Source organism: Gorilla gorilla, chromosome 9 (genome assembly GCF_029281585.2).
Source record: "Gorilla gorilla gorilla isolate KB3781 chromosome 9, NHGRI_mGorGor1-v2.1_pri, whole genome shotgun sequence".
Taxonomy (NCBI): domain Eukaryota; kingdom Metazoa; phylum Chordata; class Mammalia; order Primates; family Hominidae; genus Gorilla; species Gorilla gorilla.
The window spans coordinates 65,009,036-65,078,106 of record NC_073233.2 but is presented as its reverse complement, the minus strand read 5'-3'; the positions used below and the strand labels follow the sequence as shown (position 1 = coordinate 65,078,106).

Sequence of the window (69,071 nt, the reverse complement as noted above, 5' to 3'; positions counted from 1 at the left end):
GCCCAGGAGCCTGGGTCTGAGGGCGGACACCAAAAGTTCTAGTGGTGTCTATGAGCAGCGTCTAAATCTAATGGATGGATTTGGTCTTGTTACCCTGCTCAAAAGCTTTCAGCAGCTACCCACTGTCCACAGGACAAAAACCCAGATGCTAGCCTGGCATTCAAGGCTGTCACTAGTGTGATCTCAACCTCTCCCCTTCCCTCTTTACCTCCTACAACAGCGGGGCAGAGCCCATCCCTGTGGACCAAGATTCCCAGTCTCTGGGTCTGTGTGTGCACCAGTTCCTCTGCGTGGGTGGCTCACCCTGCCTCAGCTTGTGAAATCCATCTGGTCTGCTGGGATCCTGCTCAAAATGTCATCTTCTCCAAAAATCATTACTCAGGCTTTCCAGCATGTCTGAGTCCCTGGCACTTGGTCACACCCTTCCTGGTGACTGGCATTTGCCTCCACATCATGACCCTCCCACCCCTTGCCTGGGCAGCAAACTCCAGGAGGCAAGGTCTGTTCTCGCCTGGCTCTAATTAATCTGTGCTTACCATCCACATGGTACGAGCTAATTCTTGTTGAATGAATGATCGTTGAATGAGTGGATTCTTGTTTTGGCCTCAGAACCAATTAGAAGGAGCCAGAAAAACACATGGGGGTGGGGGAGGTGCAGTGTGGTGCAGTGGAAAAAAACCCTTCTGGAAATCTCAGCTCTGTCACTTACTTTGTCAGCTCTGTGACTTTGGATGGACCACTTCTTTGTCAGTATGGTGGGAGAAATAGACATGCCTCTCTGGGCTGTTGTAAGGATTACAAATTAGGTTGAGTGCTTGGCATGTGGTGGGTTGAACAGATCACAGCTAGCATTACAGATGATATATTAAAGCCAAAAAAAGATGCCTAATGTCCATCAGTTGGTGAACGGACAAAGGAAATGTACCATATTTGGGATATTATTTGGCAATCAGAAAAAGTACTGACACATGCTACAACACGGATGAATCTTGAAAACATTAGACTAAGTGAAAGAAGCCAGACACAAGAAACTGCTAATGATTCCATTTAAATATGGATTAAATATCGGGCCAGGGTGCAGTGGCTCATGCCTGTAATCCCAGCACTTTGGGATGCCAAGGTGGGCAGATCACTTGAGGCCAGGAGTTCGTGACCAGCCTGGCCAACATGGCGAAACCCCGTCTCTACTAAAAATTAGCCGAGCGTAGTGGCATGCACCTGTAATCCCAGCTACTTGGTTGGCTGAGGCACAATAATTGGTTGAGCCTGGGAGGTGGAGGTTGCAGTGAGCCAAGATCGTGCCACTGCACTCCAGCCTGGATGACACAGTGAGGTTCCGTCTCAAAAAAAAAAAAAGAAAGAAAGAAAAAAGAAAAAAAGAAATTTCCAGAATAGGCCAATCTGTAGAGGCAGAAAGTAGATTCATGATTGGGTAGGCCTGGGTGTGGAGGCCATGGGTAGTGATGGCTAATGGGGAAGGGGTTTCTTTTCGGGTGATGAAAATGGGTGGACTTATGGTATGTTAATTATACCTCAATAAAACTGTTATTTAACCTGGATTCCCCAGGAAGTGTACAGTAGACTTCTGTGAGAATCAGAAATGATTTCTGGGGAAGATGGGCGAGAGGAGAGTAAGTGGGAGAAGTGACCACATGCGCAACTCTCATCGTTCTGCCCTGAGAGCCTTCCTCCTGCAACTTTATTTATTTATTTATTTTGAAACAGGTTCTCACTCTGTTACCCTGGCTGGAGTGCAGTGGTGTGATCTCAGCTCACTGCAGCCTCGACCTGCCAGGCTCAAGCAATCCTCCTGCTTGAGCTCCTGAGTAGCTGGGACTACAGGCGCATGCCACCACATCTGGCTAATCTTTTATTTATTTATTTATTTATTTATTTATTAATTATTTACAGAGATTGGGGAGTCTCACTCTGTTGCTCAGGCTGGTGTCAAACGCCTGGACTCAAGTGATCCTCCCACCTTGGCCTCCCAAAGTGTTGGGATTATGGGTGTGAGCCACTGTACCTGGCGCCTCCTGCAACTTCTTCCTCAAGTGGAACCAATGAAGAAGCAAGCAACTCAGAGCTTTCACAAGTTTTGATTTCAATCAGCAACGGGCTTCCAACGCAACCCTTCTCTCCTGTAACCAGCCTCAGTAGAGAGGAACTGGAGGTGAATTGGCCCCCATCACACCCCCACAGTGCCAAGCTGGGTCCTTCCATCAGGGGGAGAACACATGCCATGTAAGGGACAGCCAACAGCATGAAATAGGAATTGTGTGATGATCCCTTTTAAGCCTATTCAGCCCAGGGAAGTGCATATGATCAGCCCCATTTCATAGATGAAGAAAGTCAGGTTCACCCATTAGCACATTGTGGGGCTGGTATTTAAACCAGGTCTGTCTGGCTCCCAAGGTCACATTCATTTAGACATTACCTTTACTTTACATTTCTTCTTCTCCTTCTTCTTCTTCTTCTTCTTCTTCTTCTTCTTCTTCTTCTTCTTCTTCTTCTTCTTCTTCTTCTTCTTCTTCTTCTTCTTCTTCTTCTTTCTTCTTCTTTTTTGAGGTGGGGTCTTGCTCTATTGCCCAGGTTGAATGCAGCATCATCATACCTAAATGCAGCCTTGAACTCCTGGCCTTAAGCAATCCTCCTGCCTCGGCCTCCAAAAGTGCCAAGATTTCAGGCATGAGCCACCATGCCCAGCCTGCATTTATTCTCTTGTAAGAAAGATATCATTTAAAACAGACGAGAAAATACAGAGGGACATGAAAAAGACGCATCACCATTAACTGGACCACTCAGAGATAATCATGGTTAACATGTTGGTATGTTCCCTCCCGTCATTTGACTGGATGTATGTGATAATTTAAATGATCTCATAAGCTTTTCCTTATGTAATCAAATAGTAGCCAAAAACATGATTTTAAATGGCTGCTCACAACCCCATCTCGTGGTTCTGCCACGCCTTATTTATCCCCATCCACCCCCTACTCCCTTTCCCCTTCCCTGCCTGTGTGGGGGTCCTAGATGACCGTGAGCCAGAGGGCAGCCTTGGTCAGCAGACTGGAGAGTGCAAATAATAAAAATACTCGGAAGGCGAGCTGTTGTCAAGTGGGCTTATCACAAAAGAGCACCTTGGGATATTCCAGAGAATGACCTCATACCCACTAATCACTATCCATAATCTGGTGCTAACTGTACTTTAGCTGAAGGTGCTGGCAGGTCCTGCCCAGGTGCTGCTAAGAACACTTCTATTCTGTGAGAATCAGAGATGATTTCTAGGGAAAATGGGCGAGAGGGAGTAAGCAGGAGAAACAACCCACAGGCACAGCTCTCATCTTTCTGCCCTGAGAGGCTTCCTCCTGCAACGTGGTTTTGTTTGTTTGTTTCAGATAGGGTCTCACTCTGTCACCCAGGCTGGAGTGTAGTGGCAAGATCATGGCTCACTGCAGCCTCGACCTCCCAGGCTCAAGCAGTCCTCCCCAAATTCAAAGCTTGGAGTGATGGTCCCAGTGGTTATGTCTAGGAGCCCTTTTTCCTGCCAGCCCCTCAGGGGATAGATGACTCTCAAATGCTTCAGGTGTGACATGGGCACAGCAGTGAGTCATTCCTCTGACATTCTTTGGGAAGAACATTTTCCATCCAGGCTTCCAGGCATAAGATCCAGTCCTCTGGTGATAAGGAGTTCACAGACAGGACAATGTCTGAGTGTATCTTAAACCCAGGACCATGGCTTGTGTTCACACCAGACCCTCCAGGGATTTTGAGGTGTTTTGTTTGTTTGTTTGTTTGTTTTGTTTTGTTTTTTTGAGACAGAGTCTCTCTCTGTCGCCAGGCTGGAGTGCAGTGGCACGATCTCAGCTCACTGCAACCTTCGCCTCCCGGTTCAAGCGATTCTCCTGTCTCAGCCTCCTGAGTAGCTGGGACTACAGGTGTGCACCACCACACCCGGCTAATTTTTGTATTTTTAATAGAGACTGTGTTTCACCATGTTGGACAGGATGGTCTTGATCTCTTGACCTCGTGATCCTCCCGCCTCGGCCTCCCAAAATACTGGGATTACAGGCGTGAGCCACCGCGGCAGGCCCAATTTTGAGTTTTTATGTTCTAATCCCAAACATCTGCTCACAGGCCCCTCAGCATATTCTTTCCTGGGTCCAGTGTCACCTCCCAGGCCTGCAGGCTGGCTAGAGCAGTAGGGTGTGTGGGAAAGCTCTGGGCTTTGCAGGCATTGATCAGCTGTGTGACCTTAACCACCCTGAACCTCAGTTTCCTCACCTGTAATGGAAATAGGTACCACGGCGGTTTGTTGCAAGGACTAGAGAGTAACCTTGGGAATAAAAGGTAGCAGCAGCTTGGGCTCTGGAGATGGACTGTCCAAGACCAACTTCCAGTTCCTCCCCACACAAGCTCTGGCACTTAGATTCCTGGTACCTCCGCTGCTTCATCTGTAAAATGGAGTAACAATAGGAATACTTTATAGAGTTGTAAGGATTGAGTGGCTGGATAACATCAAGCACTTCAAAGGGGACCTGGCATGTAGTGAGTGATCAATATAAACCACCTGGCTTGTAGCAGGTGTGCTGTGTGTGGCTGCAGGTGTTATTAGTAACATCTGTGTGCCCTTCAGAGCGTGCACCACATTTCACACCTGGTGGAGTCTGGAATGCCACTATTATAGTTCAGGATAGAAAACCTCCCTGCAAGCACTCACTTTAGCTTGTCTCCACCTAACAAAACAACACAAGTTCTTTATTACTTGGAATGGGAAAACTTCAAAGGCAAAAAAAAAAAAAAAAAAGACTTTCGAATTACCCCAAATCTTAAGCCAAAGTCAATGAAAAATATCAATCTTCATATTCAATTTTTGCAATACTTTTGTCTCCCCAGCAGTCAATGGAGAGAATCCAAGCACACAGAAATGTCAATTACCAGGGGCAGGGCTATGAATTCCTTTCAGAGCTCTGGGCTGGGGAAGAGTGCAGGCAGACAGATCTGGGTCCTGTTATCACATTCTTAGATTGGGTGTCCTTGTAGGAGTCATGAAGCATCTTAGTGCCTTTGTTTGCTACCTATAATGCCTACCTCAGAGAGTAATAAGGATAAGTAAGGCTCTACGTGAAAAGTGCTCGGCCCTGGCACATAGTAGGTCCTTCATTAATGACAGCTACTAATTTTTATTACATATGCAAAATCACATTACAGGTCAAGTACGCTACATGACAGTGAAACAGTTTTTTTGTTTGTTTGTTTTGAGACAGAGTCTCGCTCTGTCACCCAGGCTGGAGTGCAGTGGCACAATCTCGGCTCACTGCAACTTCTGCCTTCAAGCAATTCTCCTGTCTCAGCCTCCCGAGTAGCTGGGATTACAGGCATGTGCCACCACGCCAGCTAATTTTTTTTTGTATTTTTAGTAGAGATGGGGTTTCACCATATTGGCCAGACTGGTCTCAGGCTCCTGACCTTGTGATCTGCCCACCTCAGACTCCCAAAGTGCTGGGATTACAGGCATGAGCCACCGCACCTGGCTGTGAAACAGTTTTATTGTGTTTCTGTGGAATGTGTCCTACCCAACCTGTAGCTAACTCCTATAGTTCCCTCAGTTCTCAGCTCAGATATCCCTTCCTTTCTGTACTGTTACCTAGTACTGGTTTTCATAGCACCAGGTACCTCTCTGGCATAGAGCTTGTCACAGTTGCAGTTTAATGTACCATCATAGGATTTTAAAAATATTCAGGTGTGTCTTCCATTAGGCTTTCATTTGGGAACTCCACGCAGGCAGTAACTGTATATTTTGTATTGTCTACTGTATCCTGAGAACTTTGTACCCTACTTAGCACAGAATGGAGGCTCAGTAAATACTGGACATGAGAGAGAGAGAGAGAGAGAGAGAGGAGAGGGAGAGAGAGAGAGAGAGGAGAGGGAGAGAGAGAGAGAGAGAGAGATTCAACCTACAATCCCAGCTCTGAGCTTCTAGTTCCCTGGTGGTGAGGACTGTGATGTGTCTCACACGGTAATGAGCATTTATGCAGAAGAGGCTCAGAAAATTTCTCCTCATGGCCAACGGAAGACTTAGAGTTCTTTTCCAAGCTCCACCGTTTGCTGGCATGCAAAATTTGGACTATCACTTAAGTTTTCCAAGCCTTGCTTTTTCTATCCCTAACATAGGACAATATTCAGCATTGTTGTTTGTTTGTTGGGGTCGCCATGTTTCAGGCACTTAGTAGATTATTGTACCACCACATTTCAATTGGTTCTCCTCAAGCCCTGCAACATCTGCGAGGTGGTCATCCTTAACAACTCACAGATGAGCAACAGGAGACTGGGGGGATGAGGGAACTGCCAAGGAGGTCCAGCTTATGGGCAGCAGAGCCAAGAATGGAACCAGGGTCTTTTATTTTTTTTATTTTTTTTATTTTTTTTTTAACCAGGGTCTTTTAACATCCGAGGACCACATTCTTTGTGCTTTCCAAATCATCACCTGCCCCATGCAACTTACAGGGGAAGTTACATTAAACAACGTATGTAAATGGCTTTGTGCTAGTTGTTCACCACCACAGGGGAAGTGAGTCATGGACAAGAGTGCAGCCACTCCATTCGGATCCTGGCTCTGACACTTACTTGGCAAATGACTTAACCATTCCCAGGATCAGCCTTTTGTCTGTAATTTAGGTAGTTTAATGGCGCTTGTGTCCTAGAGTTGTTTAGAAGGTTGAATAATATGGAGCACTTACAATACTTAGCACCTAGAAACACTTCCTAAATATTAGTTGCTGCTGTTGTTATCGTTATTAAAATTTCTGCCTAAGATCTAATTTCAGGGAGCCCAACTCAATCTTTGACAAGCTTAAACAAAAATTGCTTTTCTTCATTTATTCACTTACACAGCAAACATGAACTGAGCCTGTACTGTGTTTCCAGAACTGTGCAGGACCAGAGAGGCACAGGTGAAGGAAGCAAGGCTCTGGCTCTACTGGGGAAACAGCAAGAAGACTGCTACAATGAGGTGGGAAGGGGGCTGGACTAGAGAGAAGCCCTGATTAGTGTCCTTGCTACCTTTCTCTGGGAGAGCCAAGGCAGGCTTCCTGGAAGAGGTGATCCTTGGCTGAAACTTCGATGAAGAAAAGGAAAGAGCTCAGTGGTTAGGGAGGAAAGGTCATTCTGGGCAGATGAAGTGACATGTGACAAAATATGGGTGATCATGGCATGTTAGGAAAATAGCAGGGTGTTCAACATGATTGGAGCACTGTGTGTGTGTGGTGAGGGGGAGAATTGAGGTTGTCAAGAAGTGGTTCTCAACTGAGCATAGTTTTGCCTCAGAGGGGACATTTGGTAATGTCTGCAGACATTTTTTGATTGTCACAGCCCAGCTGAGAAGGTACTACTAGTATCTTTTTGGCAGAGGCTAGAGAGGCTGCTAAACATCTAACAATGCACAGGACACGCCTCTATAACAAAAAAGTATCTAGTCAAAAATGTCCACAGTGTTCAGAGGTTTAGGTAAGTAGGTGCTAAAACATAAGGAGACTGTGCCTGAGAGCAAGAAGGAGTAATTGGAAAGTGCTGGTGTGATTAGCTCTGGGTTTTAGAAAGCTCATTTTGGCTGCTTGTAGACAGTGCATCAGAGGTGGAGGAGGGTGGTAAGACTGGAGGCAGGGAAAGTAATTTGTGAGCCACTGAAATGATCCAGGTGAAAAACGGTCAGCAGGTGACTAGGAAAGTGGCAGAGGCAATGGGGATGTGTGGCTGGATGAGATGGTGAAGAAAGCACTATAACTAACTAATGTGTGGATGATGGGCAGGAGGGGTGAAGGATGCCCAGAGTCCTGCCTTTCAGGTCTAGTTGGAAGGTGATGGTTTCTCCTGAGAAAGTGACCACAAAAAGTGAAGCAGGTTTGTGCGTGTGCATGTGTGTGTGTGTTGAGTTCAGTCTGAGATGTGTTGGACTCACAATGCCCATGGGACATCCAAGTGGAGAAGCATCTTGGGTGACCATATGTGTGAGTCTGCAGCTCAGAAACTGGCGTGGGGCTGGAGACGAAGACTTGGGAATGATCTGCGTATATATTTGGTGGCTTGAGCCACGAGAGTAGATGACATAACCCGTGGAGGGTGTGCAGAGTTAGGAGAGACGTGCACCAAGAAGCCGGGTGATCCCCAATATTTAACCATCTGGAAGAATAAGAGGAGCCTGCCAACAGAAATTGGGAGGGAATGGCCACAAAGGCTACTGAGAAGGGAAGCAGTTCTTAAGAAGGGGGAAGTGAAGAGGTATCACTACTGCAGAGGTCAAGTAGGATAAGAACTGAAGAATGTCTGTTGGGTTTGGCAATGGGGTGGTCAGTGGGCACCTGGGCAAAAGCAGTTTTGGTGGAGCAATAGGGATAACAGAAACAAGATTGCTATGGTAAGAGGAGGAAGAGGGTGTTGAGGAAGTGGCCAGCGAGTCTACACCGCTTGCTGGAGGAGCTTGGCTTTGGTGCAAAGCAGAGAAGACAGCTCACTCATTGACTTAACCTCCAAGAAACACAAAATCATCCATATCCTGGCTCAAATTCCAGCACTGCCAGGAGATGGTTGGCCCCTAGAAATGCCATCCCACTTCTCCTCTGCTTATCCTATCCTATCTGTCAGTCTGTTGAGCCCAGGCTAAGCGCTCCATCCTCAAGCAAGCCTTCTCTGCCTGCCGTCACACTTTAAGTGATCCTGACAACACTGAAAATGTGTGTCTCTTCCATTCATGTTAGTTCTACACTTCTGAGTATCTCCTCAATATATTGCCTTGTTTTACTAATATGCTCATTCTGTTTGCCTTATTTATCGGCTACCTTAAACCTCCCTGCAACTAGAGGTTCTCTTTATTTATTGAATAAATGAATGAATGAATCGATGATCCAGAGCCTGGTAGAGGCTTGTGTCCATGGTGGATGAGGCTCAGAAAATACCTGTAGAATCGAAATAAATGCATGTGCGCTCTGATCTAAACTCAGCTAAACTTTCTCCAGGGGGTAAAGTTCAAGTTGATTAGTCAATTGATTAATTAATTCATTATGTAATGGAAAAACTCCTTCTATGACCTGGGCAGAGTTATAGGCAGTGAACAAGACAGACAAGGTCCCTGTTGTTATGAAGTTTGCTTTCTGAAGGAGACAGATAATAAACAAGAAACCAGTAAGAAAGCAAGATTATATCATTTTGGTAAATGTTCTTGTGGAAATAAATGTGATGATGTGTAACAAAAGTACCAAATAGGAGAGTCGGGTGGGTGGGCTTCTTTTAGAAAGAGTTCTCGGAGAAGGCTTGTCTGAGGAGGTGGCCTTTTAACCAGTACAAATGCTTTAGCTTGGCCAGTGGAGCTGGGACCAGGATGACAAGGGTCACTTGTCATGCCAGTGTGCTTGAGCTTGTAGACAAGAGCCTGATCATGAAAGACTTTGCAGATGGTGGTAATGGGTTTGGGTTAATTGCTACTATGTGGGAAGACTTTGAATGGGAAGCATGGGGACAATGGCCTGTGATACATGTTATCAAATATGGTCGCAGGGGCTAGCGAGGTGGCAGCAGAGATGGGGAGAAGTAGACGGACTGGGGAAGGTAAAAGATGGGGCAGGGGAGGCAATTACTGCAAAGACATATTCCTTCTAAGCTCACTGAGTGTTCATGGTCTCTGGGAGCAGAGGTTCCTGGAGGGGAAAGAGGATAATGTCACTTCCTGAGGAAGCGGGAAGAACCCATCTGAGACGTGGGGACGGTGCTGGCTCATTTCTAAGGGGCCTTCCAGATCTCACATGCCAATCGTCTTGGTCTATGTCAATTGTTGGGGCATCCAAATGGGGAACTGTTGTCCAGGCCGATTTCACAGAACAACAGCCCAGTCCATATCTCCCGAGCCATTCACCCCTGCAGTGGCGTTAGCTCTTTCACCAGCTTTTATCTGCCCCGTGGGGATGTTGGACAAGCCCAATTAACAAGCAGTTGATCAGCCCCAGAGATCAGGTCCCTGGAGTCTGTCACTTTTCTGAGGGTGGGGAGAGAATCCTGGAGCAGAACATGTAACTAGAAGGGCCACCTGGCATCCTATGGTCTGAGGGAGAGAATGGTGGGATCTCTGGCCTGAATCAAACCTCCCTTTCTCAGTGTTCATCTTACCTCTCTGCTGTACCTGGGTTATTTTGCAGCAGCTCCTCAGCCCATTCCTGTGGGACCCTTCTCTGCCAATCCCTACACCCACTGTAAATTTCACCACGTGAGAGAGATGGGCCTTGAGGGCTATATTAGTCTTCTATTCTGCATAAAAAATTGCCTCAAATTTAGCAGCTTCGAACCACTCGTGTTTTTTAGCTCATCGTGAGTTCATCAGCAGTGTGGGCCCAGCATGGCTAGCTTTTCTGCTCAGGGTCTCACAAGGCTAAAATCAAGATGTTGTCTGGACTGTGTGCTCATCTGGAGTTTAGGGTTCTCTTCCAGGCTCACGTGGTTGTGGCAGAATTCTGTTCCCTGGAGTTGCAGGGCTGAGGTCCTGTTTTCTTGCTGGCTGTCAGATGGGGGCTGCTCTCAGGTCCTCGAGGCTGCCCACATTGCTTGCCACGTGCGTGGTCTTTTCCATCCTTGAAGCCAGCGATGGAGAATTTCCCTTGGATTGAATCACCCACATGGTTGGACTCTCTGACTTCAGGAAGAGAGCCCTGTCTCTTTTATGGGATGACCTGATTAGATCATACCCATACAGGGCAGTTCCTTTTCCTTAAAGTCAACTGTGGCATGTAACATCACACAACCACAGGAGTAAAATCCATCATATTTACAGTCCCAGGGATTATGCACAGTGCACCAGGGGACAACTGAATTCTGCCTGTCAAAAGGGCCAAGCAGGACTTTATTGGTGAAGAACAGTGGAATGTCATTCTTGGTTCTTCCAGAAAAAAATCACTCAGTAAAGTTAGAGGTTCTCTTTTCTTTTGGGAAGTCATCAAAGAATCTCACGGAGGGTTTGGACCTTCACCCTAGAAACGTCACACCATATGTTTTCTATAATTGCAGGGTTCATGGTCCCTTGAAGCCTATTCATAGTTTCCAGGTTGAAAAGCTCTGCTGCAGGGTGTGGGGAGGGATGCAGGTGGAGATGAGGGCTGAATAGTGTGAGCTGCATATCTGGAGCTGCGGTGGTTTTTTTAGTCTTTAAGCTGCCATGTGTTGGGGGTTGGGCATGGGAGGGGCATCCCAAGAGCTCCTTGGTATTGACACCATCGCCAAGGTGATCTCTGCTCTGCCTGGTGCACACATGTTTTACTCCTGTTGCAACAGCCCACCCTTGTAGAAGAGCAGACCCCTCAGTACCAGGTCTGACCCTGGACAGCTTGTACCAGGAGCTACAGCACACTCTCCCACAAGCCTAAAGTTGGGATGAGCCCCCGAGAATTAGATCAGAAAAGATTAAATGCAGAGGTGATCTGTCAGGTCCCCTTTGGAAGTGCTGGTATGGAGAGGATTGACTGAGTCTGTTTAGGAACCTCCAAGCTCTGTAGTAACTTTAGGGCTAGAAAGGAGGATGCCTAAGATTCCGGATCCTGCAGTGTTGAGTCAACATTTCTTGGGGAAGGAGGCAGGGCTGAGGATTAAACGGAGATGATGGGTATCGTTCTCTTGCTCAAAGGCACTGGACCCCAAGGCCTCCAGCTCTTCGCTCCCATTTGAAATTCAAGTCCTGAGCACACCACAGTTGTAATGCAGGGAAAGAATGTGCTTATCAGAGAGCCTGGGCAAGTGGGCCCCTGGTGAGTACCGTTCAACCTCATTTATGTCATTGGCACCAAAAGTAGACATCAGTCTCTTGAAAGTTTGATTAATGCTGGTCACACTCAAAGACCCTGGGTAGCATTCATTTACTAAGCAATTACTAAATACCAGTTTCTGTGCTAAATGCTGCATCAGTCAGGGCTCTTAATGGCAGGCAGCAGAAACTCTCCTTGGCTGATCTAACTAGAAAAATCCAGGACTGAAAGGAAATGGAGTAGCTCATGAAATTGCAGGAAGGGCCGGAAAACCAGACATGGAGCCAAAGTCAGGCTGCAGAACAGGTCTAGGGAGGATCCCACTGCTGCTGAGACCTAGACCTTGTGTCTGGCACCCAGGATGTTGTAGGGCTCAGACCCTGGATCAATGTATCCTGCAGTGCGTCTGTGGGTACTGCAACTCCAGGAACTCAATCTTGTCAACGCCGCCGCCAGAGAGAGGCCTTCTTGGCCTCCATCTTTTTGGTCACTAGCTCCAGATTCAAAATCTTGAATAGATGCTTCTTCTCTTTGATAGAGCCCAGTCATATGCCTTAGCTGCAAAGGAAGCTGAAAATCTATTAGGCACTTTTGTCTTCAAAAATGAGAGGCCTGCCCTCCACCAAGATCCATAGGAAATGGAATCCAAGAAACCACAGGAAGGGGTGAGGTGACTGGGCAGCTCACAGCATGCATGCTACATGTGAATTATCTCATTCATTTCTCACACTACCCAGTGAGGTAGGTATTGTCATCTCTACTTCATAAATGATGATATGAGGTACAGAAAGTTTAAGGAACTTGCCCAGGACACGACACGCAGCTATTAAGTGCTAGACCCAGTCAATTTGAGTCTGACTTGGACTGTCTGACTCCAGAAGCCACCCTCTCAGACACTGCTGTATACTTCCAGTGAATGTTGATGAAATGAAATTTTCAGGGTTGCTAAGCTGTGGATTTCAGATCCTGGACTGTATGACCTAAAAGAGAGACTTCCCTAGGAGTGAGGGTCCCTGAACAGTCAACTGGTTTCCAAGAATGGGATCCCTCTCATCACCTTATGACAGTAATCCTCTGTCCAACAGCCAAAGATGTCCTGTGGGGAGGGTTTGCAGATGGGAGTGTGCAGAGCCCAGCTCAAAGCTCCTGACTAGGCTCTTGTTGAGTATTCCTTTGATTCCTGCTTCTGTCTTTTTAAATCAATGGAGACAGGGGAGGGTTATCTCCATCCTCGGCTCAAGATGAAATGCATCCTTCCTCATTTTTCTCATTCCTTCCCAATGTGTGTACTGTTAACTTTAGTTATGAAGGAAATTACAGTGTCCTGTGCATATACCAAGGTTGTCCAACCTCCACACCTTTGCTCAAGCTGTTCCTTCTACTTGAAATGCCTGTTTCCTTCCCTTCTAGTTGCACCTTTCTATCCAGGTAGGAATCAGCTCCTTGGTTCATGGAGCCTTTTCTGCTCTGTTTTACTATGGATGGACTTCCTTCTGAATTAGCAGAGGATGTTTCCTAGCTTGGTCTTAACCCTTCTCCTTTTGTTTGACCTCAATTTACTCATCTTACAAATTAGGTTGTAAGCTAATTGAATACAGGATCTATTCTTCACTCTGATTTTATCTCCACCTGGATAGCATCATTTTTGACACACAAGCAGGCATATGGGAGGGGAGAGAAGTTTGGCGCCAGAAAGAACTGGGATTTGAATTCTAACCCTGTTATTTACGTGAGTATGTTACTTAACCATTAATTACTTCAACATACATTTATTGAGTACCTACTATGTGCTGGGCACGGTACTAAGCACCAAGGATACAATGGTGAGTAAAGAGATGCAGCCTTCACCATCACGAAGGAAGACAGATGTTAATCCATTAACCAAGTAATCTCACAAGAAAAGTAAAATGACTAACTGTGATAAGGACAAGCCCCTGGAGCTACAAGAGGATGTATACAGGGCATCGATCCAATAAGGGCAGTGTTGCGGGGAGATCAGGAGCCACGTAGAGCCTGGGTTGTCTCACTTGGAAAATGGGGTATCAACCACCTACCTCACTAGGTTTTTAAAATCAGGTTAAATGAGGTAATACTTGCCATGAACAGCATTTTGTTGATTGATGATTGATTGAAACGGAGTCTCACTCTCTCGCCCAAGCTGGAGTGCAGTGGTGCAATCTCAGCTCACTGCAACCTCCGCTTCCTGGGTTCAAGTGATTCTCCTGCCTCAGACCTTCAAGTAGCTGGGATTACAGGCAGCCACCCCTATGCCTGACTAATTTTTGTATTTTTAGTAGAGACAAGGCTTTGCGATGTTGGCCAGGCTGGTCTCAACCTCCTGACCTCAAAAGATCCACCCACCTCAGCCTCCCAAAGTGCTGGGATCACAGGCATGAGCCACTGCATCCAGCCACTTGCCATGCATGGCATTTAAAAATGTTCAGTAAATGTTACCATAATGAAGGCTGGTAGGTTGGCCAACTGAGTGGTCTGACTCAGAAGGAAAGAAGTTAGACATACGTGAACATTTCCTATACTTGAAGATCCTCAGGACAGTGACTCCTAGACCCATCTTCCATCACAGTCAGCTGGGAAGCTTTTAAAAAAATGCAGACATCTGACCTTCACGCTAGACCTATTAGCCAAGCAGAAGTTTCTGGGCAGGGCATCTGCATATTTTTAAAAATCTTTAATAAGGCAGCCTCAAAATTACAGATTCAGCACGCATTTACCATAACCACTGAAGAAATGCAAAGTTATAAAAAGAAGATAAACAACAATCTGTCTCCTGCTTTCTTCCCTCTCCTCCCCTGCTTCTGAAGGCAACAAGGTCAACTATTTGGTGTGATTCCTTTTAGCATTCCCTCCATCAATGGTCACATAAGGATGCTCACAGATAAGCACCTGTGCGGGGGTTTTTTTTTTCCTTGTAAAACTATTCACATACTAAATACTTTCCTCAGTATCTTGCCTTTTTTCACTTCATGTCACAGAAACATCTCTTCAGGTTTATAGATACAGGTCCAGCTCTTCTTTTCATAGCCATATAACATTCTGTAGAATAGAGAGGACACATTTTACTCAGTGTCCGATTGATGGATATCAAGATTGTTTTCATTTCTACAAATAGTCAAGCAATAACATAACTCTGTAAAAGTTTTATTACTTATAGGTGCATTTATGCCTAAAGGATAGTCTCAAAAGAGTGAAACTGATCAAATGTGCATTTTTTTATTTTAATAGGTATGGACAGATTTGTTCTCAAACTGTTTGTGGCAATTCAAAACACCAGTAAAGCAGGGGAGATATGTATTTTGGAATAGCACCCAAGGCGATTCTGAAGTGTAGCCCAGGATAAGAACCATTGCCCAGAGCTGTTCCAGATGGCCCCTGGGTTCCTGAAGTGGGTATCGGGAGAGAAATCTTCACTGAATGAATGAGTGGGCTCCCCAGGGAAGTGATGAAATGGTCCTTATCAGCCTTGCTATCTCCCTCTGACAGAGGCAAACTCTCTCTCCCTGGGGGAAGTTCCTCCAAGGCCTCTATATAAGAAGTCTTTGTGAGAGGAAGCAAAGAAGGACCTGGGCTTTGGGAAGATCTAAAGACCCAGGAAGGTCTCTGGGTGGGTGAGTGCTTTCTCTGCTGTGGTGGAGCTGGTGAGTTTATTCTGCCAGGAGGTCCCTGGCTGTGGCTGACAGTTTCTGGAGGGCTGGCAGGGGTCTACCTGTGGTTTTCAGGTTATGAGGATGTCAGCAGGGGCAGCCTTCATCCTCTGCCTTGCACATTCCTTCTGCGGGATGTGAAAGTGCTCCTTGGCTGGGGAAAGGAGATGGTGGAGACATGGAGGAGGGTGTGGGTGGCTTCTTGAACTCTGAGGAGGCGACATACCTTCTAAGTCCTATGTGTTCCTAGGAAAGCCAATAATCATTGCTTCTCCCACCTTTTTTATGTCATAGACTCTGAGGGACCCATTAAGTACAAACAAATAAGCGTAATAGTCCCTTCTTTACTTCCGGGCCTGAAGGAAAGCCAGCCTCAGCCACCCCTCAGGGTTTGCTGCGTTCTGTTTAGAAAGAGGTCCTTGCATCCTGGATCCTGGAGCATCAGGAGCTGGGCTTGGCATGAGCTTTTCTGGCCCATCCTGATTTCTATTCAGGCCTTCTTTTTCTCCACCTCACTCCCACGGTCCCCTAATGGTGTGATTGTGATGTGTGTGCATGTGTGTCTGTGTGTGTCAATGACAAACTGTGTTCTCCATTGCAGGATAAAGCCAAGATGAAACTCCCCCTACTTCTGGCGCTTCTATTTGGGGCAGTTTCTGCTCTTCATCTAAGTAAGTGTTTTTTGCCTTCAGTCTTTCTTTCTCTGTTTTTTTCCTTTCTGTGGTAGATGGGGTCAGAGTTACACACCCACCCCCTTCTTTGATCGTCTTCTATTTCTGAATTTCTGTGTGCTTAAAGGGATGGGGACTCTATGGCCAGGAGTTGAAAGGATTTGTCAAGGCGTCTGTTATGTCTGTGGTCTTGGTTCTACTGTGACATTCCCAATTTTGTCCTTTCTCCATTATGCTTACTTTGAGCTTACTGAGTGCACAGCACTTTCCATGCCTTCTCTCCTTTAACTCTCTTAGCATCGCCATGAAGTAGGTGGTATTGTATACCCATTTCACAGACAAAGAAATACAGCTGGTGGATGATGGAACCATTACCCAAGCCCATGACTGCCCGACTCTAAGTCCATGCTCTTAACCACCTTGACCTTGTCGGGCAGCTTGGGTTCCCCTCATAGAGACTGGGTTCCAGGTTCCCCTTCCCAGGCAGAGTTGAGCACTCTGATGCCCAGGGCAAGGTGTGAGCTGTCTGTGGTTCTGGGGAGGAACAAGGGGAGATGCGAAAGAAGGACACTTAGCTATCCTCCCTGCCAGGGTCTGAGACTTCCACCTTTGAGACCCCTTTGGGTGCTAAGACGCTGCCTGAGGATGAGGAGACACCAGAGCAGGAGATGGAGGAGACCCCTTGCAGGGAGCTGGAGGAAGAGGAGGAGTGGGGCTCTGGAAGTGAAGATGCCTCCAAGAAAGATGGGGCTGTTGAGTCTATCTCACTGCCAGATATGGTGGACAAAAACCTTACGTGTCCTGAGGAAGAGGACACAGTAAAAGTGGTGGGCATCCCTGGGTGCCAGACCTGCCGCTACCTCCTGGTGAGAAGTCTTCAGACGTTTAGTCAAGCTTGGGTGAGTGGCCTATGGCTGAGGCTGAGGTGGGAGCATGGAACGGGTGTGGGATATGCCCCCAGCATTGCTATCACTGGCTCTTTTTCCCATTGAGGGCCCTGGGGGTGTCAGTAGAACCTGAGCCTCACAGAGGTGTTGGGGTAAGAGGGGAGGGCCACCTACAAACAGAAGTTGCATTTTGGTCTCCAACCTTCAAATGGTTGTGGCAGGGGAGGGAGGGAATGAATTGTGGGGACTCAAGACCCATGTGAATTCATGTAGGAAGGATGCTCCATTCTTTGTCTTTTATCCTGCCCTGTAGTTTACTTGCCGGAGGTGCTACAGGGGCAACCTGGCTTCCATCCACAACTTCAATATTAATTATCGAATCCAGTGTTCTGTCAGCGCGCTCAACCAGGGTCAAGTCTGGATTGGAGGCAGGATCACAGGCTCAGTAAGAGAAGTGTGAACACTAAATGGGGTGCACCTGCTGATCTCAGCCAGCACTCAGCTTGCATCAGATTTGTCTGTTTTTCTCCTGTATAATCTCCAGAAGAACCAGGGATAGATGGACACCCACAGACAACACTGAGGGGGCTGCCTGGGCATTCAGGGAAGAGCTAAGGATTTAGAATCAGGAGGTTTGGGTCCAAGTTCCTTTCCATCTCTCACTATTTATGTAACTTAAGTTAGCTGGGCATGGTGGTGCATGCCTGTAATCCTAGCTACTTGGGAGGCTGAGGCAGGAGAGTCACTGGAACCTGGGAGACGGAGGTTGCGGTGAGCCGAGATGGAGCCATTGCACTCCAGCCTGGGCAACAAGAGCGAAACTCCGCCTCAAAAATAAATAAATAAATAAATAAAATAAAATTAAAACAAGACATGAGTTTGTTTCCTCATCTCTAGGATGAGTTGGCAACCCCTGTTCTACCTTTTGTTAGGGCTGGAAGGACAAGCCTGTCACTGGGATGCATAGAATCTGATGGTGATAATTGACGTGGATCAGCATTTCAGATGACCAGGACAGTTCCCATCATGGTCCAGCAGGGAAGGGCCCATTGCCCGGTGGGCAGCAGAAAGAGCTGGCAGATACGGGGCCAGGTCTGCTTCTCTGCCTTCCCTCTGCCCCATCCCTTCTTCCCCTCTTGCTTTCTCCAGGGTCGCTGCAGACACTTTCAGTGGGTTGACGGCAGCCGCTGGAACTTTGCGTACTGGGCTGCTCGCCAGCCCTGGTCCCGCGGTGGTCACTGCGTGGCCCTGTGTACCCGAGGTGAGGTGGGGCTGGGGATGAACGATGGAAAGGTCTGGGAGATGGGAAGTGCCCCAAGGAGGAGATGCTACAAAGAGCCTGACCCTTTGTGGGAGAGGCTTCCTGGGTCTTTTATATACTCTGACTCCACAGCAGTGTGTGGGTGGGAAAAGAGGCCCTCCTGTGGGTTGAGTTGGGATGGACAAGAGGCTGAAAATCCCTTTCTGTTCTGCCTTCACAGGAGGCCACTGGCGTCGAGCCCACTGCCTCAGAAGACTTCCTTTCATCTGTTCCTACTGAGCTGGTCCCAGCCAGCAGTTCAGAGCTGCCCTCTCCTGGGCAGCTGCCTCCCCTCCTCTGCTTGCCGTCCCTCCCTCCACCTCCCTGCAATAAAATGGGTTTTACTGAAACGGATTTATTTTCTCCTCTGATCACTGATCCACTCTGCTTAGCCCTGATTGAAACTTCTTCCTTATCATCTCTCCCCACACCACAACTTTCATAGAAGTGTCAGAAGCTACCACTCCTTGAGGAGGAGGATGGAGGGTGGAGTTGGGTCTATGGAGCCTTTTGGAGATGGAGGAATGGGCTCAGCTAGTTCTCTTCATAGAACACCTGATTACTGGGCACCTGCATAGGTGCTGCCAGGACCTTTCAAGGTTGTAGGTAGACTCCCAATGGCCCAGTTTGCATCTCTGTAACCAAAGGCCTTTTCTCTCTCTCTCTCCAACCCCAGAACTGTGGTTGGTTTTATATGTAAGGAAGTTAACATGTCCCTGGGAACAGTCCACAACATTCAGGAATGAATGTATAAGTACCGCAATCCCCGGCCCCTCAAGTGGAATAAATCTAACATGTATTGGGCACCATTTCCCAGTGGCCTGCTGTGGTAGTTGCCTTATTCCATGCATTTTTATGGGCTGCCTTCCCTTCCTCAACTGCATTCTCTGCTCCTTCCTACTCTCTGCAACTCCCAAATAAACACTTGTACGCAACTCCCTCTCTCAGGATCTCCTTCTGGGGAAACCTGATATAAGACAGCTTGCCATGCGTCAGACTCTGAATGAGGCCTGGGAATACAAGACATAGTCCTCTGGCACTTGGGATATATGGTTATTTGTAACATAGGCACAAAAACATCTACTAGTTGTTACCGCTTATTGAGCACCCACAACATACCCCCTGCTGTGGCAGGCACCTTGCCTGGATGACCTCATGTGATCAATAATTATGAGCCCTATTTTACAGAACCAGGCTCAGAGAAGTTAGGACCTGTCAAAAGACTTGCCCAAGACTGAACCTCTAAACGCAACTCATATTGAAATTCAACTCTGCTCCAAAGCATGTTACTTTAACCCTTGTGCTTTTACAGCTGGCTACTCTCCCCTTATGGTCACACGGGGATGAAGCACAGCTGGAGGAAAGCCAGACTGTTTCACTCTTGGGTTCATCTTGGGACACAGGACTCCAGCCCAGCTGGAGGTGAGGGAGCTTTAATCAGAGGGGAGGGAGGAAGGCATTCTCAACCCCTTCTGTACTAGGGAGGTCAGCAGAAGAAAATAATTCAACGTTCTAAAGCCATTTTTTTCTCCAGCATTCCTCCAATTCATAGATCTTCATATGGGATTGGGGGCTCAGAGAGGGGTGAAACAAGAACTCTATTTTTTTGGAGTGTGGTACAGAGAAGGGATGCTACTTCTCTAAGGTCACATAGTAAGTTGAGAAAGAGACAGAAATCAAACTCAGGTTCATTTCAACTATTGTTCCACAAGAATCTGTTGATTTCAAAGATGGTGGACTATGGGTTCAGCCCTGTAGTGAGTGCTGTGAGGATGCAGCTGAGGTGGAACTTTCACTCCTTGCCCTATTGGACTTTATATTCTGGTGTGGAAAGGCATTGCTTCCCTTATTTCAATATTAACAAAGGGTAATAATATTTCCCATTTATTAAGCATTTACTAGGTGTCAGGTACTGTGCTAAATGTTAGGTGAACTTTGTCTTGTTCCTCATAAATCTCTGCTGCTGTGGGTGTGTGCTTTGACAGAAGTTTGACTTGCAGTCCACAGAGATCTTCTTTGGGGGAGTAATATCAAGAAGGGGCACGAAGGAAGCTGCAGGGCTCCTAGTCCCATCCTGTATCTCGACCTAGGCATGTTTACATTGGTGCATTCACTGTGAAGTTTCCCTGAGCAGTCCACTCTATAGTGTGCTTTATAGGAGCACATTGTACATTCATTGAAAAATTTTTATTGGCTGGGCACGGTGGCTCATGTCTGTAATCCCAGCACTTTGGGAGGCCGAGACAGGCGGATCACCTGAGGTCGGGAGTTTGAGACCTGTCTGACCAACATGGAGAAACCCCGTCTCTACTAAAAATACAAAAAAATTAGCCGGGTGTGGTGGCACATGCCTGTAATCCCAGCTACTCAGGAGGTTGAGGCTGGAGAATCGCTTGAACCTGGGAGGCGAAGGTTGCAGTGAGCCGAGATCGTGCCATTGCACTCCAGCCTGGGCAACAAGAGCGAAACTCCGTCTCAAAAGAAAGAAAGAGATTTTTTCTTTTTCTTAAAAAGTAAAAATCATGAAATAAGGGCACTGGGCTAATATTCCAAAATATGGGTTTGTGTGCATTTTCCTCTCCAGTAAGATACTAACTAAGCTCTGTGAAACTGTTTATCTATGATTCTTTATCATTGAATCCTTGGAGTTCCTTACACTGTGCAGAGCACAGAGTAGGGGCTCAATCAACAGTGCACTCATTGCTTTTTCATAGACAAGGGCCACCCTCACTCAACCCATGTGCCAGGCATAGTTCTGAGAGCTTTGCTTAAGCTGATCTCATTAGAGGTAAGTCTTGTCATTAGCCTTAGTTTACAGATGAGAAAGCTGAGGCAGAGAGGGGCTGACCCTGGAACTTGTGATTTCATTATACATCACCCTACACTGCCTCTCAAGATGGCAAGGCCTACCGTCTGCATAATGAGGGGATGGACTGAATCTTGGAACAAGAGGTGGAGTTTGAAACCCCTATGAACACAAATGCAAACATTAAGCCAGAGGCTTGGGGTTCCATGGATGCTGAAAGCAATGTTGTCATCATTGGCTAGATCATCTGGGGGTAACACATCTGGGTGTGTCAAAGAAAGCAAAGATTTGGGAGGCAGACAGACTAGGATCTGATGTATCATTTGTTACTAGTTGTGCAAACTTGGATAAGTCATTTGACTTCTCTGAGCTTTTGTAGTACCTATATAGACTAGAGATGGCAATACCCAATTTGTAGGATGACTTTTAAGGATTAAGCTGTTGTTAAGTAACAGATGTAAAAACCTTAATGAAGCATAGTGTCTGGTCCATGGAAGACCTTCAAAAATGTTTTTTCTTGTTTTAAATCAGACAGAAAAGGTCACTGAGGTCATTGGAATATCTTTGCCCAGGATTTATATACAGTGAAAACAGGGTCGACATGAAAGAGGGAAAGGTCTGTTGAGGAGGGAGGTTGATGAGAGGAGGCTAGAGAAACACAGCTATCCGGTGGATAAGGAGGTGGGAGCCTACGGTTCAGGCCTGTCTCTACTTGCTGTGTGACCTCGGGCAGCTTGTTTAAAGTCTCTGAGATGTCATTTCTCCATCTGTAAAATGAAACAACAAGGCCGGGCATGGTGGCTCCCACCTGTAATCCCAGCACTTTGGGAGGCCAAGGCGGGTAGATCACCTGAGGTCAGGAGTTCAAGACCAGCCTGGCCAACATAGTGAAACCCCATCTCTACAAAAATAAAAAAATTATCTGGGCATGATTGCAGGTGCCTCTAATCCCAGCTACTTGGGAGGCTGAGGCCGGAGAATTGCTTGAACCTGGGAGGCGGAGGTTGTAGTGAGCCGAGATCATGCCATTGCACTCCAGCCTAGGTGACGGAGCAAGATTCTGTCTCTAAAAAAAAAAGAAAAAGAAAAGAAAAGAAAAAGAAACAATGAGTGAGTGTGAGGCTCATGGTAGTATTGGTTCCTGAGAGTAGCCAACCTTATTGGTCATCCCAGCCACCAAGTGAAATGGTACCCCTGGCTTGGGCCAATGAATGAGGAAGAATAATGGCAAATGGGGGTCTATGCCTCCACCCTCCACCACTAGGGAGGTCTCAAGCTTGAAATCCAGTGACCAGGTTTTTAGGTCCTGGACCTGGCCAGTCCTCCTACAGTCAAGTAGATAAGTGGAGGGTTTGGTCCGTTGGGCTACGGAGATAGTGATCAAGGCCGTTACTCTGCAATCAGACTCAGAAATGGCCTCTCAGTTACTTCTCCATTTGTGGGTCTCTTGGGAGAGCAGAGGAGAGGAAGGAATTTAGGTCTTCTCACCCTCTGGGCTGCCTGTCCCTGCTCCCTGAGCCATGGAGGGCTGGGGTGGAATATGGGGAATAAATCTGTACTTTTTTTTTTTTTTTTTTTTTGAGACAGAGTCTCGCTCCGTCGCCCAGGCTGGAGTGCAGTGGCGTGATCTCTGCTCACAGCAGCATCTGCCTCCCGGGTTCAAGTTATTCTTCCACCTCAGTCTCCTGAGTAGCTGAGATTACAGGTGCCCACCACCACGCCCGGCTAATTTTTGTATTTTTAGTAGAGACAGGGTTTCACTGTGTTGGGCAGGCTGGTCTCAAATACCTGACCTCAGGTGATCCACCCACACATGCCTCCCAAAGTGCTGGAATTACAGGCATGAGCCACTGTGCCCGGTCCTACCAATCTGCACATTTTAATTGACAAGGGTCACCCTCCACTCATGTGCCAGGCATAGTTCTGAGAAGCATCCCACAAGGATGCCTCTGAGTTCACCCTGACAAGTCCACTAGCTCTTGGCAGAGACATCTGGCAAATTCAAGGCTTGAGACATGCTGGCCTCTCTTTAACGTGCAGCAAATTTGTCTAGAGCTTGGTCAGTTAAAATTTTGATGTTTTGTTTTGCATTAATTTCGATTTTTAAGAAATGTTGCATTAAAATGTTATTTATCTTGAATAGTGAATTTCTTAGTGTCCCCTTAATTTCTTAGTGTGCCTGAGTTGAGAGCCTCCCCTGCCTGATTCTAGTCCAGCCCCTGGGGTGACAGAAGACTGGTGGGAGATGGGAGGTGAGGAGGGGAGTGTTGGGTGGAGAGGATGATCTACAGAGTGCTGGAGAGACTCTGTGTGGAGCTTTTCATGCTGCCTGTTTGCCAGCCCTGAAGCTATGCTTTGAGGTTGGGCAAGGTGGCATATTCTAGATCAGAGATCCTCAACTGGGGCCATTTTTCTCCCCAGAGGACATTTGGAAACATGTGGAGACATTTTTGATCATCTGCGGGGGTGGGGAGAGGTGCTACTGACATCTGGTGAGCAGAGACCAGAGGGACCATTAAACTTTCTACAACGCCCAGGACAGCCTCTCCACAATAAAGAGTTATTTGACCTCACATATTAATAGCACAAAGTTGAGGAACCTTGATCTAGATCCACAGCACAGAAGAAAGGATGTAGATTTTTCACACATTAAAGATGAGAAAGCTCGTGCCTGTAATCCCTGTGACTCAGGAGGCTGTGGCGGGAGGATTACTTGAGCCCAGGAATTCAGGGTTACAGTGAACTATCATCACAGCACTGCATTCCAGCCTGGGTGACAGAGCAAGATTTTGTCTCTTAAAAAAAAAAAAAAGATGAGGACAGGCGCGGTGGCTCATGCCTGTAATCCCAGCACGTTGGGAGGCCGAAGTGGGTGGATCACGAGGTCAGGAGTTCAAGACCAGCCTGGCCAACATAGTGAAACCCCATCTGTACTAAAAATACAAAAAATTAGCCAGCTACCTGGGAGGCTGAGGCAGGAGAAGCGCTTGAACCCGGGAGGTGGAGCTTGCAGTGAGCCAAAATCTTGCCATTGCTCTCCAGCCTGGGCGACAGAGCAAGACTCCGTCTCAAAAAGAAAAAAAAAAAAAAAGACGAGAAAGAGGAAGGGAGAGAAAAAAGAGAGAGAGGAAAGAAAAAGAGAAGGTTTTGGAGTCAAAAAGACTTAGAAATTCCAGTTCTTCCACTTCCAATGGAACCTTGGCAAGTTGCCTTCTCTCTTTCTCTGAATCTCACATTTTGCCTCTGTGAAGTAGGGGTGGGGCCTGGTGGAGATGATGTGGAGATGAGGGTGAGGGGTGTGTTGCACACAGTGCCCCTAGGACGGGTGAGAGCTTGGGAGCACTGAACCTCCCTTTCCCCTCTTATTGCTTCCCCCCATTGTCTCCCACCAGCTCCCTGGGATCTCCACTTCACTCCCTGGGATTCCACCAGCAGGAGGCTACTCCTGGAGTTAAGGCGTGTTGTTCAGACTGGGGCATTTTAGGGGGCATAAATAATAATTATGCCTGGACAATGGACATAACATCTAGGGCCTTCTGAAGCAAACCAGGGTGTGGGGTACCCAAAGAAGGCAGTAGGCCCCAGGAGGCAGGTCCCTGCAGTCCCAGCAGAGAGCAGGGAACAGGGTTGAGAAGACTGAGCAAACTTCGTTATCAGCTCCTTTGTCCCCCACTCTGGCCTGGAGCAATCATTCTGGCCTCTTCCCACTTCCCCAAAAACCCAGTATAAAGGCTGCTTCTGGCCCCTGAAGCCAGAGGCACTGAAAGTGGAGGTCTCAGACTCTTGGAAGGTGAGTTCTTTTCTGGATGCCCAGGCAGGACCAGGGTAGGCCCTGGGAAGAAGCAGCACCTCATAGGGCAAACACGTAGGAGGCCTGTCCTTAGGAACATCATAGCTAAGCAGACCTGTCCCCGCGGGGGCAGGAGTCTGGGCTAAGGGTGATACTGGAGAGCAGCAATGGAGACTGGAAGACAAATGAAATTTGGTACCTGAGTTATCCCTCCCACCATTCCTTTTCTAGACTCTCCAGCTCAGGGTCTGTTCATGGCAAGAGGAGAAAGCAATCTTGTTTGCTCTTTAATCAAACAATTAAACAAACATTCCCTCTATACTATGTGCCAGGGGCTATACTAGACACAAAAAGACAGCCCCAAGAAGGAAGGTGGAGTAGTGTCCTCGCTAAAAGACAGTAGATATGCAACGCCTCTTGCTCCTGCCCTTTCTCCTGCTGGGAACAGTTTCTGCTCTTCATCTGGGTAAGTCTCTCCCTTCCCTCCTCATCCGTCTTTCTCTTTTTTCCTTTTTCCTACACTCCCCTCCCCCGGCTTTTATTTGCACTCATGAGGCCAGGACCACAGCCTTCCCTCTTTAGCTGATACAGCTCATCTCCGGTAAGATATCACTTGGACTCAGAACTGTAACCTGGAACTTTCTCTTTTTTTGTTTGATTTTTTTGTTGTTGTTGTTTTTGTTTGTTTGTTTTTTTGTTTTTTGTTTTGTTTTGAGACGGAGTCTCACTCTGTTGCCCAGGCTGGAGTGCAGTTGCGCGATCTCGGCTCACCACAAACTCTGCCTCCCGGGTTCAAGCAATTCTTCTGCCTCAGCCTCCTGAGTAGCTGGGACTACAGGCACATGCCACCATGCCTGGCTAATCTTTGTATTTTTAGTAGAGACGGGGTTTCACCATATTTGCCAGGCTGGTCTCAAACTCCTAACCTTGTGATTCGCCCACCTCGGCCTCCCAAAGTGCTGGGATTACAGGCGTGAGCCACCGCACCCGGCCAACTGTAACCTGAACTTTCAGAAGGAAAAACCACCCACCTGTTAAGATGAAGGGCTGGTGACTGCTCCAGGCTTCTCACACGTGCTTTCTCCCACCTTCAAAACACACACTCGTGGTGTCGGCCAGAAGTCAGGTTCTTGTCCATTTGCGGGTGTGACCCGAGAGATCTCTCCTTACCTAACACCAAGGAAATCCTCCAGTCTTGTCTTCAGGTGGAATTCCTAGGAAAGCTCAAGCGAGGTTGCTGGAGCTGTCTACGGTGCTGGAACTGGGAAGCTCTTGACCTGACGGCAGGTTACCTCTTCTTCCCAGAGAATGATGTCCCCCATCTGGAGAGCCTAGAGACACAGGCAGACCTAGGCCAGGATCTGGATAGTTCAAAGGAGCAGGAGAGAGACTTGGCTCTGACCGAGGAGGTGATTCAGGCAGAGGGAGAGGAGGTCAAGAGTTCTGCCCGTCAAGACAGCTTTGAGGATGAGGAAGCCATGGAGTTGGACCCAGCTGCCTTAGACAAGGACTTCCAGTGCCCCAGGGAAGAAGACATTGCTGAAGTGCAGGGAAGTCCAAGGTGCAAGACCTGCCGCTACCTATTGGTGCGGACTCCTAAAACTTTTGCAAACGCTCAGGTAAGTAGTAGGGAGGCTACTGCGGAGGACCTGGGGGAAAAGAGAGTACATTCAGTCTTCTGTTCCCTATTCATTTAGGCTAGTGGTTCTCAAAGCCTCGCATGCATCAGAATCACCTGGAGTTGTTGTTAAAACACAGCTTTCTGGGCCTCACCTGCACAACTTCTGATTTAGGAGGGCTGAGGTGAAGCCTGAGAATTTGCATTTACAACAAATCCCCAGATGATGATGATATTGTTGGTCTGGGGAGAACCACCGATTTAAACAAAAGGCTTTGGTGTTAGAAACGCCTGTGTTAAATTCTGGTTCTGCCTTTTATTAGCTGTGTTACCTGGGCAAGTTGCTTTGCCTTTCAGAGCTTTAGCACCCTCATTTGTAAAACGAAGATATATAGCACCAACTTCTTAGAGTTGTGGTGAGCATTAAATGAGATAATACATGAAAAGTGTTTGGAATAGTCACTGGGCTGTAATAAACTCTCAATAAGTGGTGGTTATAATTATTATGAGTATTATCATTTCCTGTAGGATTGTCCTGACAGCTAATTAAGAAGCAAAAGATAGGATTAAGGGAGGCAAGTAGGTTTATTTTTAACCTGAAAAGGGATGCTGGGCTCTTGCCTGGAGACTCAGAAACTTGAAATAAATGAGAGGGAATTCTCTACTTTGTTTCCGTCTGCAGAATGTCTGCAGCAGATGCTACGGAGGCAACCTTGTCTCTATCCACGACTTCAACTTCAACTATCGCATTCAGTGCTGCACTAGCACAGTCAACCAAGCCCAGGTCTGGATTGGAGGCAACCTCAGGGGCTGGGTAAGTCAGGGGCCAAATCTTGGGTGCAGTAAGTTCTTTCTGAATGTGTTAAAGTAGCATCTGATGGTGCCAAGCCTCAGGCCAGCAGCTAAGGTTTCCTTAATGTGGCAGGCAATGATGTGCTGGAGATGGCTTGTACTGGCTCAGGAGAACTGATGGTGCACATCTCTTACCAACTCCATGCTCAGTGACTACATGCTTGCAGCTTGACATCAGCCATGGTGGGAGTATTTACACAAAGGAAATAGGCAATTGCTACACATCAGGGCTCCTTTCTACTCCCCATCCTCCCACCCACCCCAAGAGCTGGTATAAACATTTACCAGCATACCACTGGAGTCATGAGACAGAGTCCAGGCCCAGCTTAGTCACTTAGAAAGCTAGCTAAATAGGTTTCTTGGAGCCTTGGTTTTTTTTCAATCCCTGAAATGGGTACCTTCTTCTCTCAGGGTGGTTCTGGAATTGTGGGTGAATAAGTGGCGTTATATTTGGTACGGTCCATAGATCAGCAGTACCACCATCCCCTGGGAGCTTGTTAGAACTGCAGAATCTTGGACCCCACCGCAGATCTCTTGAATCAGAACCTCCATTTTAACAAGATCCCCAGGAGATAACGTACGCACAGTAAAGTTTGAGAAGCCTGCTCTGTGTGATGGCTGAGAGAGATGGTTGCTCTTCCTGTCATTGCCTGGAAACTCTTAGGAATGGCTCTCTAGGGTGTCTGGCTCCTGGCCAGGTAGGCAGTGAGAGAAGTCAACAGGGGGTATTCCATGAGGTCCTGGATCTGAACTTCTGCCCTCTGACCTAGCCTGTCACTTCTCTAGTTCCTGTGGAAGCAGTTTTGCTGGACTGATGGGAGCCACTGGAATTTTGCTTACTGGTCCCCAGGGCAACCTGGGAATGGGCAAGGCTCCTGTGTGGCCCTATGCACCAAAGGTGAGGGGGAAGGGCACCAGGGCAGGGAGAAGGGATAGTAAAGTGGATTCTTAATACTACCCCTTTGAGCTGCCTGAACACACCTCCCCAAACTCAGACCCTCCCGCTGACTGAAGAACAAAAGTCCTGTGTGTAAGGAGGGCTGAGACATAGGGAATCCTCAAAGCAAAACCAGGTGATAGGAGTTCTGGAGACAGGGGGGTGGGCTGGATGGTGTGTGTGTGGGAAAATTCTTTGCCTCCTTTGATATGAGGGCAATAAATTCGAACAACAGGTATGACCAATGAGAGTAGCGGAAGTGGATATAAGGCATGGATGAGAGAAAAGGAAGGATGGGGGAATTAGGGATGGCTGAGAGACAAGATGCCCGCCTCCAACAGCAGACGTGGGCAGCAGCATGGGTGCCAGATGTGAGTTTAGTATAGTGGCTGAGACCATATGTGCTGGAGCAAGACTGCTGCAGTTCACATCCCAGTGCTGCCACTTGCCAACTGAGATACAGGCACGTTGTTTATCTCCACTAAGCCCCCGTTTCCTCATCTGTGAAATGGGGATGATGACAGCACCCACCTCTTGGAGTCATGGTAAGGATTAAATGCAATAGTCCACCTAAGTCCATCTAATGCAGTTAGCACACAGCCTAGCTAGCAGTAAGAGCTCAGCAAATGTGAGCCAGTAGGGATGTGGGGCAAGCACACAGCTGGCAGATGACGATGGCCATAGATGGGGACATAGGGGGCCCCTGAGGAGGGAAAGAGGTGAAGCCCAGGCCAGACCCCGCAGGGCGGTGGACTTCACTGTGCTCTCTGCTGCTAGGAGGTTATTGGCGACGAGCTCAATGCGACAAGCAACTGCCCTTCGTCTGCTCCTTCTAAGCCAGCGGCACGGAGACCCTGCCAGCAGCCCCCTCCCGTCCCCCAACCTCTCCTGCTCATAAATCCAGACTTCCCACAGCATTTCCTGACTCTCGTTTCTTTATTGCTCACTTTGGGGATTACCCCAGTTCGGAAAAATCCTGGAAGCATTCACTCTCGGGAAAGTGAGTGATGGCCGAGTAGGGCGGCCCGGTGGGGGCTGGTGGCGGCGCTGGGCGGCAGAGGGGGACCTGGGGAGGCCGGAAGGCCTCCCTGGGCGTGGGGTAGGGTTGGGGGTATGGGGACAGGGGTGTGGGTGGTGGGAGTAGAGGTGGTGGAGATGGTGGTGGGGATGGGAGTAGGGGTGGGAAAGGGGAGGTGGGGGGATGGGAGTAGGGGTGGGGGTGGGAGGTGGGGGGTTGGGAGTAGGGGTGGGGGGATGGGAGTAGGGATGGATGTGGTGCAGGTGAGGGGTTGGGAGTAGGGGTGGGGTGGGATGTGGGGGGATGGGAGTAGGGATGAGGATGGGAGGTGGGGGACTGGGAGTAGGGGTGGGAGTGGGAGGTGGGGGAATGGGAGTAGGGGTGGGGGTGGGAGGTGGGGGGATGGGAGTAGGGGTAGGGTTGGTGGAGGTGAGGGGTTGGGAGTAGGGGTGGGGGAGATGGTGGTGGGGATGGGAGTAGGGGTGGGAGTGGGGAGGTAGGGGGATGGGAGTAGGGGTGTGGGTGGGAGGTGGGGGGTTGGGAGTAGGGGTGGAAGTGGGAGGTGGGGGGATGGGAGTGGGGTGGGGGGATGGGTGTAGGGATGGTGTGGTGCAGGTGAGGGGTTGGAAGTAGGGGTGGGGGTGGGAGGTGGGGGGATGGGAGTAGGGGTGGGAGTGGTGACGTGAGGGGTTGGGAGTAGGGGTGGGGGTGGGAGGTGGGGGGATGGAAGGAGGGATGGGTGTGGTGCAGGTGAGGGGTTGGGATTAGGGTTAGGGGTGGGAGATGGGGGATGGGAGTAGGGATGGGTGTGGTGGAGGTGAGGGGTTGGGAGTATGGGTAAGGATTGGGGAGTGGGGGGTGGGAGTAGAGGTGGTGGAGATGGTGGTGGGGATGGGAGTAGGGGTGGGGGTGGGGGGGATGGGAGTAGGGTTGGGTGTGATGGAGGGAGGGGTTGGGAGTATGGGTAAGGACTGGGGGAGTGGGGGATGGGAGCTCAGTTGGTGTGGGGTGCTTTGCTGGTCCTCTTGCTTTGTTTGGATTCAGTACGCGGTGCAGGGTGGGGTGGCTTTCCAAAATAAAGGTGATGGAGCTGTTTTAAGAGTTGGTGTGGAACACTGAGGTCCCACCTAGGGGACAACACGAGAAAGTGGGGAGAAAGCAGTCTTGTCTTGGGGCAGACTGTTCCTCTGGCCCTATGCCTTTCTGGCTTCTGATAATGGCCCCCAATTTTATTTCTAGCCACCTCTGTGAGTCCCCAGCCTCCTCTGAGGCATGTTCCCCATCCATTCCTAGGAGGGTGGTGGTCCTCCCCTTCCTTCCTCCTGGCTTACCTCTGTAGAGGGGCCACATCCTTAGGAGGGAGCGACTTCTCCCCAGCAGGGCCCTGGGTACAAAACCAGGGTGTCTGGTAGTTCCCATTCCCAGTTCTGCAGCCCCAGGCCTCTGTGTCTCTCCATCCCCCACTTTCTCAGACCCTGGGGACATTGAGAGAGATTATTGTTGTTGCTATTAACTTTGTCACAGATGAGGTACTGGGCTTCAGGAAGGATGTAGAGTTGATGAAGTAGGAAACTCAGACCTGAGACTGGGTATCAAGAGGGTAGAGAGCCCTGGATTGTGGGGGGTGGAGGCGGTGGGGAGAGACAGACTTCTTGGGAGTGTGTTTCCACATGAGGCCCAGGGAGAATACAAAAGTATTTCTGTGTGTGCACATATACATGTGTGCGTATATATCTTGGTGTGTACATGAGTCAGTGTTTGTGTACATGTGTATACCTGTATATGTGTGAATTTATATATGTAAATGTGCATAAATCTGCGAGTCAGTATGAATTTGCATGTTGAGTATGCATATGTTTATATATCTCTGTGTATTTATGGATATGTCTGTCTGCATACACCTGTGAATGCATATGTCTCCATAGCTTTGCAGCCTTATGTTCCCAAATCTCTCTGTGTATGCATATGTGTCTTCCTCTGTGTCTTTGACTGGTATGTATGTGGGTGGGTATATGTCTCAGTGTGTGTCTGAGCATAACTGCATACAGGACTATGTTTGTGTGTTTGTGTATATCTGTACCAGCATCTGATGGGATGTGGTTTCAGGAGCGAAAAGAACTTTTCCCAGATGTGCTGTGTTTCTAAGGGTGCTAAAGTTGAGGGGACAGGATCAGAGAGCCCTGGGGAAAGTGGGTGATGGAGAAAGCAGAGAGATGAGGCCCTTCAACATGGGCAGGCCTCTGGCAGCAGGAGAATGGGTGCTGGCATTGCCAGGGACTTTATCCATGCTGGGCCAGGGACTGTCTCTACATGAAAAGGCCTGTCCTCAGTAGAGGGGTCTGTCCAACTGCCATGGATGGAAATTGGGTCAGGCAGCTCCTAATCACAGCATGTTAAGTGGTCCTTCTCCCAAAGGGCATGGAAGGGGAGCTACCTGGGATTAGGGCCCCACACAGATCCACACACTACACACTACAATAGTCCCTTCTTTTTTTTTTTTTTAAACTTTTATTTTAGGTTCATGGGTACATGTGCAGGTTTGTTACACAGGTAAACTCATGTCACGGCGGTTTATTTGTTGTTCAGATTATTTCATCACCCAGGTACTAAGCCTACTACCCAATTTTTTTTTTTTTTTTCTTTTTTTGAGACAGAGTCTCACTCTGTTGCCCAGGCTGGAGTGCAGTCTCACAATCTCGGCTCACTGCAAGCTCCGCCTACCTGATTCACGCCATTCTCCTGCCTCAGCCTCCCGAGTAGCTGAGACTACAGGCACCCGCCACCACACCCGGCTAATTTTTTGTATTTTTAGTAGAGATGGGGTTTCACCGTGTTAGCCAGGATGGTCTCGATCTCCTGACCTCATGATCCGCCCACCCTGGCCTCCCAAAGTGCTGGGATTACAGGCGTGAGCCACCACACCTGGCCTACCCAATATTTTTCTGCTCTTCCCCCTCCTCCTACCCTTCACCCTCAAGAAGACCCCAGTGTCTGTTGTTCCTTTCTTTGTGTTCATGAGTTCTCATCCTTTAGCTCCTACTTATAAGTGAAAACATGAAGTATTTGGTTTTCTGTTTCTGCTTTAGTTTGCTAAGGATAATGGTCTCTAGCTCTACCCATGTTCCCAAAAAAGACATGATCTTGTTCTTTTTATGACTGCATCGTATTCCACAGTGTATATGTACCACATTTTCTTTTTCTAATTTGTCATTGATGGGCATTTAGGCTTATTCCATGTCTTTGCTATTGTGAATAATGCTGCAATAAACATTCTCGTGCCTGTGTCTTCATGGTACAATGATTTATGTTCCTCTGGGGATACACCCAGTAATGGGATTGCTGGGTCCAGTGGTAGTTCTGTTCTTAGCTCTTTGAGGAATCACCATGCTGCTTTCCACAATGGCTGAACTAATTTACGCCCCCACCAAGGGAGCACGTGTTCCCCTTTCTCCACAACCTCACCAGCATCTGTTATTTTTTGACTTTTTAGTAATAGCCATTCTGACTGGTGAGACGGTATCTCGTCGTAGTTTTGATTTGCATTTCTCTAATGATCAGTGATACTGAGCTTTTCTTTTTTATAGGAATAAGCCCATTCTTTTTCTTTTTTTCCTATTGGAGAGTCATGCTTTAGAATAAGCCCACTTTTGATGCTATGCTTCTAGAAGAACAGTGTTGTCTGTCTGTGGGGGTGGGAAGGACAGGCGATAAAGGAAGTTCTGTGCACGTGGTCTGGGGATTGGGATTTCAGCTGAATGCCAAGCCCTTTGTATAACCTCTACTTATCTCCCTGATGGAGAACAAACTTTAGCCAAATCCAGTAGCCCAACATCCTGCCAGTCAAAACCAGGGGTAGAGGTAGGAAGGGGAAAGAAGAGGGGCTAAGACTCCTCCAGACTGAAGCTTACTTGAGGCAGACCAGGGTAGATAAGATGTCCCTCAAATCTCCAGCACGATCTAGCATTAGGCCTCAACGTCAATTCTTATATTTTCATTCCTTTGGCTGATTAAGGCCTTCCAGTCTCGAATAACCCCTGATTAAAAAGGAAATACTCTTGAGAGAAGAAATTCCCCAGAATGTTATCTATTAATACCCCTGCAAGGCTGATTGGCAGCTTGCTGAGAACAAGGTTTTGTGAGAAGGAACACAGAAGGGAAGGATGTGTGGAATTGTCAATGGAAATGGTGGGAGTGGGGTGGGAGGGGGAGAAGAGAAGCTATTAAAATGGAGATAATGAAGCAGAGCCAGGGCTGTGCTCACTATTTTCTCTTCCTAGACACCCAAGAGGACTAGGACTTTCCCAGTATCCTTACAGTAAAGCTGGGCTCTGCAGCAGAATCCTGCCAGTGGAAAGTGGCTGGAGGTGAAGTAAGCCCACTCCAGGCCTGATCTTCAGATTACCCCCTGTGATCCTCCAGTTTTCACTTTCCCTGTGACAGTGACCTGGGAGTCCAAGTGTCTCAGATGGCACAGCTACCAGATGGAGGGGGCTGTCTGACCTACTTTGCTGTATTAAACCTTGCGATTTTACTTGTCACTGCAGCAAAACCTGTATTACCTGAACGAACACACATAGGAAAAAAAGGTACTAACAAGTTTCTGGATTTTCCCCAGATAGAGCATAGAAGTCGTGATCTCAGACTCCAGAGTTATTAAGTTCTAGGTTCAAATCCCAGTTCTCCTATTTCAGTTTCTTTATTTTAGTATGCATCTGTTTCTTCTTCTGTAAAGTGGGGGTTGAGTTAGACAACCCCTGTCACTCATTTGGTCCATTGCCTGCCAATAGTAAGTAATCAATGTTGGCTTTTATGCTGAATGATTAAAGAGGCAATGTAGTGTTAGGAATGGGCATAGGTTCCAGATCTCATTTCCACGTACTGTAAATTTCTTTTTCTATCAAATAGGATTAATGACAAACCATAGCGGACTCACCAGCGTTGGTGTGAGGGTCCATGTGATTATGTTGGTGATTGTGCTGAGTAAACCATAATGCAACAGAGACAAGGTAGCTGTTTTTATCACTACTGATATTAACCCTACATCTAGCACACAGAAGTGGTAACTTAGTTCAGATATGCGGAGGACAACCTCAGGCTCACACACACTTGCTGGCCGGCTCCAGAGGGGCGGAGGCACCTACAGGAGGACCACCTCCATCTGGGTAAAAGGGAGGGGTTGGGGGGGAGGGTCCCTTCAGGACACCACTGCCTCCATCTCCCCATTAGAGAGAATCCCTGTGACCCCAGCCTCCCAAGAGCTGAATTCCCCAGGGATGCCTGGGGGAGTCCCAGGTGGAGAATGTGGTGCTGCCTTCACTGATGTCTCTGCTGGAGAAGCATAGTCTGGTCAGATCTCCAGGCACTGCCCAATTCCCAAGGCTGACCCTGGGGAGATATGCCCCACCATCCTGGGCATGGGGCTGTGGGTTAGGGCAGAGTGAGGGAAGGGGTGTTGAGCTTTATGTGGGGTGGGTCTTACCCCTTCTCCCCCTGGAGCGGGGGGTCATTGGGCAAGGCCTTTGCAAGTACCCACCATTTGAGCCTCCTGAACTACTCCTGAAGCTGTCCCTTCCCCACTTCCTGTGCCTTGTGTTGAGGGGCCGCCCTCCATCTACAGCTGAGCTGGTGCAGCTAAGACCTCATGATCATGCCCACTCCGACTGCCAGATGCAGATTTATCATCAAGCTATTGAAACATTCTTTAGGCTCATTCACTTGCATGAGTCCCTTCTAATACCTAATTTTGTATTCTTTCTAAAGAGATGCCCTCAAATTGCATATGCTTAGGATTCACAAAACCTGGTTCTGCCCCAGAGCCCTGCCCTGGGGCAATTTCTGGGCCTCTCACTGTAGGAGAGGACAGAAAGGGGATAGAGGATGTCTGGGTCAATGGATCCAGCTTCCTGTTCTTGCCTCCTTCCCTGAAGGGCCAGGACATGTGGGTTCCTTTTTGGCCACGAACTGTGGCACTGAACCAGTCATTTTCCCTTTCTGGCCTCAGTTTGCTCATCTGTAAGCAAGAGGGTTAGATAAGATGGTTTAAAAGGCCCCTTTAGCTTCTAACCTTAGAAAACGGGGCACCTTATTAAGACCGTATGGGGACAGGCCTGGCCAACCCAGCTGAGCAGCTCACAAGGCACCAGGCCTTACTGGAGCCTTTTCACTGTTGTTGTAAATGAGGACTGCTGAACTCCTGGAACAGGGTCCCAGCCTACGACAGGATCCCAGGTCCGGGAATCAAATCCCCAGAGTGAGGGGGCCCAGATGTGTGTGGGTGTGGGGTCCCAGAGAAGAACAAGAATGACCCCTTCCCTGGTTTGGGGAGAGAGCTGTGGCGAGTGATGAGGAAAAATTCACTGACAGCCATGCCTTCTGTTTCCTTCTAAATTTGGGATGCACCCAAGTCAGAGATGGGGTCCCTCACCACTGTCTAACCAGTCTCCCTAAAATGCAAACTTTGTTGCTGGGAAAGGCATGGGGCTTACTCTTTATTAACCAAATCACGGTCAGGGTGGAGGCGGCTGAAGCAGCAGGGCTGATGGACCCTGGGAGTTCATTCTTCTCTCATGGGGTGTGGGCGATGGAGTTAGTCAGATGGACGTTCAAATCCCAGCTCTCTCACATCCTGGCTATCTGGCCTGGGGCAAATGACTCAGTCTTTCTGAGCCTTGGTTTATCTTCAAAACAAGGGAAACTAATATCTACCTCATAGGATTATTCTAAGGATTAAATGAGATAACGTGTGTGAAAGTGCCTGGCACTTGGTAGGCCCTTGTGGCCATCTGTCCTACATTATCATCTCTACTCTTTGGGAAAGGGATGGCTCAGGTGCTCCTGCCCCAGGGGTCCTAGGAAGCAGATGGGGCCAGGCAAGGAGTGAAGGTGAGATTGGGGTCTCAGCAGGGAGCACTGCCTGTCTGCTGGAGCAGTCAGAGGCCCAGACACCTGGGTCCCAGCTATGCTCATGGAGTGAGCAGCAGAAATGAGAGCCCCTCTTCCCTCCCATGCCCCCTGGCTCAGGCAGGGTCCTCTGTGGGGAGGCCTGGAGCCTTTGTGAGTGTGGGGCCCTGGAAAGAGGCCCTAGTGGCCTATGGAGAAGGCCCCCGAATCGGTGGACTGCTTCTCCGCTGTGGTCTGGTCGCTGGGGTACACTGGGTTGGTCAAAGCCGCGATTTTCAGCGTAGTCTCATTCACCTGCAGGCGAAAGAGCTGGTGTTGTCAAGTTCTGACTATGGGCAATGTCCTCTTTTGTAACCCCATTTGACAGACTCAGCAGTGGGCGCCCATGACCTAGTCATGAGGGGAGCCAGGACATCTGTGTGATCCCAAGGCCCCTCCCATGTACCCTGAGGGCAAACAGAAACCCCATTCATCCCATGGCCTCCCCTAGTCCTGCCCCAGAAATGGAGAGGGGAGGTGACGGGGTGGGGACCATGACAGAGATGACCCACAGAACCCCCAAGATTCTCTGCAGAGCCCAGTCTTGGCTAAGCCTTCCCTTGTCTGGACCCCAAATATTCATTGAGGCCTGGTGAACCCCCCCTTCAGAAGGCCTCAGAAGGAGAGCCACTGAGAGTCCCTGCCCCTGCCTGCCCTGCCCCCTCTCCCTTTTATCCAAGGGTGCCCCTTCCCCAACTCACCTCCTCAAACTTCTTGGCTTTGTACTGGTCGGCCCCCTTGAGGAAGTTGAGCAGGATGATGTCACAGAGAACAGTTCCCTGGAGGAGGAGAGGCAGGGCGGGCTCCGAGGGGTGCCCTGGGGTGGGTGGGATGAGGGTGGCAGGAAGTGCTGGGCTCGGGCAGCACCCCCAAGCTGCCTAAACAGTGGGCAGGACATTTCACCCTTGCAACAAACTTTTGGGATAGTGCTATGGTTTGAATGTCCTCATCCAAACTCGTGCTGAAACTTAATCCCCAGTGTGGCAGTATTGACAAGTGGGGCCTTTAAGAGGTGATTGGATCCTGCGGGCTCTGCCCTCATGGATGGATTAATCCGTTCATGGATGCATGGATTAATGGATTAATGGGCTATCATGGGAGCGGAGCTGGTGGCTTTATAAGATGAGGAAGAGAGATCCGAGCTAGCATGTTAGCAGATTGCAGGCCAGGGTGGGGACCAGTCCTCCAGGGAGGACTGAATGATGTTCCCTCTTAGAAAAATGCCCAGGGACTTTGCAGGATGTTTCAGGGCTGCCTTCCCAGCTCCTAGGGGTGACCCAGACCACAGCTGCACAGAGAGAGGACTGCGTGGGGTGGAAGGGTGGAAGTCCCTGAAGGCAGGCTATGTGCCCACCATGCCACGTGGGCTCTGTTCCTCATTAAGGCATCTCAGGTCTGCAGAAACCCAGAGCCTCCTCCCCCAGCTATACGGTGAGAAACAGGAACTCTGTAACAGGTGGAGTCTCCTGAAAATGGGAAGGCTGCTTCCGGAGGTAATGAGCTCTCCATGACTGGAGACGTTCCAGCCAGGGCTGACGCAGCAGGGTGGTGGCCAAGGAGACTGAAGCACCTAGCAAGTGGGGGTAGGAGTTTTACATTCCAGGCAGAGGCAGAGTTTTGCCCCCGTCACTCCCCTGCCTGCTGGTACCAGTCCGGGCCCCACTCTGACTGGCCCGTCAGAGCGTGGAGGGGCTGAACTCACCACTCCCACAGAAGTAAAGGCCGCCACAGAGCTGATGATGGTGGGGATGATGTTGAACTTGCCAGCCTGTGTGCACAAAGACCAAGGCAAGTGGGCAGAGGGCCCATGGGATGGGGGTGAGGCCCGAGGCTGCACGTGGCGCCAGAAGGGTTCTTGGTGGATCAGCAGGTCCCTCCCCTTCACGGCACAGGTGAATTGATGGGAGAGTGACCCACCGAGGGTGTCAAAGCTGGCCAGCAGCAGACCCCTGCCCCCCAGAGGAGCTTTTTCAGAACCCGAGAGGTGGTCTGGGCTGCCTCCCCTGTCCACCCCATCTGCCTGGCCCATGGACTCACATTCCCGTATACCAGCACGTCGAAGCGGATGCCAAAAGCCTTCATGAGGGTGCGGTACTCACTGCCATTCTCCATTTTGTAGTACTTGGCAAACCTGGAGGTCAGAGGCAGAGATGGGTCCCTCTGTGGGATCCTGTCTCTCCTGCCTGAACCTTCTGGGTCCTCCAGAGCCCTGTGTCTTGCTCACTGAGCAACCCTTACTTACGGTTTGCTGAGACACCTGCCACGCTCCTCCCCGTGTGATTAGCTGACCCCTCACACAAGCATCATCTTGGGGGCTTGTTATAAAAGCAGATTCCTGAGCTCCACCCTGAACCCACAGAATCAGCATCTCTGTGGGTGCATCCCAAGAACTTGCCTTTTATTTATTTTTATATTTTTGAGACACAGTCTCATTCTGTCGCCCACATTGCAGTGCAGTGGTGCGATCTTGGCTCACTGAAACCTCTGCCTTCTGGGTTCAAGTGATTCTCCTGCCCCAGCTTCCCAAGTAGCTGGGATTACAGGCACGCACCACCATCCCTGGCTAATTTTTGTATTTTTAGTAGAGACAGGGTTTCACCGTGTTGGCCAGTCTGGTCTCGAACTCCTGACCTCAAGTGATCCACCCGCCTCGGCCTCCAAAAGTGCTGGGATTATAGGGGTGAGCCACCGCATCTGGCCAGAACTTGCCTTTTAAATAATTTCCATCAGTGATTCTGATGTGCTAGAAAGTTTGAGCCACTGCTAGACTCCAAGCTTCTTCAGTTCCATTTGTCTGGGTCTCCCAGAGCCCAGCTCACTCTGCTTATTTGGGCTCAAAGCCTGGCTCTGCCGCTTACTGACTGTGCAACGTTGGGCCAGTTACTTAACATCTCTGAGACTCAATTTCCTCATTTGTGGGTGGGAATACTATACAAAAGTCCTGCTTCATAAGGCTGCCATGAGCACTGAGTGAAACCACACACGTCAGGGGTGTAGACAGTGCCTGGAATACATTAAGCACTCAGGAAACCTATTGTTGTTGTTTACATTTATAGAGCAGTTTTGAAAAGTGCTTTCAGACTATTCGTCCCATTTCACCCTTGCAACAAACCTTTGGGATAGTGCTATGGTTTGAATGTCCTCATCCAAAACTCATGTCGAAACTTCAACCCCAATGTGGCAGTATTGACAGGTGGGGCCTTTAAGAGGCGATTGGACCCTGCGGGCTCTGCCCTCATGGATGGATTAATCCATTCATGGATTAATCCATTCATGGATTAATGGATTAATGGGCCATCATGGGAGGGGAACTGGTGGGTTTGTAAGAAGAGGAAGAGAGATCTGAGCTAGCACGTTAGCACACTCAGCCCCCTCTCCATGTGACACCCTGCGCCCGAGACTGCAGTCCCCACCAGTAGGAAGACTCACCAGATGCGTCTGGCTCCACAGCCTTGGACTTCTCAGCCTCTATACATGAAGAAATAAATTCCTTTTCTTTGTCAATTACCCAGATTCAGGTATTTTGTAGAAGCAACGGAAAGTGGACAATTATAGATAGGCATGTGATTGCTCTGTTTTTCAAATGAGGTTCTGAGAGGGTAAGGAGACTTGTCTGGGGTTACCCAGAGCTGGTGCTGAGTTCACCAGCTGGTGAGCTCAGCACTAGATTTGCCCAAGTCCAAGACTTTGACCCCTGCACCTTCTCTGCCTTGGCTTCTGGGTGCCATGAACCATGCCACGGACTTAGGAAAATGATCCCATTTCATTCTCACCACAAACAGGGGTAAGCGTTCAACACAGAGACGTGAGTGTTCAGACCCCCATTTTGCAGATGCCTATGGTGGGGAGGAGATTTGCCTGTGGTTTCGCAGTTAGTGAAGTGCTGGATTTGGGATTCAAATTGCATCAGTCTTTCAGCTTCTAAAGCCAGTGCACTTCCTGCTGTGTGGCTCTGCTTATCACGGGCCAAACTCTAACATTAGGAAAGTGTCATCTCTTTGGGCTACTGTCCTACAGCTGTAAAATGGGTTCCTGATGCCAGTAACTTTGGAAAGTGGTGAGGATTAAGTGAAATCACAGGAGCGAAAGGGCCCAGAAAACTCCTTAGCCGTGTGGGGTCCACATTGTTCCCTCTCAGTGTCTCCAGTCCCCACAGATTCTCAGGCCTCTCCCACCAGGGGCCTGAGAAACTGATTCCCTGAAAGTGTTCAGTGATTGACGTGATGCTCCTGACAGGGATATTTGCATTTGAACCTGTACAACAGAGAGAAGGAAATGCTCAGCCCCAGCGAATCAGTCATTGAGGGATTACAGGCATGGGAGGAAGGTAACTTGTGATGGGGAAGGAGAACGTCTGCCACTATCTGCTCTAGCTGCCATCTGGCAGTGGGGCATTCTGGAATTAGGCAGAAATGAATCTAAATCCTGGCTCCACCACTTGTTAATGTGGCCTCTGGTGTCCCTTAGCCTTCAGGGTGTCCATTTCCATGTCTATAAGCACAGGTGTGCTCATGCCCTGCTAGAAGGTCTGTTGGTGAGACAGGGTAAACGCGAACACCATTGAGATTCTTGTGTTACAGATTCTGTCTGCTCCTCCACAGCCATTCTCTGTCCCTTCTGTGCCCAGCTCTGGGCCCTGAGAGCCTGATTTGCAAAGAACGCTTTGGCCTCCGTTTCCGGGTGGGTTCAGCCAATGGAAGGCGCTGACAGGAGATCAGAGGGCAGGGAAAAAGAGAGGCCAGGGCATTGAGGTGGCTGGGCAGCCTCAGCTTTTGTTCAGGTTCTGGGAATTGCTCCTCCCCTCACTCCCGCCAGCCTAGGCGGTAGCAACTTGGCCTCACTGCCAGCACAGAGGCCCTTCACTGGCCTGGTTAGTTCCCTTCCCTTTACCTGGAATGCACCTTTGTGTATAGTCTCTTTATTCAGTCACCCCTGTGAGACCACCCACTGTTTCCCCTCAGGTTACCTACCCTGACTACTCCCACTTTACAGAGGAGCAAGCTCAGTCCTAGAGAGCTTTATCTGGGTCAGGAGAGAGCACAGGAGAATGGGTGACACATTTTCTGTCTCTGCCTATGCGTGGGCACGAGCAGAGCTGGTGTGCCTGAGTGATGTACCTGTTGCTCAAGTAAGGCTGAGAACGACTCAGTGAAAAAAAGGTTTCCAGGGGAGCCTGACCTGGGAAGGTGTTTCCTTGCGGGCTGTGCAGCTGAGGGAGAGGCAGGGGAGGCAAGGGGATCCCAAGAAAGAGTAAGACCCAGAGTAAGAATGAGAGTGGCCCTTGGAAGACAGCAGAAAGAAGTGCAATCACTTATCCGGAAGAGGGCTTGGAGGTCAAGGAAAGAAGGGAGGGGCTAAACCAGCTTTAAAATGATGCTAAGTTCAAGTCTAGGTGGTGGAGGAAGACAGCCTCACAACCAAGGCAAAACAATGAATTCAAGGTGCAGCAAAAGGAGGATAATAGGATGGACACAAGAGAGGACGTCATTTCTATAAAGATGACAGGGTCTAAGAACATAATTCTCCAAGGAGGACTCTCAGGATATTTTAAAGAAGTCTGCAAAAGAAGTATCTGGAATGGGCAGAAGGCTCCAGGAGGTCCTTATAGACCATCACCGTCTCCATGCCCACTGTTTATAGAGCACCAACAATATAGGCAGTTCCTTAATATAAGCATCTCCACTAATCTCATGAAGACTATACTGTTGTTGACTCATTGTACAGATGAGGAGACAGGTGAGAAGATAACGTGCCAGAGCTGGGATTCTAATCCATACCGATGCCTCCAAAGTTCATGCTCATGCCCCTTGAACCATCCTGTCTCTGAGCTCTCGGAGGCTGTTAAGGATAACGCAGCCCTTGTGCAAGATCTCAAAGCCTTCTAAATACTGTGTTCTGTCTCACATCACTGGAGAATTTAAGGCCCTTGTCTCAGAGATGTGGTTCCTCATGCCCATGGGTAGTGGGCAGGGGTGAGAGGGTGGATCACAGAGGTTTGGGGCAGCGCAGAGGATGGGCCTGTGATCCTGAAATCTTTACTGCTGGCCAAAGGCTGCAACCATGAAAACGGCTCTGACAGTGACATCAACTTGGAGAACAAAAAGTCGTATCCTGGGCACTGCCGTTCAAAGTGAGGGCTGGCTAAATTTATCCTGGGAAGGAATGTGAAGGGAACAGGGAGAAAAATCAAAGCGGACTTGGTTTTTCTCCAGCACCTGCCTTCCAAGAGGCAATAAGCATGGTAAGATCATTATCTCACCAACCACCCACCCTCTGAGGAGGGTTGGCAGGGACTGGTTCTCTTCCCGGGTGGAGGGAGGAGGAACAGAGCTCAGGGAGTGTGGGCCCAGGCTGCAGAGAGAGGGGGTAACCCAGAAGTCCCAGCTTCTGCACTCTCCTGTGGCCGATGGGGATCACAGAATCTGCCCACCCCTGTGACAGAGACAGCTCATTGGCCACCAGGGTCTGGTTATCTCCTCTCTTTGCAGATGATTAGACCACATTTCCCAGTCCCCTGCATTTAGCTGGGGCCCCATGACTAGTTTTTGCCGATGAAATATGAATGGCCGTGAGGTTTGTTACCTCTGGACTGAGGTGTTTTAGAGCAGTGTACCTTCTTTGTCTTCCCTTTCCTCACCTGATGGCCAGTTGCTCAGGAGTCAGGAGAGGACTCTGAGGCTCTAGAGAGACTGAGTCAAGATGGCAGGAGCCTAGATCTCTGAATGACTGCATGGCGCTCCCCACCCCCACTGGCCCACAGTGCACTGTGCCATAGGTAAGAAATCAACCTTCACATTAAGCCACTGAAATGAGGGGTTTGTTTGTTATAGCAACTAGCAATACTAACCCTGACTGTTGCAAACTCCCAGAATTTCATGGCTGAGAGATGTAATTTGCCAAGGGACAAAGAAAGAGCTGAAGTTGGGGAGTTACTCAGGACTAGACAGAGGGCACAGTCCCATGATGCTATATCCCAGGAGTAAACCCTCTAAGGAGGCCCTAGGGGATCTGGGTGTAGTGCTATGGCTGTTGTGAATTAGCTTCTTGATCTTGGGAAAGTCATTCGACTTCTCTGAGCTTTTTACTTCAACTGAAAAATTGGAGGAAAAAGAGCTCTGAGGAGGATGAGTTGAGAGAGTGTCCATATATAGTCAGTGCTTAAAACACATCCCTTTCTTATCCTAGCATAAAAATAAAATGAAACAATATCTACATTTACTTTGATCATTACACTCTCCTGGCTCCTGTAGATAATGATATTAGTAATAATAACAGCCAACATCTACCGAGTACTCCTCTGTGACCCGACACTGTGCTAAGTGCTTACGCTTATTAGCTCATTTAATGCTCACAACCACCCCATTGCATTTAAGTACTGTTGCTATTCCCATGTCACAGCGGAGGAATCAAGATCAGAGAGGTGAAGCAACTTGTCTAAGGTCACAAAACCAACAGTGAGTGAAGCTGGGATTCGAACCCAGGCAGTCCAGCTGTGGGACCCACACTCTTAGCCAGCATTCTACGCTGTTCTTTTGTTGCTTGATTTCTGTTGGGTCATAACTAATTTCGTTCTCCAGCTGGGGCATCTTTTTGCATTTGCTAGATGGGTCTCCATACCCAGAGTCACTGGCTGGGAGCAGAACAGGAAGCCTGGGGGGCCATGCAGTGTCAGGACAGAAGGACCCTGTAGCCTCCTCATCTAAAAAGGGGAATGGCTCAGCTACATACACCATGCCCAAGCCTTGATTTTCCCCAAGTCCTCTGGTTCTTACCAGATCACTTTTATTTTTTTGGTTAGGATTGGGGTTGGTGAGAATGACAGGACCATTCGATACCTCGGCCCCTCCCGACCTGGCCCAGTCCACCTGCCTTATCTGCAGGCTCTTCTCCCTGCCACGTGCTCAAGTTCCAGCCACACCAGACTACCTGCCTTCCTGCATTTCCTGAACACATCCCACAGACACAGATGTCTATGCTTTTGCCCATGCTGTTCCTCTCGCCTCCCTTTTCCACCTTGCAGACTCCTATTCATCCATTAGGGCCCAGCTCAGATGACCTCTTGTTCTTTCAGCATTCAACAAACATTTGGAGCACACCTGCTCTGTGCCAGATACTGTTCTAAGTACTGCTGATACCTTGCCAAGCTCTGCTGTCATGAGAGGGAGAGAAATACTAATTAACCACACAAGCCCATAAGTAGCTAAAATCGGACATAAGGAAGGGTTGGGAAGGAGAGGAGTGCCATTCTATGAGCACAGTTAGATGTCTAACCTAGGCTGGGGGTTAGGCAAGGCTTCATGTGAAAGTGACCCTGAAACCAGAAATACCATTTAACCCAGCAATCCCATACTGGGTATATACCCAAAGGAATATAAATCATTCTATTATAAAGATACATGCATGCATGTTTATTGCAGCACTGTTCACAATAGCAAACACATGGAATCAACTCAAATGCCCATCAATGATAGATTGGATAAAGAAAATGTGGTATATATACCAGGGAATACTATGCAGCCATGAAAAGGAATGAGATCATGATCTTTGCAGGGATATAGATGAAGCTGGAAGCCATCATCCTCAGCAAACTAACACAAGAACAGAAAACCAAACATTGCATGTTATCATTCATAAATGGGAGCTGAACAATGAGAACACATGGACACAGGGAGGGGAACAACACACACTGGGGCCTGTTGGGGGTGCAGGGGGAAGGAGAGCATCAGAATAAATAGCTAATGCATGTGGGGCTTAATACCTAAGTGATGGGTTTATTGTGCGGCAAACTACCACGGCACACGTTTACCTACGTAACAAACCTGCACGTCCTGCACATGTATGCCAGAACTTAAACTTAAAAAAAAAAAAGAAAGTGACCCTCAAGCTGGGGCTTGAAGTATGGAGAGTTAAAAGGGCAAGAAGGCCAGAGGCGGGGGCCGCTTTCCTGGCTGAGGGAACTGCAGGCCCTCTCACGGGAAAGAACATGGTGTTTCTGAAGCAGCTGGAAGAGGGTTGGTGGGCTGGTGGGTAGAGGCAGATGGAAGTGGCAGCAGCTGGGTCCACACACCCCAGCTGGCAGCCAATTGTGTGCATCTCTTCCCAATTCCATGTTTAGTGACTTCACCCTGGTAGCTTGAAATTGACCATCCTGGAGTATTTACCGCACAGAAATCCAGCCAATGCTACAAACCAGGGGCATGAGCTGGGGTTGGGACATCCCCCAAGGGCTGCCTTTTCTCTCTCCATTAGGATTCGGGCCTCTACTACAGTATCTGCCACACCAGACTATAGCTAATAATTTGGACTACGGACTATGAGCCATATCTCGCTGTTTCCTTTTTTTTTTGAGACAGAGTCTCGCTCTGTCACCAGGCTGGAGTACACAGTGGAGCGATCTCAGCTCACTGCATCCTCTGCCTGCCGGGTTCAAGTGATTCACCTGCCTCAGCCTCCCAAGTAGCTGGGATTACAGGTGTGCACCACCATGCCCAGCTAATTTTTTGTATTTTTTTTTAGTAGAGACAGGGTTTCACCATGTTGGCCAGGATGGTCTCCATCCTGACCTTGTGATCCGCTCACCTCGGCCTCCCAAAGTGCTGGAATTACAGGAATGAGCCACCGCGCCTGGCCTCATATCTCACTGTTTCTGTTTGCCCAAAGGCCTAATGCTCACAGTAGGGGGTTGAGTAAATGCTTGCTAGAAGAATAAATAATTTCTGAGATTCTTGACATCTCAAAGATTGAGTTTAGGTAGGTTGTCCTCCGGGCTCCTGCCTGCTGCCGCTGGTTTCTCCAAATGCTCCTGATTCTGCAGGTGGAGCTAGTATAAGGTAGTAACAACAGGCTGCTTCTCTCCCCAGCAGAACACAGTTAGATTTGGCAGCTAGCTAGGTGGGAAAGTGGGTGCCACTTGTGGGAGCCAGCCTCTCGATAGGGGCAATGCGGGAAAGAGTAGGAAAATATATGTGGGACAGTTACTCCTGCTAAGCACTAGGCTAGAGGCTTCCACACCTGTTGTTTCATTTAGGCCTCACAACAGCTGAACGAGTTAGCTGGCGGCTTACGCACTTTGAAATGAGATAGTCCTGGGCCTGAATCCCGGCTGTGCCACCTAGTTTATATGACCTTGGGCGAATTACCTCTCTGAGTCTGTTTTTCCATCTGTAAAATGGAGATGAGAGCAGTAGCTCTAGGGTTGCCTAGAGGATTAAATGACTATGGAATGTGAAGGCTGAACATAGCACCTAGCACACAGCTTTCTCTTAATATTGTGTACTGGTCATCAGGCAACATGCCTGATTTTACAGGTTGGGGAAAGGCACAGACATGCTCCATAGGCTACTCTGCCTGCAAGGGGCACAGCTGGGATCTGAAATCTGGCTGCTTGACTCCAAAGCCCTTGGCTACCCCTACTGCCTCCCTAAGAGAGGAGCCAAAAGGAGTTCCTTGCAGCCTCAGTGGGCAGGGAGCTTGCTAAGCTGGTGTCTGTGAAAACACCTCAGCTGTGGAGAAAGCACAGCATGGCTGTGACTGCGATGATGCCATAGGCATCAGAGGAAAGAACAGAGCCCGAACAGCTGCCAGCGCTGAGCTGGAAAAGGGGAAAGCAGCCCAGAGGCACAGGCAGGGCCAGAGTTGTCAGGGTCGGGGGCTCCTCTGACAGGCATGGCTGGAAGGGCCACTGGAGCCCAGACACTTGAAGGGCAGCGGGGATGGTTACCTGGTGGGCCAGAGACTCTGCACTTGCCCCAGGAGCCAGTCTCTGGTCTGGGCAGCCCTGCAGGTGGACCTCTGCAGCCCACATTCCCTGGCTTCCTCCCCCCTGGTTTCTGGGGAATTTGGTCAATGGGCGGCACTGGCAGGGGACCCGAGGGTGGGAAGGAGGGGATGGGGTATGTATCTGCTCGCCGCTTCCCTGCTCTGCCTTGATTTTGCCTGTGGCTGTGTCACTTTGACTGCTGCTCCTGTCAGGCACCCCAGCTCAAAACCAGGCTCCCATTCCTCCCGCAGGGGCGGCAGGTCTACAGTGGTGACGGCTTCCCGCTTTGTTCATCCCTGTGTGCCTCGACTCCCATGCTGGTTCCTGTTGTGTAAATTTCTTCACAAACCCCAGCTGAATGTGCTTTGCCTCCGGGGCCTTCACTGAGACACCCCTAGCTGTGACCAGACAGGACACCTCTAACACAGGACTCAATCGAATGATTCTGAGGCCTAATAGTGCTGGGATGTTGTGCGTGTGAGTGTGTGTGTGTGTGAGTGTGCGCGCGCTCCCTTGTGGCATTACCAGCAAGAGATAAAGAATGAGTAAGTGCAAATGTCAATTACCATAATAAATCATTTGTCAGATGCGCTTCTGCAGGGCAGGGCTGGAGCTCCATTCCAACGTGATTGTGATAGGTCTATAAATAATAGTGCATGCTTCAGCAGCCCAAATTTCCACAGCCCTTCCTCAGACACCCACACATGTTGATTCAGACTTTTAGGGCTTGAAGGAGCCTAAAAGATCATCATCTTTAACCAGCCCATTTTACAGAGGAGGAAACTGAGGCCCACAGAGGCAATGAGACGTGCTTAACATCACATCCAGCATTTACAGCAAGGCCTGAACTGTAGCCCACATCCTTCTGCTTTACTTCTGCTTCATCTTGACCATCCTTGGCTTGCCCCAGCATAACATATATATATTTCTTTTGTATAAGCATTTTTCGTTATTTGGATTCAAGTTTATCATTACTATATTAAAACTTGCTTGATTCTAGGAACTGGTCTTGTTCATCTCTGTATTCGCCACAAAGCCCAGCATGTGATATAATCTGGAAGTTGAAAGAGACCTTCAAAGTTCTCCCTACATTATCTGCAAAGGGTTTCCCTGCCGATGCCTGAATACATTCAGTGCAAGGAAACTCACTACCTGTAGGAGCAGCCCAAATTTAGCTTAGGATAGCTCTGTTAGAAGTACTTCCCCATGCTGAGCTGACATTTGCAGTAGTCAGCAGTCAATAAACGTTTGCTGAATGGAGAAGGGTTTTTTTATCACGATGTACAAATCCCTTGGAAGCTCTCAGACATCTGTTTAGAAATGATCCATCCTCTCATCGAGTGGTGGAAATTCCTTCTTAAAGCAGGGACACGTAACTGTTACAGCAGCAGGAAAAACAGCAACAAACTTGCCGGAGCCGGGTTTGACTTGCAAGGGAAAACTTGGGCCTGGAATTTGGGTTTCTAAGTGAAAGTGGTGGTGTTCTCAGCAAAGCTTTGCCTGGTGGGAAGTAATTTTGCCAGCTGAAATACACTTTTACAGTTGATTTCATACTGATAGGAAAATATCTCCTGGCAGACTCTTTGCTTCAGGGTGGGGCAACATCCTTAGAACAGGCTGGAACTCTTCTCCTTAGAGAAGGGCCCAAAGCCATACTTATTTATTCATATTCCAGGCACCAAATCAACCTCAAAGGCAGACATTTAAAAAAACGCTTCTTGTTGATCTTTAAAAATGCATTACTATTAATTTATCTTTAATTAATAAGGTAGGGAAAGATCAATGGACCTGGAGCCAGAAGATGTACCTGAGAGCCAGTTTACTCGCTCTCTGCTCCTGAGAGGGATCTTTTTGGCCTCAGTTTCCTCATCTGTAGAATGGGCGTTACCATACTGGTCCTACTTGTGATTGCAAGCACAGGTTCTGGAGCCAGACTGCTAGGGTTTGAATTCTGGCTCCAGCAGTAGGAGCTGTGTGGCCTTGGACAGGTAGATGAAACCCCTGAGCTCAGGTATCCAGTTCTAAAATGTTCTCTTGAGCTGTTATATCTTTTTTTATTTTTTTGACAGAGTCTCACTCTGTCGCCCAGGCTGGAGTGCAGTGGTGAGATCTCAGCTCACTACAACCTCTGTCTCTGGGTTCAAGCAATTCTCCTGCCTCAGCCTCCTGAGTAACTGGGATTACAGGTGTGTGCCACCACGCCTGGCTAATTTTTTTAAAAATTTTTAATAGAGACAGGGTTTCATTATGTTGGCCAGGACAGTCTTGAACTCCTGAACTCGTGATCTGCCCGCCTTGGCCTCCCAAAGTGCTGGGATTATTACAGGTGTGAGCCACCACACCTGGCTCTAAAATGTTCTCTCTTCAGGGTCAACAAGATAATCACACAGAGAACCTGCTAATTCTCTGGCTCACTGGTAAGTGTTCAATGAATGTTAGCTAATATTTTCTATGAATAATACTGGTTGCTGTGAGAATAGGGTAGACATGAACATGATAAAGGGCTATCTAAATCCAAGATCACTCTAATTGCATCACTTCCACTGAAACCTAAAAAAGATGAAGAAGAAAATGGATTATGGAGAATTCAAGCAAGTACACTTCCCATGGAAGAGGGCCTTCAAGTGTTTCTGTGGAAATGACGGTGCTGGCTGCTTTTAACACATATTCTATGGCTTTTGGAAAGAGAAAAATCCAGATTGTAGAGAGAATGATCAAAGCCAAGGGTGCACTTCGATTCTGTCTCTGTCAATTGGCCTAAGATCTTGCTGATCCACACGTTTCTGCCTGGAAGCAGGACAGGCGCCAAATCTCCGAGCTTCATGAAAGCTGCTGTGGGTACATTTCCAACATGAAACGATCACTAGAAACACCTACCGCACCAGGAACATCTAGCAGCTGAACAAATGTTTTTTTGTCCCAGACACCAAAAGAGGAAATCCAAAAATGCGTTGCCTTTTAGTAGCAAAGCTGTCTTAGGAACTCTCAGAGGAGAAACAAGAAACCAGGCATTTTGAAATGCAGTTTCGATTCTCTCCCGTCAATCACACCAGCCATCACTACCAGGTATATCTTTTAGAGCTATTTTTTTTCCCCATTTTTGCAGGCCATGTGATGGCGCAAGGTATGCTGGAAGCAATGGATATAGATCAAATCCCTGGGTTTGAGTCCTGATGTGCCTCTTAATTAGGCTGTATAATCTCAGGCAAGTTTTGAAATCTTTCTGAGCCTACCTTGGGGGTGGGGGAAGATGGTGAGCTGTGAATCTGTCAAAAATAAGTGTGAAAGGGCTTTGCAAACTTAACTCTAGGGCTCTTAATCTGAGGTGCAGGGATAGGCTTTCATTTATTATTTATTTTTTAGAATTTTTAATCTTATTTTTGTAGAGAAGGAGTCTTGCTATTGCTGCCCAGGCTGGTCTCAAACTCCTGGCTTCAAGGGATCCTCCCGCCTCAGCCTCCCAAAGTGCTGGGATTACAAGCAGGAGCCTCCACACCTGGCTACGGGATAGGCTTTTAGAGGGCCTCAAAGTCTTGGAATTTTATGCTGCATAAATATAAATGCATAGAATAAGAACTGGAAGGAAACTCATTAAACCGTCCCAGATGTTAATTCCCTGCAAAGGGTGCAGGCCTGGGGGAATGAAGGGGACTTCCCATGTCATTACTTTGTATATATCAGTATTGGTTGGATTTATTACTCTGAGAATGTATTTATATCTTATTTGTAGAAAGGAAATAACCTGGCTAGGCGTGGTAGCTCACGCCTATAATCCCAGCACTTTGGGAGACCAAGGTGGGTGGATTACTTGAAGTTAGGAGTTCGAGACCAGCCTGGCCAACATGTTGAAATCCCGTCTCTACTAAAAATACAAAAATTAGCTGGGCGTGGTGGTGGGCACCTGTAATCCCAGCTACTGGTGAGGCTGAGGCAGGGGAATTGCATCAACCCGGGAGGTAGAGGTTGCAGTGAGCCGAGACTACTGCACTACTGCATTCCAGCCTGGGCAACAGAGCAAAACTCTGTCTCAAAAAAAAAAAAAAAAAGAAAGAAAGAAAGAAAATATCCTTTAAGAAGAGAACTTGCCTGTGAATTTTCTCATGTCTATGAATACATGCATCTTCCTTGGACAATGGTCCCCATTTCATCGGGGGCATAAAGCAGTTAGAGACCTCTGAAAGTTAAGGAAGGGCTGTAATTTCACAGATGAAAGTTGTCAGGACTTGCCCTGGACATCTCTGCAGGTGCCCCTCAGGTCCATGCTCCTCCCTTCCTCGCCCTGCCCTGGGCTGCCTCAGTGGGCCGCTTTGCCTCAGCTCTGGCTTCTGGTGGGGCTCTCCTGAGTCACAGCCACATGTCAGGCTGTCCTCTGCTCACAGCTCTGTCCGTCTCCATGTTCCTGTCAATGCTTCCTCTCCTCGCCTCTTCAGACCTGGGTGGTAACCAGTGTCCTGTTTCTGGCCCTGGCACTGCACTATCTGTGTGGTTTCCGTACACCCTGCCCACACCTTTGAAACAGTCCCTTTATTAAACTCTCCTCAGATTACCCAGTTAGAATGCGCCATCTGTTTCCTGTGGGGACCCTGACGGATACAGTATTTTTAATCTGTCATTGCACCATCAATGCCTATACACTCACGCACACACACACACACACACTGACACACTCACTCTCAGCCTCACACATTCACCCACTAACAAATACACCCACTCTCACGAACTCGCATGTGCACACACACTCACACACACACACAACATCACCTGTTCCCAGGACTTTGGGAAATATAGTACTCTTGTTAAAATCCTGCTCCTGTGAATTGAGGGTCTACCTGGGCCTCAGAAACCTTGCCAACAGAGAAGAGAGCCTCATGAAGAACTGCAGGGCCCTGCTGAGGGCGCCTTTCACTTGTGCAGCACTGAACTGGTGACTCTCAACAGTTCTTATTTTTAGAAATTGCTGCACTTTGTCTGCTAGAAATCCAGATGACCCCACCAACTGCAATCTCAGTGTGCTTGGAAAGAGGCTTCATAAAAATACTAAGTTAAAGCGGCCCACGGAGTGTTTAGCCACGCAGAACAGACCAAGGAGTAAAAATAAAATCTCTCCACTAAATTTCAGGTAGGGGAAGAACAGAATCTTTAGGGGATCACAAAAATAAAGATTAACTTGCATGGACAGCACCAAGTACACCGGAGAGGAGTTGAAGGGAGGCACATTTTGGCTCAATTTGAGGTCACCTTTCCAATGAATGGAGCAGGCCACTTTGCTTGCCACGGAGATCAGATATCCCCCAGTGTCAGGGTGATTACATGGGCCTGTAATCTCTTACGTGGGTCCGTAAACTCTTTTAAATCACAAGGGTCACATTAGGAGTTGAGATCCAATGACCTCTGAGGCTACTCTAAGATGCCCCCTTTGGAACTTCCGCTTCCTCATCTGTAAAGTGACCGCCTTACTCTGGGTGACTGCAAGGGAACTTCAACAGCTATAAATCCTCAAAATCTCTGATTCTGCAGGCAAAGAGCTACAAAAAGTAGGAGCGGGGGGGAGTGACATTTGGAAGGGAGCTGAGAATGTAATTAGTGATGGAAATGTGAATCTCTAGCTGCCTCTGGATGTCTTAGTTAGCAGATTCAAGCACGGCCGAATCTTGGCTGAATAATTCCATTCCCTCCAGAGCAAATGGCAACAGTAGGGGTGTTGAAAAATCTGCCTCTGTTGGAGGGAGCAGCAAATGAATTTGTTTGGGAGACAAAAGGCCGGGCTATGAATTGTGCTGCCAGCATCTGCTAGTCTTGAAATCTCCTTGGAACTTAGATTCTTTGTTTTTAAGCTGGGATGAAAGTGTCAACCACATAGGCATGCTTTTTTTTCTGAGGATTAACAAGTACAAATGTCCCTAGTCTTCCTGGCTGGGGTGGAGATCATCCAAAGAAATATGTTTTGAATCCAGGCTCCCCCTCTTGCTTGCTTTGTGACTTTGAGAACGTTATTTAACAGTGAGACTCCATCTTCTCCTCTATAAAGTTGGGGGGGATATTGTAGCATCTACTTTGTAGGGCATGCAACGAATGCTGAGCTGAAGCACACAAAACGTTTTGCACACAGGGTGACTAGTATGGTTTCTACTGATAAGTAGCTTGGTGAGATTCTAAAAAACAGCGTACATCTTACCATATCATAGAAAGTGCACTGTGACCCGCACTGAACCTGGCTTTGTGACCCTTTCTCTCTTATTCGAGCATTCAGAAAGACAGCTTTGCAGCCTCCCACACGTGGGCTCTTAGCTTAGCCTTGGGTGCCAGTAGTTTGAGGTTGCATGAGGGTGGTGGGTGGGCACCCAGGTGAAGGGATGGGAAGGGGCTTGGGTAGAGCCCTCTGCTTGCCACTGATATCAGATGTCCCCCAATGTCAGGGCTATTTCTTGGGCCCTCTGGAAACTTTTAAATCACAAGGGTCAAACTAAGCAGCTTTGCCTCCTTCTTCTCTGGCCTGGGGGACTTTGTTGGGGGAGTCAATTATCCGAGATCCTAAGAGGGGGTGGTTTCTCTTAGGCCTCTGGGAATTATGCAGGCAGGGTCTTTGGGGATATTCCGTCCTGCCTCCCCAAATACCCTCCAAGCTTATTTAGGACCAGGTCTATCCCACATCCTTCTGTGCTCAGGTGGGGAGGGAGGGAAGGCAGCCACAGTGCAATAAATTGGAGATAAAGAACTCCAGACCAATTCTTATTTAGATGAGAGATGCTGTTCTAAAACTGTATGATATCAGTAGTTGGGGGTCTTTATAATATTCACATTCTTCATAAGCTTTCCTGCCAAATGAGTTATTTGGAGGATTAAAGAATTCCCAATGGCCAAAGGGAAGTTATGAAGATGAAAACTTGCATTTTAGATCATGAGAATTTTATTAATATGTTACTATTTTAAGCCACCATACAAATATCCTTTGTATTGATCTCAGTGTGATATACCAACTGAATAAATATGCCAATTTCTGCCAGTGAGCCGAACAGTATTTTTAACCTACTTTAAAATATGTGTTGTTTCCTATGGTTTTTTTAAAGTTTGGAGTTGATGATGAAAGTACTTCAATTTTTAAAGATTCTTCTTTCCAGAGAATATACATGTATATTTTAAACTATTAAATATAAAGCTTAATGGGGTGGGTGATTATTTTTTTAAGTTATAAATTAACATTTTTAAAAGGTGAAATGATTATTTTTGGCTTATGTTTGCCATTGTATCAGAGAATACCACCTCAACAAAGGAAATTTGAGTAACATTTATTTGAATATATTCAAATATATATTCTTATGTTCAAATGTAAATGAAATATATTCTTATGTATTTTTTTCCCTGGTCACTCCCTATTTGTTCTATTTAAGCTGTTTAGTGTATAATGCTGTGTACTTAAACAGGGCCCTGCCAGAAACTTCAGGATCTTCAAAAACTGGGGGAAATCCACAATGTATACATGTATCAAAACATCACATTGTATCCCATATATATGCAATTGTTATTTATCAATTAAAAAGAAAACAAAACCCTTAATAAGTAGTGTTGACCTTGTAGTCTACACTTTGAGAACTGCTAACCTAAGATAACTGAGTACGGTCCTTAGCACGTAGTAGACAATTGGTATGTGTTTAATGGATGAATCAATAAATGAATGATTCAGAAAAACAAGAAGAGAGAAACAAAACAGAAAGCTGAAGCTTTTCACACATTGGTTAATTGAATCCTGAAGATCACAGCGTTACTATCACAATTTCATAGGTGAGGAAATTAGGATGGGAGAAGACCAATGGCTTGTTCAAGCACTTTCAGTTGCTTCCAAACAGTTTGTCCTCTAATTCCTCTCTCCCTTTCTTCAAAATGGAAAAACAAAACAAAACAAAACCCAAAAAGATCCCTGAAGTCTCAAAGCCATTGGGATGATATTTAAAGACTGGTCTGAGTTCTTGTTTGGAGAGGCATTGAAGAACCAGAGACAATTATAATTGCTACTGGTGACACACGTTTGCAGACAGAAATGCAAAGTTGCCATCTTGTAAAATGTAAAATGATACCAGTTATCACCCTTACTTTGTAGAGCGAGAAACCTTAGAAAATTCAGGCCCAGGGCAGGGAATGGGCCTATCTGGAAGTCACTTAAGCACGCCACAGTTTCAGGCCAGTGTTAGGAACAGGCAAAGAATCGCAGAACCCCAGCATTTCAAGAGACCTTGGCCTTCTCTTCTAACTACTGACCTGCAGCAGGAATCCTTGGCGTGGTCCCCTTCAGTGATAAGGAGACACTGTCTCCCAGGACAACCAGCTAGATCCTAATGGCTGTTAGAGAGTCCTTCCTGATTTGAAATGAAACCTGAGGTGGGACTTGGGGCCAGGGGTGGGTGGATGGATGTGGGATCTTGTTTCCCCAATAAACATTGCCGTTAACAGCCCGCACCTTCTTCTCCTGGTGTCCCAAGAGACAGGGAATTACCTGAAGTTGTAGCCTGGGGACACGCTGCTTTTCTCAGAAACGCTGTCGAGCCGGGTGAAGGAGTATTTGGGGATGCACTGGTCCCAGGCCTTGTCCAAGTCGCACACCCAGCCGATCTTAATGCCCAGAACTCCCCCCTGAAGAAACGGGACGGGTATGAGCTTTCCCCTCGCCCTCTGACTCCCTGCGCTGGGCCAGGGTGGGGGTGGGGTGGAGGTGGTGACAAATGATTTCCTCCCATCCTCCAGGTGGGAGACGGTGGCAGGGAGAACGGAAAGTGACATGTCATATACTGCTCAGTAAAGAAGTGCTGTGGTGGCCGGGTGCGGTGATTCACGCCTGTAATCCCAGCACTTTGGGAGGCCGAGGCGGGCGGATCACGAGGTCAGGAGATCGAGACCATCCTGGCTAACACGGCGAATCCCTGACTCTACTAAAAATACCAAAAATTAGCCGGGCTTGGTCCCAGCTACTCTGGAGGCTGAGGCAGGAGAATGGCGTGAACCTGGGAGGCGGAGGTTGCAGAGAGCCGAAATCGCGCCATGAACTCTAGCCTGGGCGACAGATCGAGACTCTGTCTCAAACAAACAAACAAACAAACAAAAAAAGGTTGTGGCTCGGATGCGAACACTGGAGCCTCTGAGTCCTACTTTTGGGATCTTCAGTCCTTTAGCTACAACACAGGAGAAAGTGGCCACAGGTCTACTTTCCCGTCGTTTGGGGCTTATTACAGATCTAAGGCCTTTCCCTGAGGTGAAATGTGAAGATGGGAGTGGGAAACTGAGGCTTGAGGAAGGTGGACTCGGCGGGGGCGGGGGGCAAGACCGCTCTGCGCGGGGAGAGCAGAAAGGATTCAGGCACAAAGCCAGTGGCAGGCCTGGGATGCTTCCACCAGGTGGCGCTGTCTCGCGGCGGCTCCTGGCCAGTGCCGGCCAAAGGGCCCTGAAATCTGGGAAAGGGCTGAAGGTGGGGAGTTTGGGGTCGCGGAAGAATGGCTAGGTCCTCACCGTGCGCGCCAGTTTGGCAAAATCCTGCCCCGCAAACTTGACCACGTCCCCTACCCGCAAGATGGGGCAGAAAGGGTCCTTGTCCGGGTGGAAGCGGCAGGTCTTCATGTCCCTGGCTGTCAGGTTGGGAAGGAGGTTTCCCCTGGGGAGGAGCAGACAGAGAGGTCAGCCCAGGGTTCATGGGAAGATCGTCTTGTGCAATCTCTCCCCGCCTTCCGGAGCCTCAGGGCCCTCCACGCCTAGGGGGGATCTGAGCCCTCAGCCTTCATCTGGACCTCGCCATCTCCCTCCCCTCTTTCCTTTCCCTGCATCTTTCTGGCGCCCCATCACCGCCTTCCCTGTTTATCAGGGTGATGTATGTCGGTGACTAATCTCCAGCTGCCAGGCTGGGAGTTCGAGAGGGCAGGAATCATTCCTGGTTACTCTGTGCATTTTTTTTTTTTTTTTTTGAGACGGAGTCTCGCTCTGTTGCCCAGGCCGGAGCGCGGTGGCGTGATCTCGGCTCACTGCAACCTCTGCTTCCCAGGTTCAAGCGATTCTCCTGCCTCAGTCTCCCAAGTAGCTGGGATTACAGGGGTGCGCCACGGTGCCTGGCTAATTTTTTTTTTTTTTTTTTTTTTGGTACAGACGGGGTTTCACCATGTTGGCCAGGCTGGTCTCAAACTCCTGACCTCGTGATCCACCCGTCTCGGCCTCCCAAAGTGCAGGGATTACAGGCATTTGTCACTGCGCCTGGCCTAGTGCACTTCCGTAGTGACTGGCATTGCCCTCTGCACATGGCCAATGCTCACCGAGTAGCTGTGGAATGAGTAAGTCAATGAAGGGGGGCTGAACTGACTAAGAGAAAAGGGATTTCCACACATGGGCTAGATGTGGGGAAAAAGAATGGGACGAGACCGAAAGGGTTTCAACTGTTGAAGGCATCCTTGACCCAGGACTAGGCCTAAGTTGTCCCTCTCCTACCCCAAGCAAAACTCCCATTTGGGTCTGAGCCCCAAGGCGGGGAGGCTGGCAGAGAAACTGACCCCAAAGTTCACCTGATCCTCAGTGGCCAAGGCCCGCTGGGAGATTGGGAATGGTAGGCCCAGGGATATGGGTCAGCAGAGCGAAAGTGGGACGAACTGTGGCGAGGGGGCATCTCCACTTCCCTGAAAACAGGTTGGCAGGGCCGGGGGTGCCTGCATCTTGGCTTTAGGGAAGGAGTGGGGACTCACTTCTCAAAGTTGAAGAGGGGGAAACGGATGCTGTTCTTGATGAAAATAGTGAAGTTCTCAGCTTCCATCATGATGGGCCTGTGGGTGAGCACAGGAGGCCTTAGCTTTCCGGGAAGAAGAGGGGGAAATGAAGGCTTTCACCTGAGGGCGACCTTTCCTGGTAGATGCCTCCAAAGGGAGACCTCTTGTAGATAAAGGGCACTTTGAGAGCGGGCTATAGGAAGGGGCTGTCTGTGCCTGAGTGTCAGAGCAGGAGGAGGAGGCAGGTGGGTGGGCTGGGGAAGATGATACCCTGGGCCTGAGGCCACCCCCCACACCAGGAAGGGACAACACTGGAGAAAGCCACAGACCCTCCTCAAGCTCAGAGACGCACGGCTCCCACATGGGCAAAGGGGAGCTGAGGTGGGGGCCTGTCTCCTCCCGTCTAGCTTGGAGCCTTACGTTTCCACCGTGTCCACCTCCGTGGGGCACCAGCCCTGGATCTCACAGGTCCGGAGCACAGAGCTGTAGTTCACGCAGCGGCCAGTGAGAATCCCTAAAGTGAGAGCCACAGCTGCTGGGTGGCTGCCTGCCCTTTGCTCCTCTCCCTTTCCTTCCTCCCTCTTCCCTTCCCCCCATCAGGGACCCTGGCAAGTGGGGGAAAAGAGCAGGCAGAGAAAAGGGAGTTGACTTCTCTCCTGCTGCTTCTCCTGAGCCCCAGACCCAGCCAAAGGGAGGTGACAGCCTTCCTTTCATGTGCTTCGAGCCCCAGCAACCCTGAGGACACCTCTTCTTCTTGTGCTTCCTTCCTTGCCTCTGAGTCTGTGCTGCAGCTGTTCCTTCTGTCTGGAATGCACTTTTTGAAGCTCCCTCTGTCCTGCCAAATCCTATTCATCTTCAGGGACCATCCCAAATGTCACCACCTCAAGGAAGCCTTTGGGTACTGCTCACCCAGAAGCAATCTCTCCCCCTCCCCCAGGCTCCACAGTCCTTTGTACCTCCTGGACAGCACAGGCCACTTCAAGCACCCCTGTCTGTCACCACCATCCTAGACTGGGAACTCCTCTGGGGGCAGGGGCCATGCCACTTTTGTAGCACCCACTGGGTGTGGCACCCAGGGAGCAACTGTAAATGCCAGCAGAATGACATGGAACAGGCTGGTTCCCACTCCCTCTCCAACGACGGGCTCTCCCCCATGGGTCCCACTAACACTTGGGATTGTGGGGTGGGTAAGGGGCTGGACTCACCCCCACCTGGGAAGCGCTCAGGCCCGCACTGGCTGTCTGATACACAGCGGTATTTCTCCTCACTCTGTGGGCAGGCGGGTCACAGGTTGGTGAAGGACACTGTCCTGGCCTGGTGAGCTCCTCGACTCCCATGACCTCCCCACAACCAACAGCCTCAGGAGGGTGGAGGTCCCAGGTTCCAGTTGCAAGGTTAGACTTGGGGCCTCTGCTCATACCCCGCCCCTCCCTGCCACCACTCCCACTCCCACCAACATTTTCAGCCTTGACCTGCTTCACCCAACCTCTGTCCTCCCCTCACCTCTGGGCAGAATCCTTGCATCTGATTTTCAGTAACAATCATCTTGGTGATGATGACAAAGACCGAGGTGCCCTTGGGAGGAGAAGAAGGGAGAGAAAAACATCCAACAGTCCCAATCAGTGAGACAGGGACTATAATTGATTATCCCCACTCTACAGATGAGGAAAGTGAGGCTTGTGTCTAGTGACTTGGCCAAGGTCACAGGGCTGGTGAGGGGCAGAGCTGGCTCTTTGCAGCCACCCACATGGCACCCTTCCCCCATGTGTGTTGTCCTTGATTGCATTACAAGTTGTGGCAGAGCCTGGAGAGGAACCCAGCTTTCCTGATGCCCAGCACCACAGGCCCAAGCTCTCGCACAGCTCTCAGCTGCTGGGGGAGAGGTCCTCTGGATCAGTGACATCATGGATTCTAGTTTGGGAATCCCATTGGCACTCTTTGCTCGCTTTCTCCCTTCCAACCTGCCCAGTGTCTGGACATCCACATGCCTCTCTGGGTAGGGGAACCATACCTGAGGTGGCGTCACGTAATCAGACACATCCATGACTCTGTTGGCGTAGAGTCCGGAGCCCTTCACCTTGGTTACCACCGAGGACTCAATGGCTGTGTCCCGTACCTGGTAAGCCTTCTCGTGCAAGAAAACCCACCTGGGGCAGGAGAGCATAAATGAAGAGAAAGAGAGGAGTCCATAGGCCCAGCAGACAGAAGCTGGGAGAGGTCACCTTCCTGCCAACACTTGGCCATGCCTGGCAGGGTGTGCAGATGGTTCCTTTCGGAGGCGTGAGACCTAGAGTGAGCCCTTGGTTGACTTAGAATAGCGTTTCTCCAACTTTTGTCCCATTACTGCCCCTCAGGTGCCTTTCTAGACATTTTCTCCCCTAGTGGTCCCCCCCTCCATGAAACTTTGATATCACAGATATCTGTTTATGTACTGTATGCAAATTTGTGCTTTATGCATAAAAAGAGTGAGAACCAATTTTCACCTCCTTGGGGGCCATATGGCCCCATTGAGAATGCATGGCTCAAAGTCATTCCATGCTGCTGATGGGGGCCACTTCTCTGGCAGGCACCCAGGAGACAGAAGGACAGAGGATCCCAGGCCTCTGCTCCCGTGCATTCCAGCCTTGGCCCACGGCTGTACCCTAAGTGTCCAACACAAAGTAGCTCAGTAAACAAATCAATAAAGGTCCTTGGGAGCTCGGTGCTTGGCAGAATCTATCTGCCCAGGTGTCAGATGAGAACAGAGGAGGAAGCGGGGGACAGCGGCTGAGCTTTTACCTGGCAGGTAAAGGAGCTCGGTTGAAGGTGGGGGCGCTGAGGGAGGAGGGAGGGAAGAGTCTGATCTTATTCCCTGGATTGTGCTGCCACCCAGTGGTCATTTACCTGTACTGGCGCCTTCCTACAGCTTTAAGCCATAATGGGACCACGTGGATGAGGCCTTCCCTTTTTCCATCCCTATCTTCCTTCTCAGACTTTCCCGGCCTTGAGCAAGAAGGGCCTGCAAACACTTGCTGGCAACTCGTGCCTCTGCTTTCCTATAAAGTGCCTGCCTTTCCATTTGAAATCGCCAATCACAGCCCTCAAGGCTGAAGTCCCCGCTCAGCCTCACTTAATCCCACACTTCCAGCCTTTGGCAAGATTGCCTTTGTTCCTGATGGCACACTGGGAGGTAGATGCTGCCACCATTCCCATTCGACAGATGAGAAAACCTCATCAAATACGTTTAGAAAATGCCATGCAACCCTCCTCCCTCCCCGAGAAACATACGATGTAAACAAACAAATACATCTGTTACATTTTGTTAACCTCACTGGCTCCCAATCTTATTTGATCACAGAAGCCAGTCTTGGAGAAATACTGGTGACATCTCATGGAACAGAGGAGCACACTTTTGGAAATGCTGGGTGAGGACATTTTCTGCTTCTAACCAGGGTGGCACGAGGTTGGAAAACCACACCAGATGAAGGTGAGTGGAAGGAATTTGAGACTGTGTAGCCCAGAGAAGACAAAGCCATAGGAGTTAGAGGCTGGGAAGCTGCAGAGGCAGGAGCTGGGCTGACCTGAGGATTCTATAAGGAGGTGGGCGAGGACTTCAATCCCAGAACCGGCTGCTGCGGAAACTCACCACACGCGTGCCACACGTCTGGGAAGACTCCAGGGCAGGTGTGCTGAGATGAGGCCCCTTCCTCAGGTGGAGGTTGGACTGAATGATCTCTGGGGTCACCTACTGTTGGAACATGCAAACAGCAGCAGCTCCCAGAACGTACCGGGGGTCCCAGCCACTTATAGTTTGGACACCACAATCCTATTTACTGCAAACCCCAGCGGATATTTGCAAGTGGCTCTTTGTTCGGTTTTCAGTGAGAGGGTTTGGTGTTATCCCCATCATGGGTCTTCCTTTGCTCACTGGAATCTTTTTTTCTTTTTATTCTAATTTAAGTTTAAATTTTTGATAAATAAATACTATTTATTATTATTGTTTGAGACAGAGTGTCACTCTGTTACCCAGGCACTGGCGCCATCTCGGCTCACTGCAACCTCTGCTTCCCGGGCTCAAGTGATTCTCATGCCTCAGCCTCCTGAGTAGCTGGGACTACAGGCATGCACAACCAGGCCTGGCTAACTTTTTTGTTTTTAGTAGAGACGGGGTTTTTCCATGTTGGCCAGGCTGGTCTCCAACTCCTGGCCTCAAGTGATCTGCCTGCCTTGGCCTCCCAAAGTGCTGGGATTACAGGCGGGATCCACCATGCCCAGCCCTATTTATTATTGATAAGTAATAATTGTACGTATTCAAGGGGCACAATGTGGGTGTTTTGATATGCCCATACCTTGTGGAATGATTATGTCATGCTAATGATCATATTTACTACCTCACATATTTATCATTTTTTCAGTAGTATTACTGGCTTGAATTCTGAATGATTTCTTGAGCAGGAGAGAAAGGGTGTAGTCACAGCACCAGCATATGGCTTCAAACCCGTTACCTGTTTTCCTATTGCTCCTTTAGAGCAGGCAGGCAGCATCCTGATTAACGCACCACTTAGAGTGACTTGTGTGCTTGTAAAATGCTCTCATGCACACCGCCTTCTATGGGGCTTTGTGGTGCTGCTTTGTCTCCCAGCACTTCTCTTTTCTTCTTTTTTTGGAAGGGGAGGGGTTTCATTCAGATCTCACAAGGAAGTATGCCTCACGTAGAAATCCCATCTGCCAAATTACGTCCTAGCAGAAGAGAAGGGAGCCTCCCTGTCACAGGAAACCCAAATGAGCTTTATTAGCTCACAGCCTGGGGCCCTGCAGAGTGAAGGGAGTGAGGTCTGGGGCCCAGGCTCTCTGCTTCCAGCTAAGATGGCTGTTGGCTGTACATTTGCAGAGTGCAAACTGTGGTCTAAACACACCCTTCTGGAACCAAGCCTCAATGTGCCTAGCCACAGAATAGACATATTTCTCAGTGTCGACCTAACGAAATGGTTTTCTGAGGCCCCTGCCCTGCATCCTTAAAGTCCAGGAACATTTGGAGATGCAGAGTTCAGATTAGTATTATATAAACAATGCGGCACTTGCTAAGCCGAATCTTTCACTACATTCTTACTGAAACAGCTTCGTTATTACCTTCATGTCATGAATGAGGAAACTGAGGCACAGAGAGGGTGCTAACTTGCCCAGGATTGCAAAGCTGGTATGTCAGCTCTAACCAGACAACCTGCTCCAGACCACTCACAGCCTCTTCACTCGAAGGTCTCTAGCTGTGTCCCAGCTCAAAGCCAGGCCATGCTGGCCCCCTGAACCGGACCCTGTGCTTTTCCTACCAGCTCCTGCTCCATCACCAGTGAAAGCATCTCCTGACAGGAAAGTCTCAGGAGGAAAGGGCCGAGGACTCCAAGGAACAATCAACCAATCTCCTACCTCCTCCTCCTCCTCCTTCAAGGCTCCTTCTTGTGCCCAGTGGGGCGGAGAGGCCACATTAGAATTCTCTCTCTGACTTAAATAACAAGTGGAAGAATTTCAATGGCCTCACAGGGCCTCGGGATGTCATCAAGGCGGCCAGAAAGAAGGGGATGCTTCATTTCCAGAACGGAGGGGCTGAGTCTGTCTCTGGAGGCCAGGGCTCAGGAGCTAGGGCAGGCCTGAGCCTTCGATTCTTGGCATTTACTCTGCTGCTCTGACTATTTTCTTCTCGCATTCATGGTTTATTATTTATAGAGCGGAAGGCGTGTGGCAGCTCCTTGGCAGGTGGGATGTGCAGGAGAGAGGCCAGAGCCGCGCCCCAGCACCCTCCCATCCGCCCCCAGGGAGTCAAGGAGGAGGCTGGGGAGTGGGTGTGAAGAGTGCACGCTGTGTGTGTGGGAGGAGGAGAGGGGTCTTTTAGGAAGGTGTGAGCTGGGCAGAGGGAAAGGGGGAGGGGTGATGGGGGGGTCTTTGTGAAGTAGTCGCAGTTGCCATCTATTACTGAGTCACCATCTCCACAAGGCACTTGACATATGTTACCTCCCCTCCCTATAACTCCCAGGGAGGAGGTATTCCTAAATCCATTTTCCAGATATGGGGACTGAGACTTAGAGACGTAAAGTCACTCTTAGGAGGCCCTCTCCTAGTTGGTGTCAGAGCCAGGCTTCTAACCAAGTGCTCTATGTTCCATACTGGGGGAGAGGGCAGGCAGGAATGAGAGTCACTCCTCTCTCTGGACCAGGATGACTGGTCCAGATGGGGCATCCAGCCAGGCATGGTGACTCATGTTGTAATCCCTGCACTTTGGGAGGCCGAGGCAGGTGGATCACTTGAGGTCAGGAGTTCGAGACCAGCCTGGCCAACATGGTGAAACCCCATCTCTACTAAAAATACAAAAATTAGCCGGGCTTCGTGGCACAGGCCTATAATCCCAGCTACCGGGGAGGCTGAGGCAGGACAATCGCTTGAACCCAGGAGGCGGAGGTTGCAGTGAGTCGAGATTGCACCACTGCACTCCGGCCTGAGGGACAGAGCAAGGCTCCGTCTCAAAAAAAAAAAAAAAAAAAAAAAAAAGATGGGGCAGCCCAACAGTTCTTCCCACCATAACAGCTCTTTCCACCATATCTGTCACTTAATTGTGCGGACAAGGTGCCTCACAGTGATACCCTGGGCTGAGAGGATGGAGTGGAGAGCCAAGAAGGCAGGATTCTAGACCCTTCTTTTTAAACCAGAGCAGCTCCTCCCTTTCACCCACTTTATGTATTGAACTCCCACCTAAGATCTGAAATGAGGCTGAATTTTATGAACCAAAGCATGGGGCTGTACCGATGGCAAGTTTGTGGACTGGGTCTTGTATGGGGGAGGAACAGGGCAGGTAGGGCAGGGCTGTGACGGGGTCAGAGGCTCCAGCAGCCACCAGTGACCCTTCAGCACAATGGGGCATCAAAGGCCTGGGAAGTCCCTGGCCTTCTAGTTTGCAAGGAGGCAGCTTCCTCCAGGAAGGCCCTGGAAATCAACCTCAGGCCAAGCACAGGCTATTGCTTCCAGGGACTCAGATCCTAGGGATTTCCTTCAACTTCTCAGGTCCCCACAGGATCCAGAACGGGGATGGGCTCTCGGGAAGTCCCACTCCACAGAGGTGAGTGGGGATTACCACGTGGACCCAGAAAAGATGTGAGAAACATCAGGTAAGTCCAGGCCTCTCTGTGTGCCCTGGAGTGGGTAAAGGAAAATAGTGATGAAATGGTGTCAACCACAGACAAGCAGCTGAGGCCAGGGGCGGGGGTGAGAGCGTATGTGAGATGACCAGGTGGTGTGTTGCTGAGAAGTTCTCAGAGAAATGATGGACTCATGTTAGGCAGAGTCTAGGTTGTTGACCTGGTTGGGATGATGGGGAAGAGATTGAAGTATCAGTGAAATATTAACACTATAGCCTTAAAAATCCCTTTAAATTCGATTAGGTCGAAGCCACTGTCACCTCTGTCCATAAACTGCCTCTTAGCAGGTTTTCCTGCACCCACTCCTACTCCTTCCACTTCCAGGGAATCAGCCCAGGTGCTCTTCCCAACTCAGATCTCATCATGTCTGTCTCTCTCTCTCTCAAACTCACGTGTACACACACACAAAAGTGCACACAGACACGTGGGTTAAAATGCTTCCATGGTTTCTGTTTATTCATCTCCTGTAAAAACAAAAGCTCTCTAAGGGTGTCTGAGGTCCGGCCTCTGTGTGTGTTCCCATCCACCGTACACCACCCTCACTCATCTCTGCTCCCTCGGCTCCAGCCACAATGACCTTCTTTTCTTTCCCGTTTGCCAGGCTCCTTCCCTTTGCAGAGGTGGGTTTCTCTGCCCTGAACTCTCTTCCTTCCCTCTTTCACCTGGGTTGCTCTTACTCGTCCTTTGGGTCTTGGCTAAAATGTCACATCTCCAGAAAACCTTCCCTTACTCCCTGACTGGGCCAAACACCTTCACAGAAGCGGCTCTCTATAACTGTGCACCTCCAAGCCACAGTTGACATTTCATGTTTGTGGAGATCATCAGATGAATGCCATCTCTTGCCTTCCGCTGTAAGCCCCATGAGGGCGAGGACCCTGTCTGCTTTTGCCCACCATTCCGTCCTCAATCCACAGTGCCTGGCATGCAGAAATGCTGGTACATTTTTGCTAAATTAATGACGGTGGACTCATGAAGTCACAACGTGCATGGGTTCACATACACGGAGATGGGACTCAGGTCATGGGGCTGGGCTGCAGAGGGCGCTGATGTAACTGGAAGGCAGTGTCCCGTGGGGAGCTGTCAGGCTAGGAGATGGATGGGGTTGGAAATTAAGATGCTAAAGAGCTTCGCACACTCGCTCCAGCAGGCTGGGCTCCAGCCCTGAGTACTGGAGGATTCTATCTGATCATGATGAGACAGAGACAAGGGCAGTGGGGGCTGAGCAGGCTGGTCTAGGAGCCCACTCTCTCCCCCATCAATCTCTGCCTGGAGCCAGTGGAGCCAGGCCAGATGGGGAATGTGCTGAGCCAGATTTTGCACTCACCTGGGCCAACATACCATCTTGTGGCTATAAACAACCACAGCATTGAATATACACGTGAACACAGAACATTTAGGAACCAACTTTGAGCCAAGCTCTAGAGATGCAGACAGCGAACATTTGCAAACCTCGTATCTCACAAAACCTCAACATTGGAAGGGAACTTTGTGGCCATTTAATGCTATTCCAAAGCTTGAATCCCTTTTCTAAAATCTCCCAAAGGAGCACTGGATGGTGCAGCCTTTTTACAATACCTGCCCACTGAAGCCTACCAGGGCTTGCCCAGCACACAGAGCAAAAAATCACCTAAAAAGTCACATCTAGCCACCTTTCCCTCCACACCCTCGCATAAACTTCAACATTTCAAGCAAGCAGGTTTGCATGCAGCTTCAGCCCACAGGCACACAGGATTCTCCTTTGACCTGCTTGAACTAACTCCTGACAGTCAGTGGCTTGCTACCTCAAATGCAAAGACCCATTGTCTGAAAGAACAGCATAAGATTGGAGACCCGCATGCCAGGAAAGAAAACCTTCGAGGTTTCTGCCTGTATTTCCTGGTGCCCACCAGTGTGTGGAAATGACCACAAGAAGGACAGGACCTGCATTCTTCCCCAGCCATTGTCTGCTCCACAGCCCTTTGTGTGTGCGTGTGTGTGTGTGTGTGTGTGTGTGTGTAGGTGTGTGCTTGCAGGTGGTGGGGGATGAGGGGATGGTTGCACCTTCCTGGCTCTTAAGCAACTCCTAGGATGGGTTACATGGCACAGGGTCAGGGAGAGGTAGGGAACTTACACTTTTTGACAAAGGGGAGCATTTCTGGATTCCTGGGGAGGGAGCGGCACTATGTTCAGAAAAGCTCCTTTTCTCCTTGGCCACTCTTCCCTTGGGCCTCTGTTTGTTTCCTCATCAAGGGGCAGTTCCCTCTTTGTCCTCCCCTTCAAGAGCAGAGGGCTTCTCCCTTGCCCTTCTCTCTCTCACCATCTCACCCATCCATGCCAGAAAGAAATTCCTCATTCTAAAACAGATCCAGTTCTCTCTTTCCCTCCCGGCCACCAACTTGATCAACCTGCCACCACCCCCTTGTCTCAGTGCCTTCTCTTCCCTATTCCTGTGCTGTCTTGTCTTTTTGAGACCCCGAAGAGTTGACTGAGGGGAATTCGAAGATGTGGGAGGGGGTCTGCCTGTTCTCTTGTTGGGGAGATGAGAGCAGGGAGGGTGGAGATGGAGCTCCTGAGCCCTCCCTCGGTGGAGGGCAGTGCCGGGGCAGGGACCCTACTACTCCGAGCGTGTGTCTTGAAACCACTCTCAACCCTGGAGGATGAACTGGGAAAAGAATTCACCTGGGTGAATTCAGGTCCTAGGTGGGGGTGGCAGAGGCCAGTCTTTAAGACTCGGCTCCACAGAAGAAACTGTTTCCCCCAGGAGCAGAGGAGCTCAGGAAGCTGGATGGTAGCACCGAGGCAGGAGGGTGAAGACGGGATGCCAGGCAGCCCACCCCGCCAGGAACCTGAAGGGCCACAGACTCACCCTACAAAGTAGGAGATGATCAGAAGCTGAACTACTCGGTTGATGATTCCGATGGTCCAGCTCTTCACAACTACCGACTTGGTGGTCTCATAGGTGAAGAAGTCGGATATGCAGTTCATGCTGAGAGAGTGCTCAGGGGACACTCAGAAGGGGGCCCAGTGGTGGCCTCAGGAGAGGGAGGTCCTACAGGACAGGGAGACGAGATCACAACCTGGAGGGGGTAGCTTAGAGGGGTCAGAGGAATGGGGAGCCTGTCCCTTTAAGCCATGCAATCCTAGTCAGATTCTCTCTGCTCTTGATACTCTGGCTTCCAAGAGGCCAGGACCAGGGCGGGGGACCCCCTTTTTGTTCGTCTCCACCCCACTCCCCTGTGATGTCACAGCAGGGGTGGGGTCTCCAATCCTGGGCTCCTGATTGCCTGGGATGTAGCTGGCTGGAGCCCTCTGGGACTAATGTTTTATCTGCACTCTGTCTACTGTTTCTGTTCTGTTCTCTTCTGCAGCATCCTCATCCCAGCTCACCAGCTGCTCACACTCTCCCTAAAGCCCCTTGCAATTTCCCATCCCCCAGTCACCTAATAGCCTGCCTGAGCTAAGGACCCTCTTCATTCCTGAGTGTCTGCCAAATTCCACCCAGTTCTGCAGCCGTCCCCTCCTTTCCTGAGTTGCCCCCAGTGGCATGGGTCAGGGGGAAAAGGTCTCTTGAAAGTTTTTCTGGGTCTTCTGGGGTGTGATGAGTAAAGAGTCACATATTTCTAACTCCAGCTGGTAATGAGCTTCACTCTACCTGTAGCACAGCAGTTAGCACGTCTTTTTTGTTTTGTTTTGTTTTGTTTTTATTATTATTATTATTATACTTTAAGTTCTATGGTACATGTGCACAATGTGCAGGTTTGTTACATATGTATACGTGTGCCATGTTGGTGTGTTGCACCCGTTAACTCGTCATTTACATTAGGTATATCTCCTAATGCTATCCCTCCCCACTCGGCCCACCCCGCGACAGGCCCTGGTGTGTGTGATGTTCCCCACCCTGTGTCCAAGTGTTCTCATTGTTCAATTCCCACCTATGAGTGAGAATATGCGGTGTTTGGTTTTCTGTCCTTGTGATAATTTGCTCAGAATGATGGAGTCCAGCTTCATCCATGTCCCTGCAAAGGACATGAACTCATCCTGTTTTATAGCTGCATAGTATTCCATGGTGTATATGTGCCAACTTCTTTTTTTTTTTTAACTGTCAGCTTATTTATTAAAATCATTTGTTAGATTATGTTTTCCTGAAAGGTTGGGGCTGGGTTTTTTTTCTTTTTTTTTTCTTTTTTTT

The 69,071-nt window shown here is 49.0% G+C and overlaps 3 protein-coding genes across 9 annotated transcripts; 2 read left to right on the top strand and 1 right to left on the bottom strand.

Annotated features, from left to right (window-relative positions):
- The first annotated feature begins 15,306 nt into the window (after positions 1-15,306).
- PRG2 (proteoglycan 2, pro eosinophil major basic protein) lies at positions 15,307-18,645 on the top strand. 5 transcript variants are annotated; one of them, XM_063711210.1, is made up of 6 exons: positions 15,307-15,397; positions 16,035-16,104; positions 16,696-16,970; positions 17,305-17,436; positions 18,141-18,252; positions 18,473-18,645. In XM_063711210.1, the coding sequence occupies exons 2-6, from the start codon at positions 16,047-16,049 to the stop codon at positions 18,529-18,531; spliced, it is 636 nt and encodes a 211-aa protein (XP_063567280.1). In that variant the 5' UTR covers positions 15,307-15,397; positions 16,035-16,046; the 3' UTR covers positions 18,532-18,645. The 5 variants fall into 5 exon arrangements, with proteins under 5 accessions (XP_063567280.1, XP_063567279.1, XP_063567278.1 ...); XM_063711209.1 differs by having other exon boundaries at positions 15,315-15,393; positions 16,696-17,003; XM_063711208.1 differs by having other exon boundaries at positions 15,315-15,397; positions 16,696-17,003.
- Positions 18,646-24,850: 6,205 nt separating this feature from the next.
- Positions 24,851-29,211, top strand: PRG3 (proteoglycan 3, pro eosinophil major basic protein 2). Its single transcript, XM_004051161.3, has 6 exons — positions 24,851-24,887; positions 25,220-25,353; positions 26,193-26,506; positions 27,188-27,319; positions 28,144-28,255; positions 29,072-29,211. Exons 2-6 carry the CDS (start codon positions 25,293-25,295, stop codon positions 29,128-29,130), a joined length of 678 nt encoding a protein of 225 aa, XP_004051209.1. The 5' UTR covers positions 24,851-24,887; positions 25,220-25,292; the 3' UTR covers positions 29,131-29,211.
- A 4,783-nt stretch (positions 29,212-33,994) lies between these two features.
- P2RX3 (purinergic receptor P2X 3) lies at positions 33,995-68,068 on the bottom strand. 3 transcript variants are annotated; one of them, XM_055356273.2, is made up of 13 exons: positions 67,749-68,051; positions 59,752-59,887; positions 59,244-59,315; positions 58,946-59,009; positions 58,161-58,254; positions 57,720-57,797; positions 56,506-56,647; positions 55,499-55,635; positions 38,289-38,382; positions 37,954-38,019; positions 37,606-37,821; positions 36,953-37,030; positions 34,291-35,989 (listed from the first exon to the last, which is right to left on the bottom strand). In XM_055356273.2, exons 1-13 carry the CDS (start codon positions 67,865-67,867, stop codon positions 35,942-35,944), a joined length of 1,344 nt encoding a protein of 447 aa, XP_055212248.2. In that variant the 5' UTR covers positions 67,868-68,051; the 3' UTR covers positions 34,291-35,941. The 3 variants fall into 3 exon arrangements, with proteins under 3 accessions (XP_004051200.4, XP_055212248.2, XP_055212247.2); XM_055356272.2 differs by having other exon boundaries at positions 34,296-36,506; XM_004051152.5 differs by lacking the exon at positions 37,606-37,821 and having other exon boundaries at positions 33,995-36,506; positions 67,749-68,068.
- Positions 68,069-69,071: the final 1,003 nt, after the last annotated feature.

Bases quoted from the DNA above. Each gene is read 5' to 3' on its own strand.
- PRG2 (XM_063711209.1), top strand. From the start codon at position 16,047: ATGAAACTCCCCCTACTTCTGGCGCTTCTATTTGGGGCAGTTTCTGCT. The intron at 17,437-18,140 runs GTAAGAGAAGTG...TGCTTTCTCCAG, and splicing joins GAGGCAGGATCACAGGCTCA to GGTCGCTGCAGACACTTTCA. The intron at 18,253-18,472 runs GTGAGGTGGGGC...CTGCCTTCACAG, and splicing joins CGTGGCCCTGTGTACCCGAG to GAGGCCACTGGCGTCGAGCC.
- PRG3 (XM_004051161.3), top strand. From the start codon at position 25,293: ATGCAACGCCTCTTGCTCCTGCCCTTTCTCCTGCTGGGAACAGTTTCT. The intron at 26,507-27,187 runs GTAAGTAGTAGG...TTCCGTCTGCAG, and splicing joins AAACTTTTGCAAACGCTCAG to AATGTCTGCAGCAGATGCTA. The intron at 28,256-29,071 runs GTGAGGGGGAAG...CTCTGCTGCTAG, and splicing joins TGTGGCCCTATGCACCAAAG to GAGGTTATTGGCGACGAGCT.
- P2RX3 (XM_055356272.2), bottom strand. From the start codon at position 67,867: ATGAACTGCATATCCGACTTCTTCACCTATGAGACCACCAAGTCGGTA. The intron at 59,010-59,243 runs GTGAGGGGAGGA...GCCTGCCCACAG, and splicing joins TGCAAGGATTCTGCCCAGAG to AGTGAGGAGAAATACCGCTG. The intron at 58,255-58,945 runs GTGAGTCCAGCC...CTCTCACTTTAG, and splicing joins TGAGCGCTTCCCAGGTGGGG to GGATTCTCACTGGCCGCTGC.